At 33.1% G+C, this 71335-nt stretch overlaps 7 protein-coding genes and 2 long non-coding RNA genes across 12 annotated transcripts in view; 7 read left to right on the top strand and 2 right to left on the bottom strand.

Moving 5' to 3' along the window:
- Positions 1-1523, top strand: part of LOC11437177 (probable serine incorporator) — a 7958-nt gene extending 6435 nt beyond the window's left edge. For all 3 annotated transcript variants that reach the window (XM_024785442.2, XM_024785441.2, XM_003620448.4), the window contains 3 exons: positions 80-216; positions 571-644; positions 1117-1523. In XM_024785442.2, coding sequence (XP_024641210.1) covers positions 80-216; positions 571-644; positions 1117-1172 — 267 coding nt within the window. In that variant the 3' untranslated portion in view covers positions 1173-1523. The remainder of the gene's footprint in view (positions 1-79; positions 217-570; positions 645-1116) is intronic.
- Positions 1524-1632: 109 nt separating this feature from the next.
- LOC11426915 (probable ADP-ribosylation factor GTPase-activating protein AGD14) lies at positions 1633-10655 on the bottom strand. 2 transcript variants are annotated; one of them, XM_039827166.1, is made up of 15 exons: positions 10493-10655; positions 10124-10326; positions 6976-7037; positions 6382-6469; positions 6218-6279; positions 6041-6137; positions 5473-5880; positions 4466-4778; positions 4201-4391; positions 3970-4095; positions 3774-3872; positions 3455-3538; positions 2662-2950; positions 2521-2566; positions 1633-2238 (listed from the first exon to the last, which is right to left on the bottom strand). In XM_039827166.1, exons 2-15 carry the CDS (start codon positions 10220-10222, stop codon positions 2106-2108), a joined length of 2097 nt encoding a protein of 698 aa, XP_039683100.1. In that variant the 5' UTR covers positions 10223-10326; positions 10493-10655; the 3' UTR covers positions 1633-2105. The 2 variants fall into 2 exon arrangements, with proteins under 2 accessions (XP_039683100.1, XP_039683101.1); XM_039827167.1 differs by having other exon boundaries at positions 10124-10323; positions 10493-10653.
- Positions 10656-22052: 11397 nt separating this feature from the next.
- Positions 22053-23479, top strand: LOC11426892 (protein SODIUM POTASSIUM ROOT DEFECTIVE 2). The gene is made up of 3 exons (XM_003620444.4): positions 22053-22458; positions 22574-22649; positions 23119-23479. The coding sequence occupies exons 1-3, from the start codon at positions 22264-22266 to the stop codon at positions 23253-23255; spliced, it is 408 nt and encodes a 135-aa protein (XP_003620492.1). The 5' UTR covers positions 22053-22263; the 3' UTR covers positions 23256-23479.
- Positions 23480-27428: 3949 nt separating this feature from the next.
- LOC11442381 (uncharacterized) lies at positions 27429-31425 on the top strand. Its single transcript, XM_003620504.3, has 2 exons — positions 27429-27985; positions 30978-31425. The coding sequence occupies exon 1, from the start codon at positions 27508-27510 to the stop codon at positions 27976-27978; it is 471 nt and encodes a 156-aa protein (XP_003620552.2). The 5' UTR covers positions 27429-27507; the 3' UTR covers positions 27979-27985; positions 30978-31425.
- An 8163-nt stretch (positions 31426-39588) lies between these two features.
- Positions 39589-39994, top strand: LOC120576155 (uncharacterized). The gene is made up of 2 exons (XR_005642253.1): positions 39589-39655; positions 39759-39994. It is a non-coding gene; the product is annotated as an uncharacterized lncRNA (long non-coding RNA).
- A 1863-nt stretch (positions 39995-41857) lies between these two features.
- Positions 41858-42330, top strand: LOC120580865 (uncharacterized). The gene is made up of 2 exons (XR_005646633.1): positions 41858-41931; positions 42063-42330. It is a non-coding gene; the product is annotated as an uncharacterized lncRNA (long non-coding RNA).
- Positions 42331-45375: 3045 nt separating this feature from the next.
- On the bottom strand, positions 45376-46044 carry LOC11435580 (BURP domain-containing protein BNM2A). The gene has a single exon (XM_003620489.3). It carries the CDS (start codon positions 46003-46005, stop codon positions 45376-45378), a length of 630 nt encoding a protein of 209 aa, XP_003620537.1. The 5' UTR covers positions 46006-46044.
- A 5870-nt stretch (positions 46045-51914) lies between these two features.
- On the top strand, positions 51915-59437 carry LOC25496889 (VIN3-like protein 1). Its single transcript, XM_013597598.3, has 4 exons — positions 51915-52204; positions 55769-56342; positions 57207-57511; positions 57881-59437. The coding sequence occupies exons 2-4, from the start codon at positions 55921-55923 to the stop codon at positions 59071-59073; spliced, it is 1920 nt and encodes a 639-aa protein (XP_013453052.1). The 5' UTR covers positions 51915-52204; positions 55769-55920; the 3' UTR covers positions 59074-59437.
- A 3484-nt stretch (positions 59438-62921) lies between these two features.
- On the top strand, positions 62922-68760 carry LOC11433745 (fe-S cluster assembly factor HCF101, chloroplastic). Its single transcript, XM_003620495.4, has 15 exons — positions 62922-63060; positions 63263-63394; positions 64558-64700; positions 64786-64836; positions 65065-65220; positions 65607-65750; positions 65833-65975; positions 66116-66185; positions 66611-66706; positions 66838-66927; positions 67046-67099; positions 67229-67352; positions 67722-67846; positions 67931-68053; positions 68437-68760. Exons 1-15 carry the CDS (start codon positions 62985-62987, stop codon positions 68488-68490), a joined length of 1581 nt encoding a protein of 526 aa, XP_003620543.2. The 5' UTR covers positions 62922-62984; the 3' UTR covers positions 68491-68760.
- Positions 68761-71335: the final 2575 nt, after the last annotated feature.

Genomic DNA, 71335 nt, shown 5'->3' with positions numbered 1-71335 from the left:
AATATTAAAATCAAACTTTTGAATTTTAATATCATGTTTCTGCAATTCAACATATCTGACACATATCATTAATTTGCAGCTAAGGAAGGGTGATAAACCAGCAGAAGAAGATGATGTTCCATATGGATATGGTTTTTTCCATTTTGTTTTTGCCACAGGAGCTATGTACTTTGCAATGCTTTTGATTGGATGGAATACTCATCATTCAATGAGAAAGTATGGTTCCATCTTGTTCATGTTATGGGCATCATACTTAGTTATTTTAGTTTTGTTTTGTCAAAGAAAAGAAAAACAAGTTGGAAAATCAAATCAAATATATTATATACAAATCTAGATGCAACCTAATAAATATGTTTCCAATGAAGCATAGGTGTATTCTTTGGCTGACATAATAATAGACTAGTATTATTTCACAAAATGTTGTCATTCATAACTTTCTTTTGACTTTATATCATTTATAGTAGCATGTTTATTTGGTGTTGACTCTTTCTTTATTTTATTTTGTTGATAATTGACTATTTCTTGCTTTAAGAGCAGCTATTAATTTTTTTTGGAAATATTGTTCTGCAGATGGTCACTTGATGTGGGCTGGACCAGTGCTTGGGTCAGAATAGTAAATGAATGGTTGGCAGTCTGTGTATACTGTAAGTTTTTTTTTTTTCCTTTTTAGCAATATGATCAATCAAAAATAAAAATTGAATTTGAGAGTTTTAATCTATTTATCTTATGTTTGGTATCATGGTGGATATGTCAGAATCACAGTGATCCACCATAATTTTCTATAAGCTACACTTTGTAGCTTCTATGAAATCACGGTGATCATCACCGTGATTCTGACATATCACTGTGATACTAAACACACACTTAGGGCCAACACTTTAAATTCCACTGTGATACCAAACACACACTTAGGCCAGCACTTTAAATTAAATACATATTTGATGTCCGCTACATGTTGACGTGACATATAGTTACATTCAATTACTTAAATTTCATTTTTCAAACTACTATATTGTTGTCATTGTTAGTGTTTCATAGGGCTTTTTTTAGTGAAAAGCTTCGTAGATTCTATTGTTGTAATGCACAACTAATGGAAGCTTCTTTTCTTTTTGACAGTATGGATGCTGATAGCTCCAATTATATGGAAAGCAAGACAAACTGAATCTACATGAGAACTCCATCGCCATGTTATTTTGGTTTGATATTGTGAGGATTAAGATCTTCAAATCGACCCCATTATGCTCTTACTATGTAATGGACTCATCCAATTTTGATCTATCAAATATAAATTTTAGTCAGAAGCAATTAGATTCTAGCACAAATGCACACATACTGTTGAATTTGTTCTGTGAAGTTACACTCCTCTCATTTCATCCAAAGGATGGTACACAGAAATATACACCATTTAGGCATTTACATGTTCATGTATCCGTGGACGTTACTTACAAATTAGATGGAAGAAATTATAAATGTCGTTAGTATTTTTTCAATTTATCAGTTCAATGCATTGGGTTCTTGTAGAAGTCTATGTGGAATCTACTATCATATCCTTTTTTGGTGTTGAAATTAATTGTTTCTATACTATGATTCAGATCACTAAAAAAACTGATATATACTGTCACCATATGTAAGTTGATAAAATAAAATGTATTTTCCACAACATAAAAATAATAATCATGTCAAAATTGAGTTTACAAAATTGTACAATGTTGTAAAACCAAGAACGAGCACAGCTAAGAAGCACCAAAAATATGAAGACGCCATTATGCCCAATCTACTATTACAAATACATGGGTGCACCCAAAAAATTTATACGAAACAACGATTGAAGGGTTCTCTGCACCCCCTTCATTCAATCTATCTCTCTCACTATCTCAGTCATCTAACTCCCCTTTTCCAAGAAAGTAAATTGTCTCCCCCCTCCTATAGCAATAAACAATTTACACAGCCGAAATAGTTCACTTCGAGAAGCCAGTCATCACAAATCCTTCATTATGCATTTGTAACTTCCATCCACAAACAATGGAAACTGAAACTTGCATGTATTTGTACAAAGTGCAATGAGTTGATGTTTGAATTTACAAGTCCATGGACGATTCTTCACATTAACCGAATGGGTTCCCTCCTTTAGGGAGGGGGTTAGAGTTGGGAGTCCTTGACGGCCTATCAGGAAGCTGCTGATTTGGATTTGACAAACCGAACATGTTTCCCTCAGTTCCGAAATTCCCAACTCCTTGCCTGCACATCCAGATAATATCTTTTACTAGTGACAAGAAATACTGAACACCAATCTATTATCATCAATTTTACCAATATAACTGTAATTAATTGCACCCATCACAATATTTCAAAAGCTAGGACAACTAAAAATGCTAAAATTGTATTTTATATTAATAAAGGGTTCACCACAGCAATTAAGATCATGCTATGCAGCATGGATGGAAAAGTAGCCTGTGGAAGTAATAAGCTAAAACAGGTTGTGCAAGTAATAAATATTACCATGATTGAAGAGAAATTTACCTTGGCATTGGTATGTTAGTTGCCATTTGTTGCCCCATGTATGACCCTGAGATACATTAACATGGTTCAGGATACTGATAAAAAGCAAATGACTGTAGACATGCATGAACTAATTGACGAATGGTAAAAGGATAAATATACCAGGTCCCAATGATGATGATGGGGTTGGAGTCCAGGCATGGGATGGATATCCCAGGTTTGAAGGGTGCGTAATGCCTGAAGGTGGTACATTAGGCAGGGAACCTTGAAAGGATGGCAAGGATGGAGTCCATGCATGTGGTGGATAACCCAGGGTTGAAGACTGCACGGTTCCTACATTAGGCAGGGGTGGATTCCATGCATGCAATGGATTGCTCTGGCTTGGAGGGTGCATCGGGATTGATGGTGGTACATTAGGCAACGCACCATGCAAGGATGACATGGAAGGAAACTACATCCAAGAGAAACAAAATATATATAGGAGATGTCACATTTCAATGAATCAACCAATGCATTTTTCTAATTAATCAATGAATCAACATGTAAAAAAAATCAGATGTCACATTTCAATGTTCAAACCCTTTCAATGATAGGAGATCATAAACAAAACAGAGGCAGCAATTTTCAGCAAATGCATTCTTCATATTAATCAATATAGTTCTTTTAAATGCAAGATGAAAACTTTAGGCAGTAATGTACAGTTAAGTAACTTACAATGGAAACAAAATGAATCACAAGTTTTGGACTTAATTGTGGACAAAATCCAAACAATCATTAATATTCACAAATATGCACATTGAAAGAGAAAAATCCTCAATAAGCATTATAAAATATCAGTGGTCTAAATGTGTACTCATGCATTAACCACCAAACATTGACAAGAGTAGGATCTATTATTGGCAATATTACAGCACAATGATCATGCTAATATTATAAATCAATGAAAGTCACATACGCTTGGGGCTTGATCTGGGGTTTGCTTGCTGCTGACATCAAATGGATTTGTTGACCTTGATGGCTGCGAAAAACTTGACACAGGCTGTAACAGAGGGCACACATTTATATGAGAAAAATGCTCATTTTTACTAGCCACAATTGTAAAATTGCATTCGGTTTGACTATTTCTGGGGAAAATGTTCTTTTTTTAAATAAAAACAAAAAAAAGGCCCTCTCTATGATTATTAATCATGAGTTGTTTGTAACAGAAAAATAAGATAATCCGAACGCATACTAAGACAATCTGGTAAGCTAATCATTCTGGATTGTAACAGTACCGCCACATTATTATATTGCATTGGAATGCCCTGCGGAGGACCCATTTGCCAACCTTGAACTGGAGCAGGAAAGTACTGGTGTTTTACAGTGAACAGATCCTGCACCGATCACAACTACTTGTTAGACAAACAATAGGCATATGCAAGTGTACATGAAATGCAGAGATTGTGAGGAAAAATCGGAAGTCACAATTACTTCAGGAAGTTCTGTTCTTCCACTGTTAAAAGCCTCATTGGCAGGCTTTGAGGCATGATGGTATGCATGTGGCATTGGTGTATTCGGATGCCCCTGTCCTGTGGGTACAGAAGGTACATGCGATGGCTGCAACATATTTCCAGAACAGGGTAAACTTAATACTACATTGGAAATAAACAGACATCTCCATTAGCTAGACATTATTTGACATGAGAACTTCATTAGCACAACCTGACTATTCACAGCACCACCCACTGATGGTGGAAATTGTTGACTAGCAGCGGCAGGGAATGTTGGTTGCTGATGCTGCACACTGGCCCATTGTCCTACATTATTATGAGGTGGTACAGATGGCACCGAAGCACCACTGGGTGTGAAAGCTGAGAAACTGCCAAAACTAGGAGCTGCTGTTGGAACATGTCCTGCAGATCAAACAGATGAGTCATCACTTCTTGGTAATGTTATCACACAGCCATTACAAAATGTGTATCACCACCTTGGACTCCTGAAGCATGAGAAGGTAAAGATTCTGGCACAGACAATTGGGACAGTGCAGATTCAAGTGGATTTAAATTTGAGGTACTTGGATTTGCTTTCGCCTCAGAAGCAACATCAAAAGAGGCCCAATTGTCATCACTTGAATTTCCTGACTGCAAAACAGGTTGAGGCACACTAGATTGTTGGGCATGAACTGTTGGAGCAACAGGTTCAGGATCAGCATCAAAATCAATAAGGCTCTTCGCCGTCTCAAGTTTAATATCTACTTGGCTTTCGTTACTGGATACCAAGCTGCCAGAGGATGCAGTTCTCTGAAATCGTGAACAGTCAGTTATTGTTGTATAATTTGTGTACAAAATCAACTTGGCCACCTTACTAAAAGGGGAGATGAGAGATGTTACTCAAAACAGTTCATGCCAAACAAAGTAAAGATAAATTGCCAAGCCACGTCTTACAAGAAAACTTAAAAGAATTTAAGGAAAATAATAAATTAAACAGTAGATTAAAAATGGTAAGTTAAAGAGGAAAAAAAAACATCTCTAACGTCTAAAGAAATAACTAAAAACATCAGCTTCACTCCCAAAAGATTCAAGACTCGGGCGTTTGAACTAATCACAAACAAAAAAATCCCAAAAGTTTATGCTATTATATCTATAATAACACACCCTCAAGAAGAGCATGTCGGCGTTGAAGCATGGAAAATGTACAAACACACCATCTGAAATTAAATTTTTTATTAAAAGAATGGGCCAATAGGAGTGGCAAGGACAGAGCATAAGATAACTTGATTATACAAGTTCTAATACTATGTCATGAAGGCTTAAGATAACTTGATTAAATTTTTTATTAAAAGAATGGGCCAATAGGAGTGGTAAGGACAGGGCTTAAGATAACTTGATTATACAAGTTCTAATACTATGGCATGAAGGCTGAACACAAGAATGCTTGATTAGTTTTTATGTTACATTTTAAACTGACAAACATCAGCAACAGTAATAGTTTCACCTGTGTCAGTGATGAGGCATCGGCAGCTCTTCCACTGTTTGGTTTGGGGGGTCCACTTATCCTAAGAGGTACTACATTTTCTCCCAAAATATCTCTAACGGGTCGGACAACGGGTGGGCTTGAAGAACCCAGGTCTCTGGCTCTCTCAGGAGATTGACTTTCCACCTTATAATCTCCATCTGATACTCTACGATCTTCACGACGCCAATCATTGACAACTGGAGGACGGCCGGGACTTCTCTTATAATCACCATATTGCCTACTTTCTTGATCATATCCAGGACTTCTTCCACCTGGACTAGACCTGTCACCATAACGACGTTCCTGTGTGTCTTCATATGGAGGGCTTTTAGATCCTCCCTGATATGCCTCAACTCTCCTGTTTTCATAGGAATCATCTTTGTCACCCTGAACAACATGCAACACAAGAGAACAGACCAAGTAAGAATTGGCTGACAAATTTAATCAATTCTAAAGCAAAAGCAATAGCAAACAACTTGAAATTGAACTTGTATAGAAATGTCAAATATTTTCTTAAAAAGGTAAATCCTGGAGGGTAAAATCTTACGGCCTTTCCTCTTGGTGGTTTGTCAGACGTCCTATCTCCGGTGAATCTCCTATCCTCATAAACATGCTTAATAAACTCTCGGAGCCTGTTAACATTACTGGCAACAAATATCACAATTAGAATAATTGAATAACACACTCTGCAACTATACATGAAAACGTACAAGCAAGTACTTACCTGCTGTCAGGGAAAGAATTGCGTTGTGCATCCCATTCTTTAAAATAAATCTCTTTTGCACGCTGCAAGTATTAGATAAAGCTGAAATAAACCTAAGAGATATATGATATCAAGCAGGATGAAAAGAAATATAGCACGAGTTTTAGCACAAGGGGCATCAATACCTGATTTCCTCCTTCTTGAAGTGCAGTAACTTCTTGTGAAGTAAATTTAGCCATTGAAACTGATTTTACACGATGTGTAAATTCACGGCTGTCAATTCACACAAAAACCACATGAGTTTTGAAGAAAAGTATGCGGTTGAAAGGAAATGTAATTGTCAAATTTGTCAAATACAGCACAATATCTTTTTAAACAAGATACAGGTCATACTTTATTGTTTATATGAACAACACATACGAGAGCATGCACATTAGACTAAATTGAAATTTAGTAACTGCCAACAGAAGGTCAGACTTGTGTAGCAATACAATTTTATCAATTCTAATCCATTACAAACAACACTACAAAAGTATACAAAAGTACACAATTTACAGTATAAATATGTTTCAAACATCATCATTGAGTTTAAGTTAATCAGCAAGACATGTGCAAACTGCAAAGCATTGAAACAAATGAAAATATTACAGAAATCAGCAATACTGCTGGAAAAAGCAGGCCATTGCCACCATAGAAAATGAACCATGTATTCAACTCAAATCACAGGGTAGAAATATACTGTAAATACTATAATAAGCAGAAATCTTGTAAGAACTTACTGTATTCCACTACAATTAGTGCAAACAAACGTCCAGAAATTTGTGCACACATATTGTGGTCCCTTCAAAAGTATAAAAGAAAATAATTAATGTAACAGACTTGTTATAGCATAAAATGCAATAAATTCCTTAAAATTTTACAGATACAAATATAAATTTCTACATATACAAAATACAAATATGCCTATGAAAAGAATTCAAACAGAGATTCAAATTTATCTCTTTAATAAGGATCCTGTTTTTCCAATGGAATCTAGAGAATGGTGTAACAGGTGCTGGGCACAGTTATTAACCTTGTGATTTTGGTAGTGTACACAGGGCTACAGGCTACGGAAAATCTATGAGTTTAAACACTAAAAGAAACATCAATCTGCTTGTGAAGGTTGAAATAAAATCCATATGCCTCAGGCAATGATGATACATAATATGCATAATTGAGGAATTATGCATCCTCGAACACCCCAATGACCTTATCTTTGAAATAAATCTATAATCATATCAGTCCTAAATCAAAATATCGCACAACTTAATCCTGTCCATAAATAACATCCAATTTTAAGCCATTTACCCCTAAATAATTTGAAAATCTTATTATGAGCAGTGCTTTAAATGGAAGTAATTTATTAACGAGTTTCAAATGAAAGAACCGATAAGCCTCCAATTTTAAACCATTTACCCCTAAATGGAAAGACCATAGACATGTTTGGGTAAAGAACTTAATTAAGCATTTACTCAATGAGCTATTATAAAGAGTTATCAACCACCACTTACCCCAGTGAACTACTTACTAAAATAAGTCAAAAACAACCTATGAACCTATCATAACTTATTTTTACAAGACTATCTCATATCAGGAGATAAGTTCAAATGAGCTGACATTTATTTATTAACATATTAAAAGAAAATACATATCCAACCCCACACTCCAGTGTTCAACCATTTACAAATGCACAGACTAGGTTGGTTTCACATTGCATGAACGAGAGCAATCATATCATAAGGATTCTACAATCTACCAAGTTAGCTAATTGCAATTCATTTGAAGCAGTTAAATTCACGTGCTCAAAGAAGTCTAATCTATTAGCTAAGAGAGTTTTAAAGTCAATGAGTTGGGTACTTTTTGTTATATTTCAATTAGTTAGTTAGTTAGTTAGTTAGTCTTCTAAATACCACTATATATTCAGATAATTGTAATAGCTATGACACGGAATCATTTTTCTCATTCAATCAGCGTTGGTAAATAGCGGCTATAGTGGCTCTATTGCAAAGTGGAATTTGTATAAATCGCTATTGTTCTGCAATATGCCATTTAATACAAAATATTGTGCAATAGGGGCTATAGGGCACTGTAGCACCGTTGCATAGCGGATTTGAACAAAACGTTTTTGTCCGTGATCTGCAATCGACAACACTGCATTCAATTCCGAGTATAACATGTCACATTTGATAGAATCTAATGTAATTCATCTATTCTCTAGTGTTTCTTATTCAATTCAAGCATCACAGAAAACATTTGATAGAATCTAATGTAATCTATCTCTTCTCTGATTCTCTACTTTTCCTTATCTAGCTTCTACGTTTGATAGAATCTAATGTAATTCTCAATCACACAAGCATCTCACTAGACCGTTGCAATAAATGCATCTGTGATTCAGTTGGAGACAATTAGATAGTTTTTTTTTTTTTTTGTAGTTTGGCTAGTTCAGTAGTTGGTTAATCTTCTAACTATATATTAAACTAATAGTAATAATCATGATTCATGACACCAATTCATTTTTCTCATTCAATCTGAGTATCACACAGAACACGTTTGATAGAATCTAATGCAATTCATCTCTTCTTTGATTCTCTCCTTTTTCTAACTATGACACTAATTCACTTTTCTCACTAATTCTAGTATCACACATAGGATAGAATCTAATGTAATTAATCTCGTCTCGGATTCTCTAGGCTTTCTCAACAATATCGTCTACATTTGATAGAATCTAATCTAATGCAATTTTCAATCGCATAAGCATCTACTAGACAGTAAACCTCAATGTTTTGTTATTTTTTACTATAGTTCAGTTAGTTAGCTAGTTAGTTGGTTAATCTTCTAAATACCACAATATATTAATCCAACTAATTGTATTAATAATTTTGACCCTAATTCATTTCTTCATTCAATTTGAGTATCGCGGATCACATTTCTCTAGCTCTACTAATTAGATTCTGCTAACTATCACAATATGTTCAGCTAATTGTAATGATTCTAATGTAATTCATCTCGTCTCAGCAATATCACTAAACTTGATAGAATCTAGCATAAATGCACTTTTGGCCCTAACTTTCAAAAACTTGTGATTTTGAACTCCCAACAAAAAAAATAGCAATTTTGTCCCCCTAACTTTACAAAACATTGCAAAACTGCAGAGAAGACACGACGTGTCTAATAATTGGGGGCTAAAATTGCTATTTTTTAAAGATAAGGGGCCAAAAGTGCTTTTTTTTTTTTTAAAGATAGAGGGCCAAAATTGCTATTTTTTCTGTTGGGGACTAACAGTGCATTTAAGCCTAGAATCTAATCTAACGTGATTTTCAATCACATAAACATCTTAAGAAGTCCTCGAATCACGTGCTCGTAAGATGCTTGCGCAAAATTTCAACCATGTAAGCATCTTACTAACCTGTCTAACAGCTACTTATATTAAGATAATTGTCTTCAAAAATAATCATGACACTAATTCATTTTTTTCATTCAATTCGAGTATCATAGAATACATTGCTCTAGTCCTACTGATAAATCTTCTAACCTATGATCCACTGAAACAGACACGGACACTGGACACCACACACATTGACATTGACATGTTGAAGCCGATAAAATTTTGAGAAAATAACGTGAGTCAATGTAATCACAGGTGTCGGTGTCGGACACGACCCCTGTCGGACACCTGGACACACCTTCAATCAGGAGTGTTTGTGCAGCAGAGCTTCTAAGTTCTAACTAATTACTACAATATATTCAGCTAATTGTAATAATAATTATAATTATGATACTAATTCATTTTCCTCATTCAACTGAAATATACCATAATCTAATGTAATTCATTTCATATAATCTAATGTATGTAGTAATTTGCAATCTTATAAGTTATAAGCATCTTACCAAACTATTACAGTTAATACATCTCCGATTCGGTTCAAGCTTTAAAAGAGTTCGAATCGCGCGTTCGTTTCTCTCATCTTCTTTAAACCGAGTCCCCATCTCTAACAACAACTTCTTCAGCACACTTCACTACTTCAAACTCCAAACGCAATTTCAATCATCATAATCAAATACAAAATCACTTTCGTAATTCAATTAAGCTACTACAAAACAAAAAAAAAGCACGTTTGAGTAAGTCAATAATCAAGAATTCAATAAAAAAAAATAGCAAGAAAAACAAAAAAATGAATCGAGTGTTTTCGTGATGAAATTTGTGTAGTGAAGTGAAGAAGAAATTGAAGAGAGTAGATCTAAGAAAGAGAGAGTTACGCGAAGAAGAAACGGTTAGAAATGTTGAATAAGTTCTGGAAGGTTCTTAGGTTTTATATATGATTGTTATGGTGAAGAGTGAAAACGGAAAGGAGAAAGAAGAAGAGAGAGAGAGAGAGAGAAACGGAATATGTGTGAAAAAATGAAATGAAATGACGGGTTTGGACAGGTTAGAGAGAGAATCTATCTAGTAAGTAACTCCCTGTTTAGTCGCAATTACGTCAAATTTTTAATCCAGAAGATTCAGTGCAGTCACAAATTCCTCAAATATATGTAGACAGCTATATCTACAGTTTCTACTTGTTCAGTTTCATTAATTCGATTTTAAGTAAAAAAAAAAGTTTGATTTTTGGTGTTTTTTTTATAAAGTGTTTTCTACTTTTGTTTAAGAAGGTCTTCATCAAGATACTTTTTAAAAATTTATTACACAGATTTTCATAAATAGTATTATTTATGGTATTTAAAAATGTTTCATAGGCATTTATTATCATTTTTATTTTAGGGTTAATTACTCTTTTGGTCCCTTAACTTAATTTTTGGTTTCGTTTTGATACCTTAACTATTAAAAGTTTCGTTTTGATCCCTTAACTTACTTTTTGATTTCGTTTTGGTCCCTTAACTATTAAAAGTTTCGTTTTGGTCCTTTAACTTACTTTTTGGTTTCGTTTTGGTCCCTTAACTCTTCCTCCGTCAACCACTTTGGTCCTTTATGTTAGGATGAATGTATTAGAGTTAAGGGACCAAAATGAAACCAAAAAATAAGTTAAGAGACCAAAACGAAACCAAAAAATAAGTTAAGGGACCAAAACAAAACTTTTAATAGTTAAGGGACCAAAATAAAACCCAAAAATAAGTTATGGGACCGAAACGAAACTTTTAATAGTTAAGGAACCAAAACGAAACCAAAAAATAAGTTAAGGGACCAAAAGAGTAATTAAACCTTTATTTTATCAACTATGTATTTCTTTAGTCTCATTTAAAAAAAATTATTATTATTATTATGTTGATAGAATTGCATTTAACGGAATTGATGTTGGTTAAAATTGAGTAAACCTTAAATTAATTTATGTTTGAATAGATTTAAGTAAAAATGATTTCCATCACAATGATAAAAACTCCAATCTCAATTCTCAGAGAATTGCTGAATACACATTTAATAAGGCTGAGAAACACTAGTACTTTATGAAAATGTCATTCGGCAGTTAACTGCCGAAGTTTGAAAAAATCGGCTGCAGTTAACCACCGAGGAAAACTTCGGTAGTTAACTGCCGAGGAAACTTCAAACCTTAATTTTTTTTTTCACAAAAAAATTATATTGTCATTATTATTATTTATTTGATTCTAATACTATTTAATTCATTGTGATTTTATGAGGAAACATAATCAACACTCTTTTAATATTTTGGATTACATTAAAGAATTAAACAAGAAAGCTATGATTTTCTTTTTCTTTTTTAAAAGGAAGCAACAATAAAAGCACTTTAATTGTGTAATGAAATCAAAATTTCACTCAAAAAAATAATACTCGATTTTATCAATCAAGGTTGTATATCTTTACTGATTTAAATCATTAATTAAAAAACAATTAAATCACGCACAAATCACTATTCCTAATTAAGAAACAATTATTATTATTATTATTGGTTGTAGCACTGTTCCTAGTAAACATGAACCATATTATAAAAACAATTAAGAAACAAATATTATTATTATTATTATTATTCGTTGTAGCACTGTTCCTAGTAAACAATTAAATCACGTACCAATAAAAATTTATTTTAATATTATTTACTAGGAAAATGCTCTTTACCAAGTAAAAATTTATTACTATGGTTCATATTTTTATTTGTACGTGATTTAATTGTTTTTTAATTAATGATTTAAATCAGTAAAAATATACAACCTTGATTGATAAAATCGAGTAGTATTTTTTTGAGTGAAATTTTGATTTCATTACACAATTAAAGTGTTTTTATTGTTGCTTCTTTTTAAAAAAGAAAAAGAAAATCATAACTTTCTTGTTTAATTCTTTAATGTAATCCAAAACATTAAAAGAGTGTTGATTATGTTTCCTCATAAAATCACAATGAATTAAATAGTATTAGAATCAATAAATATTAATAATGACAATATAAGTTTTTTGTAAAAAAAAAAAAAAAAAATTAAGGTTTGAAGTTTCCTCGGTTGTTAACTACCGAAGTTTTCCTCAGTAGTTAACTGCAGCCGATTTTTTCAAACTTCAGCAGTTAACTGCCGAAGGGCATTTTCGTAAAGTACTAATGTTTCTCAGCTTTATTGAATGTGTATTCAGCAATTCTCCAATTCTCATGTTTGTTATAAAAATCAAAGTATTAAAGGGCGGTAAACTAATATGACTTAGGTCCCTTTTTGAACTAAAATACATCCTATTTTGATGGAGAAATCGCCGAAAAAATCTGTTAAGTTTAATTACATTGTATCTCCTCAAAGGAAACTAGATTATTTTCATATTTCAAATCCTTTGTTTTATCTTATAGGCATGACACCAACCTTCACTTTTTGGTTCTTCACTTTTGTTTTGGTGGGTGGGAAATATGAGAAAAAAATATAGAAATTTTTCATATTTTTTTGAAAGAGTAGTTGTTTAGAGAATGATAAATTAATGTTTATGATTACTATATTTTTTATTTTAAGAATGTTATAGCAACATAGTTTAAATTTGAAGAATTCATATAAACCCTCCAAAATCCCTAAAACTCTCCTCCAATACAATTTTTTAGTTCCTCCAAATGAGGAGAGTTTGATATTATAAAGAAAAGTTAACCCCTCAAAACCCTCCTCTTCTATTTTTCTTTATTTCTTCCACTTGCTTATTCTTTTTTTCTAAATCTCTCCCTCGCCCTTCTGCTTCAAACTTGCAGACAAAATCTTAGTATTTTTTTTTTGGTTGTGAAATCTTAGTGTCTAGGATTATGAATCACAATATTATAATTATCCAACCACATTTAACAATATCAACCTTCCCTTTCAGTCCATCGTTAATATCGTATGTTTGAATAATTATAACCATATACGTTTTTTTTTAGAGAAATTATAACCATATACTTATTTGGGGAGCCCCTAATATGGGCCTCAATTTAAAAGGACCATAGGTGAACCTTACTAAATTAAGGGCCGTAAAGGGTACCAATTTTGTGGGATCGATTTCCATCTTGTGTATAGAAATTCTGTACTCTTTCTCTAATGTGTAAAACTCTTTAATTTCAAACTCACCCTCAAAATTAAGCAGTTGTATATAAATTAGTTAGAGTTATCTAGTTCTAGTTACATAAATGGTTGTGCAAATCACAACAAATAGATCTGAATTTCTGGACATTTTAAAAACTATAGGCAATGCTTTTCCCTTGTTTCAAAGAATAATCTTATGTTTTCTCCATTATCAACAACAGTTGTTCCCTAAAAAAGATATCTAACACGAAAATCATAAATTAGTTGGTTGATTACATGCCCTCTTTCCTGATATAAAAAAATAACCTCGTATTTGGGCTAATACTAAATGCAATGGTAGGTTTGAAGTTGAGATTTTCAAAAGGGGAAAAAATTTAAGCTTTAATTTTCATTTCAATTGTGCAAGAATTGTAAATGGAAACAAGGAAAAACTATAAACAAGCCAAAACTAATAAAATAAAGAGAGGGTTGTTCATGGGTTCGTTCCTTTCTCAGTCATTAATAGAAACCATGAACCATTTCAATTGATGAACGAAAAAGTTGTCAGCAACAAATCTAATGCAAAACTTTCCCTTGCATGCAATAAGTGAAAGTGAATATTGACTAAAAAGACTTTTTAAATATGATGACCGGTTGTAGCAGGTCATACAAGAAGGTTCATTGGTGGACCTTTTTTGGGGGGTCCATATTAGGGGCACCACTTATTTGATCTTATTATGTTTGTATCAAATGTCATATTTTAATGATTGATATCACCGAATTGAGCATCTGTGTCTCTTTTCATCATTTTCGTTTTTTTTCATCTTACTTTTTTTTTCTTATTTTTTTTCCCTCTTTCTTTTGATTATTTCATTTTTCACTAGAAACGTCAAGGGGAAATGCATTTCTTTTATTTCCTTTTCATTTTGAGCTCAAGACACATACACATTTTTTTCTTTTCATGCTTAGTTGCTTCATTTACATTGTAAAAGGCACCCGAAATTGATCGATTCTATACAAAACAAGGGACCAAACTAACTTTTTTCATGTTTAAGCTCAAAAGGGACAATTAGTATGAAAAAAAACAAGTCATAAGGCCAAGAGAGAAAAAGGTCCTAGTGCTTCAGTTACATCGTAGCATGTTTCACATAATCAAAGTTAATGAGAATTATCTCTCAAACAAGAAAGAAGAGCAATATTTTGTTTGATTTGTGAAAGTTCTAATATTGGCCCAAAACTAACATTTTATGTTCGAATCAATGAGAAAACAAGACGATAAAATATGCTAAAAAAAAATAGGAATAGAAAATATGCTTTCTTAAACCAAGAATTAGTCTTTCTAATGGTGATTTCATTATCCTTTACCCACATTGTTCAAAATCTAATGTTTGAATAACATATTTTTTTGGAAAGAAAGAATTGGTCCATGTATTTTAATTTACTCATAGATGGCGACCATCCATTTTCATGGTAGTGCATCTTATGTTCAACAGAAATGATAAACAGACATAAAAAAACCCAACACAATATAGACATCGTATGCCTATACGTATTTTTCATTTTTTTCTTTCAGTCTTTACTTTGTCTTCTCTCACTATCTCCCTACACTGTATTTTTCTCTCATCTGCACCACCACCACCACCATTACACTCTTTCTCCCCCTCTTTAAATCTCCAGCCACTGGAGACCGTCGTCTACCACCATCGTTCTTCTCTCCAATCTATTTTCTCTGCAAAAAAAAACACATGAAAATACATAAGCACAACAATACATCGACCTGCGTGAGAAGTAGACGACAGCGGGAGAGAGAGACGGTGAAGGTCGTGGTCGGCGGAGGTGGAGGAATTCATGATAGATGGTGACATAGATGGTGGTGAGAAAGGAGTGTTCAGATCTGAAGGGATTGGAGGTCGATGACGACGATGGTGAGGACGACGTAATGGTTTTCTAACGAGGGTGATGGTAGTGACGAGAATGGAGGGCACGGTGGCAAGGACAAACTGAAGGTGGTGGCCGCCGGCGCCGTGAATTTCAGATCTAAACAGCAAAGGGACAACGACGACGGTGGTGCTCATTAACGAGGGCGGAGGGTGCGGTGGCGATTATGGCGGTGGTGGGAGAGGGCTACGACGGTGAGGACACAAAGCATGGTGGAAGAATAGAGAAAGAAAAAAACACACAGAGAAGAGAGGAAGGAGATAGGGTGTTGTGTTTTTACAAAATTACCCTCTGCTTTAAGTTTGAAATTTCCAAACTGCCCATAATGTCTGTATTGTGTCCAAAATTCTGTGTTCACTTATCATTGATGTATATTCAACTCTCATGGGATCATATAGGGATTGAAATGTGTCATTGGTCCTTGCACTTTCATCAGATTTTGGCATTGGTCCCTGCACTTTTTTTTGTTTGGTATTGGTCCCTGCACTTTGTAAAAATATTGGTATTGGTCCCTCTGTTAACTTTCTGTTAAAAAAAAAATACAAAACCAACGGAGTGCCATGTGGCCCAATCATTTCACGCCATGTGGCACCAATATCAATATTTTTACAAAGTGCAGGGACCAATACCAATATTTTTACAAAGTGCAGGGACCAATACCAATAGTTTTGTGTTTTTTTTTTTAACAGAAAGTTAATAGAGGGACCAGTACCAATATTTTTACAAAGTGCAGGGACCAATTCCAAACAAAAGAAAAGTGTAGGGACCAATGCCAAAATCTGATGAAAGTGCAAGGACTAAATGCATATTTAAACCGAAATTTAATGACTAGGAAAAGTCATATAGTAACTTTATGTCTATCTCACTCTTATATTACTTTCTCTCTCATTTTTTAATTATTTATCTTTCATTTTTCTCTCTCATAAAGCACACAAAAATACATTAAAGTCATTATGATTTTTTCGCTTTAAAGTCACTTAATCACAATACATCTAGATTCTAGTCTAGAGTTAAAAATTGAACTATATTTATAGGTGTATGCATGAAACTTCACCTCATATATATGAATCATAGTATCCTTCTTTCCTCAAAAAAAAATATGAATCATAGCATCCTTCTATTAATTAATGATATAGTATGCTTATCATAGGAAAAACAAATGAGTTTATTAAAAAAATGCACGAATGAAATTACATAAGTCTTTACTCTTTTCTCTCTTAACAAAAGGTTTTTAAATACAAGAGTTATGCAAATGTATTCGGTGGCGGATCTCCTTGGAGACCTATAGAAGCCACTGCACCCCGAACTTTTATATAAATTGCATATTAGGTATGATGTTTCAACTAATATGTCGTTGTTGCAGCGGTTTTGCGTTCTCTCAATCTATTAAAGGTCGCGTGTTCGATCCCCTAAAGGTCCTGGTGGGATTTGAACCAGCATCCCCATGTTACAATTAATCAATCGTACCACCACACCAGTTTACAACATTGTATATTTTTCGAAACAGTTTAATATATATTCCACAAATATTTATCACCCCCGAAAAAAAAAAACTCAAGATCCGTCACTAAATGTATTAACATTGAAACTCTTAAAATAGAATTTGGCCATCTATGCAACCCATTTCGATTCAATAGATTAATTCTTTTAGTTATGCACGAAGAAAATCTAATTTATGCAAAAAAGAGATATTTTTGAGTTAAAAATCTTGATCAATGAAAAATATTTATTAATTTTTTTTTTTAGATACGGTATTCTGGTTACTTGGATTCGTGACCAACCTGTAAACAATTTGATTGGCTTCTCTACGAACGTGACACTGGTAATATTCACCACCATTAAAACAAAAAATCACGGATGTCGTTCACAAGAATTGAGTATGGGTGGATAGACAAACACACTCCCTTGATTATCTGATTAATAGCAACCATAGTGTCTGAATCTACAAAAATTCTTTGAAACCTTTATTCTAAGCCAATTTAATACCGAGCAAAATCGCCCATGACTCGGCATGAGTCATTGTGCAGCTCCCCAAATTTGTAGCATAGGAGAAGATAACAACACCTCCATAAGCAGCAATGCCACTAGATTGTATCACAACACTGTCACAATTTAAACTTGACGCAATATTGAGACGGGTTGATGAGGTTTAGAATTGCGACCTATTTGATTGAAATCACAAAACGCATTTTGATTGTGGGGTATAAAGAATTTATTTTGATAGAATGAATTATGTAGAATTGATTTTAATTAAAAGTACTAAAAAAACAATTTACTCACATCAATTAAACATTTTATCTTTTAATTTTTCCCATATATTAGCCCAAACATTTTTTATTAAAGTTGAATCCATTATTTTATACGACAAAAAAATATATTTGAGTTACTATGACCAAATTCAAAGCAAGTGGTGAGTACTATCTGCAGGGTTGCAGCAATGAAGTGACTATGTGGGGATGAAAACTCTAGTGGGATGGATGCCTTTGTGAGCCAACCAATTACCGAGTGTCACATCAGGCACCATCACTCTGCTCTAGTTAAAAATTATAGGGTTAACAGCCTTTTACTCTTTGTAATACATTACATGTTTATCTTTCTAAAATATTTTTTTTGGATTTCATCCTTGTAATTTGAAGAGTTTTGGTTTTGGACCTTCATGAATTTTGACTGTACAAAATCAAAGATATGACAGGGTAAATCGAAATTTGCTCAAATTAACAGGGGGTAAACCAAAATTTGCTCAAATTACAAGGGGGTAAATCTAAATTTGCTCAAATTACAGAGGATGAAATTTTCCATAAATATCAAAAACAAAAAAATCTTCAAATTACAAGGATGAAATTCAAAAAATATATTTTATAGAGAAGAAAACCAAAAATGACATATATTACAGGAGTAAAACACTGTTAATCTAAAATTATACATACACGAAATTGTTACTGCAAATTAAGTCATTGAGCTGTCACTACGATATGTTTGGTCTTATGAAGTAATGGAAAATGCAAACAAATGTTACCTAGACACGAGCGAAACAATCAAATATAGTAAAATTATTTTAGAATTTGTTTAGTCAATTTTAAAAAATAATAAAAAGTGTTATTTTAGTATAAAATTATAATTATTATTTTTTAATAAATTATAAATGTTTGAAAAACATTAGTTAGCGTCATCCTTATACGAACAATCTTACATTTAAAGATTCTTAAATTTTATACATCCCTTCAATATAATTTCTCTCGATCTTCTTCAAAAAAAATTATCTCGATCTCTCATTTTCTATTATATCATCGATATATCACATTACTCTTTTTAAAATAAAATGTTGAAATTTGGGGTATAATTCATTCTTACAAAATCGATTTGTAAGATGAAAAATGCATATTCTTTATAAACTATTCTAAAGAATCATACCTATATGATGTTAGACTAAATCCACCCCCTAAAAGCAAACACAATGAAAGTGTTGGAGGTTGCAATGAAGGCACACCAAAGGCTACAATTTAGGTGACTAAGGACGAACCGCAATAAAGACGGAGCTTCCAACACACCCCTCACGCTTCAGCCTGACCCAATAGGACTAAAGTGTAGACGATGCGGGAAGTCCAACGATATATCTAGGATAGACTCTGATACCATGTTGAAATTTGATATCTAACTCATCCTTACAAAATCGGTTTGTAAGGTGGGGAATGCCTCCTCTTTACAAATTATTTCAAGAGTCATGTCTATCTGACATGGGACTAAATCCACCCTCTCAAAACCAACATAATGAAGGTGTTGGAGGCTGCAATGAAGGCAAACCAAAGACCTCAATTTAAGCGACTAGAGACGGACCACAATAAAGACGGAATTTCTAACATAAAAGAATAATAAAGAAAAAGTTTTTTTTAATCAAATTAAAAAGACATAAAGATAATCCATACTACTTTTTTTTTTAAGAATTATTGCTTACACATAGCAACTAGATGTACCAACTCCAATAGAACAACCAACTAACTGATAACATGTTCTTCTTTAAAAAAAGAAAGAACTAATAACATGTTCTTATCTTTAAGAGTCGGTGAGAAAATATCATGCATGGTTTACGGTCTATTTAGATTGGCTTATTTGAGTTAAGTTGTGTAAGACAGTTTGTTTGGGAGAGTTTATGAAAAACGAACTTATAGGTTATATGAAACAATTGATTCAAGTCCTCATGGGTAGGAAACTAGGAATTTATCATATTAATTTTCCTCAATCCTCAATTTAGGTTAGGTTTTTTTTTTTATCGAATCGATATCAATCATGTCACTATGTCAATTATAAGAATGTGGAGGACCATGAACTTTTGCTAAAAAGATTTTGACTCGATTAATATCAAAATATGATGGTTGCTCCATGGACTTCAAGATCACTCAATTGACTAAAAAAATCAATTTGGACCTACGACTCGATTGAAAGCGAAATTGAGATATTTGCTGAACAAATTTCTCAAAGTTTTAGATGATTTTCTAATATAGATCCATCATAGACCAAATGAGACAAAACCCAAATAATTGGCCCATCTAAACATCTATCTAGAAGTGCTGCTATGCATACTCCTCTTCTTGTTTGGTGTGTGATCTGGAGGTCATGCTATAATTAAGCACATAATGAACTCATTTCCTATACTACTATAATTTATTTATCAAATTAGAAGCAAAGCTCATGTGAGTAAGTGACTGACATGCAACCTGACATGACTTAGCCCTTAGCATTTGTTTTTCAAAATTCTTATTCTACTACCATTGAAAGGTTGTCACAACTCACATGGACCAACTTGTAGATAAAAAAGAACCTTCATTTAAATCAATTATTCAATGATTCAATAATTTGGAAACCACTGTTATCTCTTTACATCCAATAATGCATAACCATCTGTCCGATTTTGCATTATCATATATTATAAGGTGAAGACAACGTATCCACAGTTCCATTCAGGTATTGATTAATGACTTGCTAAATTACCTATTCTTTTCAATTTGTCCCTTTGCCTTTAGCCTTTTAAAATCTAGGTGCATTTTCTTATGTGTTTTTTTTAATGGTTCCTAGCTACAAATATATATATTTTTATTATAACAAACTTAAGAAAAGTATGGGTTTAAGAAATCATGGATAATTCCTTTAAGAATCAACTATGCGTACAAACCATTTGTGTTGAGTTCTTACAGAAAGACGATTTTAATAATCTAGAGTTCGGTCGTGGGATAAGTAAAATCTAACAAAAAATTATTCTACCAAAAATCAAACTCGGATTCTCTCGAATTATTTGTCTTTTGGTAGAGATCATTAATCACTTTAACTCAATCACTTGGTTAACTATACGTACAAACTACTTATGCTAGAATAGAAATGGTTTGGCACACTATATATTATATTTTTTTTATTTAAAAATAATAATTTAACAATAATAAAAAAGTTATACTATTTTGTAAAAAAAAGAAGAAGTTATAACTATAAATTAAAGCATCAATGTGAAAAAAAAAAAACTATAAAGCATCAAAACTCAAAAATAAGCTTTTCGAAATTCTTTAATGACATAATTTAAAATGTTAAGCATGCAAAACCTATAATCAAGTATATTTCTTTTCATGATTTAGGTTTCAAGTATAGACATAATTTGTCACATGTTGCTTCAAATGTTTTTGTAAATAATTTCAACTAATCTATGTTGTCCACTAAGCACTACGCACTACGCACTAGTGTTATATGAAAATGTCTATATCAATAATGTTCACTTTTCATGAAACCAATATAATATAATCTGAACTAGCTAGTGAACTTTCAATAATATGTTGTACATTAATTTTCTATTACACCTCTTTTACATGCTTATAATTCATTAATGTGGATAATGTAGATTTATATTCCTTCCCGTACTGTAATCCCTGCATATTTCTTTACCTAAATGACCATATGAGTCAGATTTTTCCTCTTTTAGCACACTTTTTTTTCTATGTTTAATTTTTATTTTGAACTCATAGTATCATCAACTGTCAGTTATAAACGTGAGTTATAAACTAATCTTTATTATAGTATAATATTTAGTCGCAAAATCACATTTTTCCAAATCAATTCAAAGCAAAATCATATTCAGTATAATCAAGATTTGAGATTTGCGATTGATAAATTATTGTGACAATTTATGTCATTCATTCTAGACGTTGGATCTTCTACGATTGAACTACGGTATTGCAGCTTGGATTCTCTACGATTGCAGTATGTATAGTGTTGCAATCGTAGAAACAGTTGAATTTAGAGAAAATTATCTTTTTAAATTTAACTGTCTACATTTATAGATGATTCAATTCCTTCATTAAGTTAATTAATTAAGTTTTGTCTTGTGTTTGGTGGTACATCACATGACAAACTCTTAATCACATATTCTATTCTTAATAATATTCTTTCTAAACTTCATTGAGCTTTGTGCATATTTTTGCTTCCCCAATAAAACTTGACCTTAAGTTTCTTTGTTTCCACACTTCCTTCATGTCTCTCTCCTTCTTCTTATTATAAGATATTACCAGACACACACACACATTTCTTTTGTTGAGACTTGTGTGGAAGGTTACATAATTGGTTCTTCCAAAAACCTTCTCTACTTCAGCTCAAATTTTCACAACATTGGAATGGGGAAACTAGGTAGAATGTTGGAAACTTTTTGTCTTTCTTCTTGTTCAAAAACTTGTTTTTGCATGAACACTACTGAATTTGAAGATGAATTTGAGAAAAAGTCCTTGATTAGTAGTGAAAGTGATCATAAACTAAGATTGAAAGATGTTGTAGCTGGAAAACAAACATTGGCTTTTCAATTGAAACCACAGGTGAGTCCTATTTCTTTGATTGATGTTTCAAAACATAACATAAATGTTTGGAATAATTATTATGTTATATAGTTTTTTATGAGTTAATAATATGATATATTATCAAAATATGCAGATAGTGATATTGAGGGTGTCAATGCATTGTCATGGATGTGCAAGAAAAGTTGAGAAACATATCTCAAAATTAGAAGGTAACTTCATTACCTTTTTCTTCATATCATGAAACAACTTTCTAGCTTAATTCAACTCTAACAAATTATAATTACTAGACAATTCTAATTTAACTATATGATGTAAAATTACATTAATTTTTTTTCTTGTTTGTCCTTCTAAATTTCATGAGAAACATCTCGTGGGCTTACTGAGTTGGTAGAGACATTGCATATTATATACAGGCAGGGGTTGAGTTCAAACCCCAGACACCCCACTTCTTCACATTTAAAATATGCGAGTTCCTGCCACTAGACTACTTGAAAAAAAAATTCATCAGAAACTAAACAAAATTCTATTAGATATTATTGAAAACAATGAAAAGTAAAATTAACACAAATTACACAATGGGGTGGGAATGTGATATGAAAAAGTCAACATTATTAGTGTTTTTAAATTCTTAGCATGTGGTATGATTATTATTTATTTATTTTGTATTTTTTTTTATAGGAGTGAGCTCATATAAGGTGGATCTAGATACCAAAATGGTAGTTGTTATGGGTGACATTCTTCCCTTTGAAGTGTTGGAAAGTGTATCTAAGGTGAAAAATGCAGAGATTTGGAATTCTCATGCTAATGAGGAGTAGTTTTGTACACCAAAAGTTGAAGTAGAATGAAGGAACTATTATTTTCTGTTCTGTCATTATGTTGTTATTGTTATAAACAATGTATAGTATCATCAATACCTATGTCATGCTTCAACAATTGTCCTTCAAGAAAGTAAAAATAAATAATCAAAGGTGTACTAATGTCTCTTGTTTTGAGACTTTAGATGTTTTGAGTAACACAATGTAGAATCAGGAATTACTAATGTCTTTTATTTATTTTTGATCATGTTGCATCTAAAAACAATTAGGATTAATTGCACTTTGGTCTCCTTATTTTCAATAGTTTATGGTATTGGTCTTCCCTTTTTAAAATTCAATTTTTTGGTCCCTCACTCATATTTTTGGACCCAAAGTGATGATGTGTCAATTTTTATTGACGTGGCTTAAAATCTATAAATTAAAGTCACTTAGATGACTCTACCACACCAAATTTTAAGTCATGTTTACGTTGATTCAAAACTTGCCACATACTTTTGAGTTCAAAAACGTAGCTAAGAGACTAAAATCTTGAAGTTTAGAAAAGAAGAACCAATTATGTGAGTGAATGAAAATATAAGGACTAAAACTGTAGTTAAGCAATATATTTTCTATTTTGAACCTTCATTGCATTTGGGAGCCTAAACCACAAATTTTATCTCCAAATCACATTTTTTATGTGGAATATGGAAACCAGTAGCATTATGGAAGTGATCAAGGTTTGAGCCAAATAAATAATAATAGACATATGATGATAAATAAGATATATTTTTTCAAATAGTGATCTAAGTTTTCTTTAAAAAAAAAAAGGTAGTGGTCTAAGTTTGACTTCAAATTCTTCATATTGGCCACCGGCTAGTGAAATTTTATAGTATTATTAAAGACAAGATAAGATCTAAGGGAGGTCATTGCTTACAACAAATCATGTGGAAACAATAAAGATTAGAACAAATTATGTACATTATATGATGCTACTTTCCTTGTATTTGAATTGATAATAAACAATACGTGCCCTTGAAAGCAAACACGAAAATAAACACGAAATATAAATTGTATTTGAATTGATAACTCACATTCATGCGGTTAGGATAAAGATAAAAAATAAACACGAAATATAAATTGTTCAATTTTCAAGTTACGATTCCAACTTACTAAATATGTGAATGCGTGGTTTTTATGATGTATTTGTATATATCAACTTTGCTAATGATTATGGTATAATTATTAGCAATTCTCTCTCTCAGCCATAAAATATAAAGGAAAAAATTACATGGATGGAGGAAAAGGAACTATCTTTTACCAATTCTATTTTTTTTCTTTCTAGTCTTGCCAATTCTAGCAATATTGTAGGACATGTGCAACACATAAAAGGACAAGGGACATGTATAATACTAACTCGAGGGATCCAGCATTTTTAGCCACATGAAAGCAATTAGCTTAGAATAGAACTTTCATTTTCAATCATCCTATAATAGTACAAAATTAAAAAAAATGTTGCTGTCATTCAAATCAATTAGTTGCTTGAACGCAATAACATGTCACATGGATAACACTTGTCATGTATGTTATGGAGGTTCAGAAATTTAATTGATCTCATGTGGCCCATTTATCAAAATGTAGAATTCATTGCTTTCACATTTTGGATTTTAAATCGATAATCCTCCCTTTAGTAGTAATATTTATGAAATCATGAAATAATAAAAATGGATTTTAAATTATGTCATTTTAAAGACGCCATCTCCTTCATTAGTCCTCACACCAATGTTCTTTATGCTCAACTTCCTCCCAGTGTCTTAAAACATCAATAACACCTATCTCAAATTCAATGATTCCTTAAAAGATGCTTTCATTTGAACAAACAACAAAAATGGTACCTACACTATTAAAAGTGGGTATATTTGACTGCCTTCCCGCATTCAACTGGTAACTCATCCTAACTCTAACCTCTCTTGGTCTTGGATTTGAAAATTGAAGTTTTTGGAAAAAATTAAATTTTTTGTTTGGTTGGCTTGACACAATTTTGTGCACACCCTCTCCTTACTTAATCATAGAAACATTGCTCTGATTGCTACTTGTTTTAGGGGCAATCTTCATGATGAGACTTTTCTGCATTGTGTGCGAGATTGTCATTACTCAATAAACATTTGACATCATTCTGGATTTAATGACTCAGATTTTTCTCTAACATGACTGATCATGATTAGCTTAAAGATGGTCTGATGGGTCCTCATTGTTTTATGTTTACGGATGCTCTTTGATGGGTTTGGCGTCACCGAAACAACTTTTGCTTTAGTAATGAAATTTGGTCCATACATCATCTTTCTATCAACATTTAGAGCATGGTTGAGAACTTCAAAGCTTGCTTCAATCTAACCTCTAATGGCACATTGGAAAGTAGATTCATTAAGTGGGACAATAATAACTTCTCTAGTGTCATCCTTAATGTTGATGGTAACTGTCTTGGTTCCCCATTAGAGCTGGTTTCGGTGGTGTGTTAAGAAATTACGCTGGTTTTTAACTTTCAGGATTTTCAGATTATATTCTCATTTCATCATATATTCTCCAAGCTGAATTACTTGCCATTTTCCAAGGCCTCTTGTTTGCCAACTCGATGAACATTGATGAGCTCGTTTGCTACTCTGAGCTCGTTCATGTTGTTTTGATTCAAGACATAAAAGATATGATCGAGCAAAACAATATCACTATTTGTTGCACCCTTCGGGAAGGAAATCAATGTGTGGATTTTATGGCCAAGTTTGGAGCTTTATCGAATGTGGACCTCCTCATCCATCCTTATCATCTCAATGCTATTATGAGTCTTCTCAAAATCAACGCAACAAGAATTGTTTTCTCTAAGAATTAGTTCTTGGTTTTTCCTATTTTCCACATTTTCTTTTTGTTGTTTTGATTAGTTTTGTAACAAAAAAAAATAAAAATTGTTGTCGCATTAAATTTTGTCATCTCTAAAAACTAAATCTGTAATGTTATGCTATGGGAACATTTTAGATTATATAATCCAAAATAACTAAAATTTGTTCATATTATATAATCTGAACAAGACAAAATGAGAATTCTGAAAGACGTGTAAGAAAGATGGAGGGTGGAAAAAGAAACTCCTGATAAGAAAATGATAATCCAAAATTAAGCCATCCAAAGCCCAAGTCCATTACCATGTTCAATAAAAAAAGTCAAACAAGAAAGTCGTTTTTTCTGTTATGTACCCGTGGAATATCCTCATCCACAGATCCACTCTTGTCACTCTCATCCTGTCACCTTCATCACAGATATGCTCAAAAATCAACAAAGATAGAAAAATATCCTTCAAAAACAATAAAATAAGAATTTTATCTTAGACTAAAAACAATAAAATAAGAATTTTAACCAAAATTTTTCCGCTGATTTGCTTGATTAGATTTCCAATTATTTAACTTAACAAATTCCATCTAAAATAATTTCATTTGTATCCTCTTGTTTTTTTTTTTGAAGAAAATATTTTTTACACTTATCCTTATTTATTAATTTTGCTAGGTCTGCAACAATTTAATCTAATTTTTTCCGCTCATTTGCTTTATTAGGTTTGCAATTATTTTAACCTAACAAATTCCATCTAGAAAAATGCATCAGACTAATTTCATTCATATCCTTTTGTTTTTTTTTTTTTTGACAATATTTTGGACACAATATTAGAAAAATTCATGGTATTAATTTCAGCCTTTTTTTTTACAATATTTGGTACACCTTTTTTTTTAACCAATTTCATGCCTTTATTTCATTCCTATCCTGTTGCCTTTTTTTGACAATATTTTCTACACTTATTTGATACGTTTACAAATAGAATACGCTAATTTCCATACAAACTCGGCTACCCTAATCTCCATGTAAACTTGGTTATATATATTACGCTCTAAACGTGTTTCTCTAAAAAAAACTAAATCGTGTAAAAATTTCACACACAACACAAAAATCATATATTTTGATATTTAGAGCTTTGCAAATGGAAAGACATGACCTTACAACTTATTTTTCTCACCATTATCAATTATATATTGCATTTTATTATTTCTATGTCAATCATTTCGCAATAAACTCGAGCGAAGCACGGTTTAAAAATATTGTATTATTAAATCTTTGAAGTATCAATTTCATTTTGACATTCTAATCAAAAAAATTCATTTTGACACATCTATACTTAAAAAAATTGACACATATATACTCAAGGAAAAAAAGTTGAATCAAAACGAAAAAAGAAACAACCATGAATCCAAAAATTCTCATCGTGTTCATTCTTCTTCTTAATCTCACATCAAAATCAATTCAAAACCCTAACCCTAAAACCCCCAAACCAATCCCATCCCCAGCACACATAGAACTCGCAACCTACGGTTTCCCAATCGGTCTTCTCCCCGCAACAACCGTCTTAAACCACTTCATCAACAAAACCTCCGGCGAATTCTCCGTCAAACTCGCCGGCGCGTGTAAAATCACGCTTCCACCTGATAATTACGTTGCTACGTATTCGGATACAATTACAGGGAAGATTGTGAAAGGGAAAATTGCGGAGCTTGATGGAATTAGGGTTCGTGCGTTTTTTAAGTGGTGGGGTATTACTGGGATTAGGTCTTCTGGTGATGATGTTGTGTTTGAAGTTGGGGTTGTTACGGCGAAGTATCCGGTGAAGAATTTTGTTGATAGTCCTCCTTGTGAAGGAAAGCATTCTGCTTTTTGATTGAAAGGTTAGGGTTTTTTGTTTTGTTTTTGTAATGAAATTGTAAAGGTTTGATTTTTAGTGTATGTTTGATTGAAAAATTGAATTTGAGTGAATTGGTTATGTAAATTTGATTATGATAAAAATTGAGATGAAGTTAAAGTGTTTTTATGTTTGGATACTTTCGTATAAAAGTGAATTGAAAGGTAAATTTGAGTGAAAAACCAATTCTAGAATTAGAAGCTACGGTCTTTGGTTTCAATTTGAATCAATTTTGGAAATAAAATCAATTATGCTTTAGAGAAACCAATTCTAGAATTAGAAGCTGCAATTTTTGTCAAAATCGATTCTACATCACTAAAATTAATTGACTCGTCCAAGGGTGGAACCAAACATTCACTTAGTTGAATATGAATATTATATGTTTGATGTGAATCATAACATATGATATAGTCTTATACTCTTATTTGAGAATCTTCAAATTTGATTTAGAATCATGTATTTAATTGGTGGTATATCCACTTTTAGTGTAAAGTTTTATGTCATATTGTATCATTAGAAATATTTGATTTTGGGCCTAATTATTTTAATAAAAACCACACAAAAGGATTTGTGATTGATTTATGGTGTAGTACCTTTTTCAACTTGTATTTTATTAAAAGTAAAATTAACTAAAAAATAGTTTTTATCTACGGGACGGACTAGACTCCCACAACGTGGTGAACCTAGGTTCGAGCTGGAATAAATCTCGGTTGGGAGAAGTGTCTAATAGGATCTCGATTAGGATTACTTCAACCGTTGAGAAAAGAAAAAGAAAAGGAAAAAGTTGAACTTCTTTATGACTGTGGTTTTGTGTTGCAAATCAGTTTATAAGGCTTTAAATAAGGATGGATTGAGAAAGACAATCTGCTACTAGATTGTGCTTTAAACTTTTAATATTTTTTTGGGATTGACTCTCCGATTCATAAGGAAAGGAGTTGTGGTAGTTTGGAATTCAACTGAAAGATTAGTAAAATACGACCAATGATAGTTCAGGTCAGAGATTGTATTCTTATACTTCCGATCTGAATTGAAGTTTATTAATCACTTGAACCAAGCCATGTCCTTGTTTGAATAAACAACATAATTTGTAGGATATAGCATAAGCGCTTATCATGATAAGCACTTATGTGTAAGCTATCTCTATGACAAAAGATGAAATAAAGTTAAATTATTTTAGTATAAGCTATAAGCTATAAGCTGATTCTATAAGCTATCTCGGAGAGCTTGTGAAAATAAGATAAAAACAACTTAAGAACATGTTATCAGCTATTTTCATAAGTTCTCTCAAAAAGCCTTATAAGTACTTATGCTAGTAGATAAGGTCAAATAAGTCAATCCAAACAGGCCTCATAGGGCTGGTACTGGTATGCTTTCATTTTCATGCCTTGAGCTAATCCACTATGTCTTGTTAGTTGTTACATAGCAAAAGGCAAATAATAACATGGGCCCCTGAAAATAATAGATATCTACTCTTTTGGCTACCTTTATGTTCTTCACTTTCAGAGTTTTTTATATCTGCCTGCTTTATGTCTTGTAGTTATTGGCTCATTCCAACTACAAACCAACATGTCTCTTTTCTGGGTTTTAATTTTTTTGGGACAGTGTTATCAACATCATCATTGAGCTATATAAAACATGGGCAACAATGCAACATAATTTGATTTGTATTGAATATTATATGATTGTAAAGATATCAATCATTATTAAAGATTTTACTTATTTAAAATCATTATTAAAGATTTTACTTATTTAAACTTTTGGCAAATGTTTTTCATTGGTTGTTTACTGCTGACAAGTTTTTCTCTTTTTTCTCCAACATGAAAGTCCATGTAGAACATTTTGTTTAGGCTTCTAAAGTTTCTTTTGTTTTAAATTTTGCTTACTTTTTTCTTTTGTATTAGTTGATATCAGGCCTTTAAATAATTCCAGCTTTCTTCTGTGTCAATTTGTCATTATACCATTGTTTCCCTCAAAATCTTATTTAGTATCTCTTTTGAAGTGGATTTAACTTTTTTTTTTTTTACTGCATGTAACTATTTTGTTACATTGTCAATGTTTTTTCATAGTCAATCATGTCGCGTCTTACTTTGTCCGTCCTTGTTATTTGATTGAAATGATTCATATGGATTAGTGGAACTTAATGTTTAATTATTTCATTACACTTCTTTGGTATGGTCATTTCCATTTGTCTTAACAAGTGTTGACTAAGATCCTTTTTGGCCCATAGATACTAAATCTGTGAACTGCATTTTCTATTTACTACCATTGTCTGTTATTACTTGTTATTTAGAAGCCAAGTTTCTTTGGTTTCTACTTGCAGACTAGTTTATTTGATTAGGTACTTGGGTTCATTTTGGTTCTAATATTTGATTAGGTACTTGGGTTCATTTTGGTTCTAATATTTGATTAGGTACCTGGGTTCATTTTGGTTCTAATACTTGTCAGTAGTACTGCAAAAACCTTTTTTGTTAAGCGCTGGACTGTTCTGTATGTGCACTTGAATTGCAAATCCGTAGTTGTTTTCCCAAAGTCTTATTTTGTGTCTTTGCGATCTTTGTGCAATGTTACGTTAACGGTGGCTTAGAGAGGTATTCATGACATTAAAAAGCGAGTCAACTTAACTCTGCTCAAACTTTTATGTTTATTCAGATTCATTACAAAAAGACTTCATGCTAAAGTCATGTACGGTTGTTTGGTGTATATTTTTATTTTCCTATTTCTTGAGATTAATACATCAAGCTTTCGTTCTTATTGTAAATTATGTTTACTGTATTGTTTTTTTCCTTGGTGCATGTGCATCATGTATAAAATATGTTGTTTTCGTGTACCGGAATCTATGTTAGTTGACTTGACACATGATATTATATTCAAACTTGTGAAGTTCACAGCATTCTTTCCTTTTTAACCCCCCTTTATTTGTGTGGAGTTTAACATAGATTTCTTCATATTCTTGACATTTTATCTTTTCTTTTATGCAGGATATTTGGTACTTATTCCCATTTCACAGCCTATATGTGCAAGTATAATGCGATTAAGTTCGTTCACTTCCACTAAATGAAGATTATTTAGAAGCCACAAGTATTGTGTAATATTACTACTAGGATAATACTTTTATGTAATGGAATCTATGCTACAACGAATCTACTTTGATACCACTTGTTTGTGCTGGTCACGTTGGAGTCGTTAATAAGACCACTTTGAGCCTTTTTTATTTGATATTCTATGTTACCAACCCATGTATATAGTAGTGTGACATGCCTTTTCAAAGTCACAATGTCATGCAAATTAAATATTCCTCAACCTTTTCATTGTGCTGGTAATGTAATGGCCTTGCTTGGAGAATGATAGGGTTGTACTGTAGTCTGTATGTATAATACTATGATTCAATACTTTTTATATATTTTAAGTTTTAATTTGGTTTTGATATTTTATTTGTTTCGAAATGGTTCATGGTGTTAAAAATGTTATACAAATTTAGTTCTTTGGTTTCTAGCATTGTTAAAAACCCAGCATAACACCTTACGCCGCTTAATAACTGTCGCACTTTAAATTAAGTTTCAAATTTATCTCTGATGAAGGGAGACTATGTGTGATGTCAGACGAAGGGTAGTTCTATTGAGCAGAGCACTTTGAATATGATCCTTCTTAAGTCATGAAATTTGTACATATTTTGTTCCCTGAGAACATGCATCAGTGTTATCATTTCCATGTAAAATTTCTATAAAATGAAGGATGTCACTAGCATAAGTGTGCAAAGTATGATGATGAAGATCATCAACAAACAACTCAACTGATTTCAAGCAATCACTCTCATAAATAATGTTGCTCTATCTTTTATTGTGACAAATATCAAGATCCATATGGATAACACGCAACTCAACCAATAATGCATCGCCTCCAACTTCAAAGTGAGAAAATCGTGGTTTCGCACAATACCACCAACACCCAGAGCCTTTGTACGTCTTATTTAATACTATAAGCGCTGCTAATAAAATTGATATAAGCATTACTCTTCACATAAAAACTTATATGCATGTAAAATATTTAAAATGAATGCATTGATTACTTATATGCATGTAAAATATTCAAATAAAAAGTGTAGAGTTTTCGCATAAATCATAAAACGTTAGGATATCAACAAATACATCAATAAAAGAACTAAAAACAAGTTTAGTCTAATGTATCCCTCAAACTTTTTTTTTTTTTTTTGTCTAATCTTGACGATTAAGTCTTGTCTCTTTCTTTACATTCATCAGAAAAACATTAATATTAGTTTTTTTCTTTTTGACTAAACATAGTGTTTAAAGTATTAAATATTATATTTTTTAACTTATACATTTATGATATACACATAAAGTTGGCTCATCAAGTCTATATAAACATTCTAAGAAAAATATTCTACGAAAAAGATGGAGACATCAAGAAATTCTTCTTTCTCAAAAAAAAAAAAGAAGAAATTCTTCTATGAAAATAATATTTTTGTTGGCATTTTTAATCATTTTATCAGGTCAAAACTAATTTGTGATTTGAAATTTTTATCTATTGTCATTTAATTTTCCACTTCTTCTATTTTCCCTTATACTCAGTTCATATTTTATATACAACATTATTCTTATTTTCATGTATATTTTTTTCTTATAGATATGCGTATGGAATCACAAGCAGCTAGAGTGACTGATGAGTTGCACTATACTTGCAACTCAGTTAAGGATTGTTATAGGCAACACTATCATTGTCCATCTGGACTTATTGTCATATGTGCTGTCCACCATTGTTCATGTATCCACTAGTAAAATTGTTAGTCCAACTCTCAGTTACAAACTGAGTAATAAATTAGTGTGACAATCGTTTTGTTTGATGTCAATAATACATAAAATGTTAATAAAGAAAGTGTGATTACTTCATCATTTGTATTTAAATCGTAAGTTCTAACTGAACTGACAAAATACTGAAATTGTTAGGTCAGACTTCATGATTGAAATTTGAATCCCGACACCTTACTTTACTATTTTGTCTTCCTACAAAAAAAATCGTATTAAATGAGATAAAATAATCAGATCATCTTAATTTGAACTAATATAGACAACTTAATTTTTTCAAAATATATTTGCTGGTGCTTGAACAAACATGTATAGTTCATGACATTTCTTTCTTTCTTTTTTAACCACCTTTATTTGTGTGTGGAGTTTATCTTAGATTTCTTCATATACTCATTTTATCATATCCTTTTACGCAAGGTATTAGCTACTTATTCACAGTGTAAGTTTTAATGCTATAAAATCATAGATCCACCAAGTGAAGATGTATAATTTAACCCATTTGGGTTGACTTGGTGGTATTGGCTTGGGATCTCAGAGTGTGCTCCTCCTTTAAGTTTCAAGTTCGATTATCTCCATTATCAATTTAGGTGGGTTAGTTTAACTTCTTAAAAAAAAAAATTGTATGATTTAAAAATCGTAACCGTAAGTATTGTGTTTAAGATGCTTTTAGTTTATACTAGGGAAACACCTGTGCTATCACACGATTTCCTATAGATATTGACTTGATTAATGAAAAAAGAAGCATAGCATAATATTTATTTGATATATTAAAATTAACAACTTATACCATAAAAAAAAAGTTACTCAAAAAAATACTTATAACATAAAATGCATATAGCATAATATTTTATTTAATATTTATTATTTTACAATATATCAAATCAATATCTATAGGAAACCAATAATTTTTTGTACATGACAAAAATAAGAACAACTCAAATTATGGTGGACGGGGTTCTTTTCAATCTCCTTATTATTGAGGAGTGGGGTTTTTCTGTGGGGGAAGACGCTTGTTTGTTTGATGAAGAAGACAACCGAGAAGAAGCTTCTTCAGAAATGCCGGAAGTCTTTGCTGAAGTTAATGGCTGCGGTGATGTCGATGATTTGGTGAACATTTTTACGGACAGTTTGAACGAGGATGCAGGCCCCAAACACCAGTGGTACACCTCCCATGTTGTCCTTGAACCTATTTCAGTGCCGCCGGTTAACTCTCTGCCCGTGGTTACTTCAAAGCCGCAAGGAACGGAGCTCCCTTCGGTGCTTCCGATTCCTGATCCTCATATTGTTATTAATGAGGTGCATTCTAAAGATGGTATTTTTGTTTCCAATAAGGAAGTTAGTGCTGATGCTGGGTCAAGGTTTGGGAAGCATTTTAATTTTGCAAAAAGAGTTGCGAAGAGAACTTCTTCTTGTCCTCCGACACAGGGTCGACCAGCAGTTTCAGGTCCGTGGAGTTTGGAATGGGCCGATAAAATCAAGCGGAATGAATCAGAGGCTAATTTGCGGGCGGGTTCAAAGGTTCATGCTACATCTACATCAAAAGTGTTGCCGAAAGTGTTAAAGAAGAAAGGTAACGACCATTTACGACATTGTGCACGAAATTTGAAGCGCATTGCTCGACTTTCTGATAAGGATAGAATAGCGGTTCTTCGTGCTCTACGAAGGCCTTTGAAACAACGAAATATGGTATCTGCAGGTTCAAAAGATATAGGAAAATCATGTGAATCCAATAGTGCCTCCCAGTCGTCTGTTAATAATGATTGGAAGCACTGGTTAGTGTTAAAAGGTAATGAGAAGGTGATAAATAAGGATGTTTGTGATGTAGCGACTACTGTTGGTCTCAAGCTCCAAGGAGATACCAATAATAATATGTTTGCGGTGTTGTCTGGAAAGGGACGGAAAACTGATGGGAGTGTTGCAAGTGGGACGTAGGGCGTGGGTTGTGGGAGTAGGGGTGGCAGTGGAGTAGGTGGTGTTTGATGAAAATAATTTCTTGGAATGTGTGGGGTTTAGGGAGTTTTGAAAAAAGAAGAGAGGTGAGCCATTTGGTGCGGGAGAAGCATCCGTTTATTTTCTGTGTTCAGGAAACAAAGTTGTCTGTTATTGATGTATTTTTATGTAAATCTTTGTGGGGTGGTGATCTTGTTGATTTTTCTTTTCAACCGTCTGTGGGTGCCTCAGGTGGTATACTTACGATGTGGGATACTCAAGAGGTAGAGGTGTGGTCATCTTTGTCTTTTGATCATGTTTTAGTGATTTTTGGAAGATTTGTGAAAACAGGTGTGCTTTTTGCTGTGTTTAATGTTTATGCTCCGTGTGACTCTACCCGTCAGCAGGTGTTGTGGACTAATCTTTCTAATAAACTTATTAATTATTCTGATATGAATGTGTGCCTGTGTGGTGACTTTAATGCTGTCCGGTGTTTGGAAGAGCGACGTAGTGTGGGAGGTGTGGCTAACCAAGGGTGGAGAGCTAATTTCAATAATTTTATAGAAGACAATTTTTTGGTGGATCTTCCTCTCCGGGGCCGCAACTTCACGTGGGTCCGGGGTGATGGGAATTCTATGAGCCGCATCGATAGGTTTTTGCTTTCTGATAGGTGGTGTTTGACTTGGCCTAATTGTTTTCAGATGGCCTTGTTTCGTGGGGTGTCCGATCATTGCCCGTTGGAGCTCTCAGTTGATGTAGAAAATTGGGGTCCGAGACCTTTGCGGATGTTGAAATGTTGGGAGCTTCTTCCTGGTTATAATTCTTTTGTGTGCAATTCTTGGCAATCATTTCAAGTGGATGGCTGGGGAGGTTTTGTTTTGAAGGAAAAATTGAAACGGATTAAATTGGCTTTAAAAGAGTGGCACCACAATCACTCTCAAAACTTACCAGCTAGAATTTCGATCTTAAAGGATAGAATAGATTTGTTGGATTTGAAAGGGGAGTCGGAGGTGTTACGAGATTATGAGATTGAGGAGTTGCATGGTTTATCTGAAGAATTGTCCTCTTTGGTTCGTATTAATTCTAGTATTTGTTGGCAACAGTCCAGAATTCAATGGTTGAGGGAAGGAGATGCAAATTCGAAGTTTTTCCATGGTATTATGTCTAATAGGCGGCGTAGAAACTCTATTCCTTTTTTTCTTGTGAATGGAGCTTTGGTGGAGGGGGTAGTCAACGTACGCAATACGGTCTATAATCATTTCTCAACTCATTTTCAGAGGCGGCTTTCTCATCGGCCTAGTATGGAATCTTTGACTTTTCGTTCCTTGTCCATTGGAGAGGGGGCGGCTTTGACCAGACCTTTTTCGGTGGATGAGGTGCGGAGAGCGGTGTGGGATTGCGAGAATTATAAAAGTCCAGGTCCTGATGGGATTAATTTTGGTTTTATAAAGGAGTTCTAGGAGATTCTGAAGGAAGAGGTTATGCGCTTCTTAGTAGAGTTTCACCGTAATGGTCGTTTGGCCAAAGGCATTAATAGCACTTTTATCGCCTTAATTCCAAAGGTTGAGAGTCCGCAATGCCTCCATGACTTTCGTCCGATATCGCTGGTGGGTAGCATGTACAAAATTTTGGCCAAGGTGCTTGCGAATAGACTTCGTGGTGTGATTGGTTCAGTCATTTCAGATACTCAGTCAGCGTTCGTTAAAGGTCGTCAAATCCTTGACGGAATTTTGGTGGCTAATGAGATAGTTGATGAAGCGCGTAGATGCAAGAAGGAATTGATTCTGTTCAAGGTTGATTTTGAAAAAGCATATGATTCTATTGAGTTTGGTTATTTAGATGATGTGATGAAGAAGATGGGTTTTCCTACTCTTTGGCGTAAATGGATTAACGAGTGTATTAGAACAGCTACTGCTTCCGTCTTGGTAAATGGGTCTCCTACTGATGAGTTTGCTTTGGGAAGGGGATTGAGGCAGGGTGATCCTCTTTCGCCGTTTTTGTTTCTTTTAGCTGCTGAGGGGTTTCATGTGTTGATGAAATCTTTGGAGGTTAATAACTTGTTTGTTGGTTATCGTGTGGGACGCACCGAAGCTACCGTCGTGTCCCATTTACAATTTGCAGATGACACTTTAATTTTAGGTGTTAAATCTTGGGCCAATGTCCGTTCTATGAGAGCTATCCTTCTTCTTTTCGAAGCCTTATCGGGTCTAAAAGTAAATTTCTCAAAGAGTCATTTGGTGGGTGTTAATGTTGCAGCGTCGTGGCTAGCTGAGGCGGCATCCATGTTGAATTGTAAAGTGGGTGCTATTCCGTTTGTGTATTTGGGGATGCCTATTGGTGGGAATGCTCGTCGATTATCCTTTTGGAGTCCTCTGTTAAATTGTATCAAATCTAGACTGTCGGGTTGGAAGTCGAAACATTTATCATTCGGGGGCCGCTTGGTTTTGCTAAAATCTGTCCTGTCGTCATTGCCTGTTTATGCTCTTTCTTTTTTCAAAGCTCCGTCAGGTATAGTATCCTCTATCAAATCTATTTTAAATCGCTTTTTTTTGGGGGGGGGGGGAGTGACGACCACATGAAAATATCTTGGGTGGACTGGAATACTGTCTGTCGGGGTAAGGAGGTTGGCGGTTTGGGGGTTAGGAGAATTAGGGAGTTTAATATGGCTTTGCTGGGTAAATGGTGCTGGAGGTTGTTGGAGGATAATGATAGTATGTGGTTTAGGGTGTTGGCAGCTAGGTATGGGATGGAGGACGGTCGGTTGTTGGGAGGGGGGCGTGAGGCCTCAACGTGGTGGCGTGATATCTATGCTTTATGTCGCGAGGAGTGGTTCACTAATCACGTGAGTAGATGTGTAGGTGGAGGGGAGAACACTCTCTTTTGGTCAGATGTTTGGTGTGGTGGAGAGTCGTTTAGGGTCAGGTTCAATAGGTTATATGAATTATCACCGTTTAAGGGGAGCTCGGTGTTTGAGATGTGTCAGTTAGGCTGGGGGGTGGATGGTGAGGCGTGGAGGTGGCGGCGGAGGCTATTTGTATGGGAGGAAGGGATGTTGGGGGATCTAATTTTATTGCTTCAAAATGTTAATTTGCAGGTTGATAAGATTGATAGATGGCTTTGGACGTTGGAATCTTCTAATGCTTTCACTGTTCGAAGTGTCTACAAATATCTTACTTTTCAACTCCCTTTGGTGTCTTCGGTGGATGCCTCTTCCTTGTGGCATAAAGATGTTCCGTTGAAGGTTGTGCTCTTTGCGTGGCGCTTGTTTCAAGATAGATTGCCCACAAAAGATAATTTACTCCGTCGTGGCGTTATTGATCAAGCATCCAGGTTGTGTGTGTCTGGTTGTGGATCGTTGGAATCGTCTCAACACTTATTTTTACATTGTAATTTTTTTGGTTCTGTTTGGCACTTCATTTATAGGTGGTTAGGCTTGTCCGTGGCTGTCCCTTTACAGGTGCCGGATCATTTTGCTCAGTTTTCTCGTATTGCTGGTACCACTAAGGTGCACCATTCTATTCTTCAGGTTATTTGGTTTGCTGTAGTTTGGGAAATATGGAAGGAAAGAAACAATAGGTTGTTTAATGTCAAAGATTGTTCGGTTATCCAGGTGGTCGACCAGATTAAGTCGCTTACTTTTACATGGTTGAAGACGAAGTTTAGTTCTCTTCCCTTCAATTACCATGGGTGGTGGCTTAGTCCGTTTACCATTTTAGGCATTGGCTAAGAGTTTCTTTTCTGCTTTTTGTTTATGATCTGTTAGGCAACTTTTGTATATATTGTTCTTGACTCTGATGTCCTTTCCTAAGTACGTCTTGTGCTTGGAAAGACTCTTTTGAGGTGGTATTATAATTCATTTTAGCTTCTTCAAAAAAAAAATTATAATATACTAATTATAATATTTTACAATATTCACATTTTTGAAAATATTGTCGTTATTCATGTTTCATATTTTTCTCGTTAATATGTTTTATATTCTCGTTATTCATTTTTTTTTTAGGGAATATTCTCGTTATTCATGTTTTATAATATTCACATTTTTACGACAAAAGAATATAAAAAATTTAAAATCATTTGTGACAAACATTTTTCCAGTGTATGATTTTTATAATAAATTATGATTTGTTTATTATGATTACTCTCATATTTATTTAGAAGATATTAAAAACCTAAATTTAATAATTGATTAGCGAAGGATAATTGTATCTTGTATGACTGGTACACTGAACAACACTATTTCGTGACTTATTTCATGAAAACACCTTGAAAATATTAAAGTGGGAATAAATTATAGTTGGTGCATTATAATATTAAAGTAATATATTTTTTAATAAGTTTAAATAAAATTATATTAAACAAACAACTTTACTTTCTCCGGACAAGGAGTGCCAAAGAGAAGTAAAGAAGAAAACTTAATAATTACATCAAAATAAGGGATAATTCACAAAGAGAAAGTCAATAAAAAAAGGCATTACAAAACACCTTCCAAACATAAAAAGGATTGAACCACCACATGTGATAGTTAAAAGTAAAATTGATGTGTTTTACCTTCGATTATGGATAAGATTGAGTCTTAATTTAAAATATGGTCAAATAAATTTGCTCTTTTCCTTTTTATATAGTGAAATATTTAAAGTGCAGTCAAATATATTGACTTTTTTTTTTATAGTTACAGTATATAATTCATTAACTATGACACTATATTCATACATTAAATGTATCAATAAAAATGACATTTAATGTTGGTCAAAAAAATAAAAATGACATTTAATGTGTAAAAAAATTGATATTTTAAGTCTATATAAACGCACCGCTAAGGAACATATTCTATACAAAAAAAATGGAGACTTTAAGAAATTCTTCTTTACTAGTGTCCTTCTTGTTGGCATTTTTAATCATTACTTCAGGTTTAAAACCAAATTGTGATTTGATTTTTCACTTCATCCATTTTACTTTTATAACTCAATTGATATTTTCTATAAAACATAATTCTTATTTATTTTCATGTAGATATGTGTATGAAATCAGAAGCTTCACAAGCCACAAGAATGACTGAGAAGTTGGACTCAAGTTGCAACACAGCTGAGGATTGTACTATCCAAAATCGTCATTGTCCACCTGGACTTATTGTCATATGTGCTAGTCACCATTGTACTTGTATACACTAGTCAAATTATTAGTCCAAATCTCTCTGTTACAAACTGAGTAATAATTAGTGTGACAATTGTTGTGTTTCACGTCAATAATACATAAAATGATAATATGAAAGGGTGATTGCATCATCTATTATATTTAAAGTTAGTATTCCGTTTAGTTATTTGAATGACTTTCTTCTTATTTGAATGACTTTCTTCTTACAATTTTGTAGCCAACATGATACAACAATACCATTGATTTACTAACAGAAGTATGCTGATAGAAATCAGAAAAGTGAGGTAACAATTGTGTATTATGTACTGTTGCAATGGTGGAAATGCAGGAAATAACAGAATGTAAACCAGAGTTGTGTGAACTCCTAAACCAGAGAGAAATTTCTCCTAACTGACTCTAACGACGACTTAACAGAATGAGTGACACATTACCGTCGCACCTAATGCCACTACTCTCCTTCATTCCCCAGCTTAACAGTGCCCCTTGAAACGTTTACTATGATAAACATTCCAAAAATGGGGTCTATTTCCTCATGTTCCCTAATTTACCACCAGCTAGCTAGGAGTATTTTTAACTAGTGCCATGGACGATTGCAGTGGAAGATTTATTTTTTTACAGCCGTGTGGGCCAATTTGTGAAGGATAGTGGCACCAGGGAAGATTTTTTGTTAACCTCCATATGTGATTGATAACACCAAAATCCAAACAACATGAAATGAAATTGAAGTTGATAGATGCCTACACTTAGATCACGAGAGAGCTCATTATACTCACCAACTTTAGCCTCACCATCCAACCAAGCCTTGTTCTTAAACACATAACCATCAGAACGCCGCTTATACATAAATGGTTTACTGTCCTCATTCTCATACTTGGACCAGTATTCCTCATAATCACTATACTCAGAATCTTCTTCTTCCCATTTCACACTTTCTTCGCAGTATTTCGTTGCGCGCAATTCCATCGTCCACATTTTCAAACTGAATTCTAAAAAACTAACTAAAATCATATGTATATATATATATATATATATATATATATATATATATATATATATATATATATAGGGTTTACTACTATACATTCACATGTTTTTATTAAGGTGCAAAGATATAACTAAAAAGTAGTTAAATACACCTTAAGGTGTAGCTTACTAAAACACTTCCACATGAAAACTAGTGGATGTGTTCTAGCAAATTCTATATATATATATATATATATATATATATTATAAAATCAAAAATAATAAATTAAATGAAAATGATTATAATTCAAATCGAAAATGAGGATGGATAAACACTAACATGTCTATCTTACTGCCAATACTCTTTCCGTTTCAAAATGAATGTCGTTTAAGGTTTTTACACATATATTAAGAAATGTATTAAATAAAAAAATAGAGATGTTATTTTACCAAATTATCCTAATCAACTATTGGTTTGTTTTGTTCTCGTGAGTTTAGCTCAGTTGGTAAGAACAATGCATAATATATGCAAGGTACGAGGTTCAAATCCCCGCCACCACAAAACAAAAAAAAAACTATTGGTTTGTTTTACATTAAAGAAAAGATAATACTTTGGAAGTAGTGTATATAGTATTAATTGAAGGGTACAATTGAAAAGAAAAAATTATTATTGCATTAGAAACTAAAAGTGACATTTATTTTAAAACAAATTATTTTGGCTAAAACGACACTCATTTTAAAACGAATAGAGTATATATTAAGATATTTAAAGTGTGGTCAAATGCATCTACTAATTTACACACAAGGAAATATATAAATTAAAACATTTTCATTAAAAAAAATAAAACATTTAAAGTGTAGTCAAATACTTTTTTTTTGAAAGAAAAATGTATAGTCAAAAATGATATTTAATATGTAAAAAAAAAGATGATATTTTATTTTTAAAATGAGCTTACCAAGTCTATATAAGCACACTCCCAAATAACATAATCTATGAAAAAGATGGAGACTTCAAGAAATTCTTCTCTACTAGTGACATTTTTGTTGGCATTTTTAATCATTGCTTCAGGTCAAAAACCAATTTGTGATTTGAGAAATTTTTAATGTATTGTCATTTGATTTTTCAATTTACTCTTATGCTCGTTTATATTTTTCTTATACAACATCTTTCTAATTTTCATGTATTATTTGTGTATGTAGATATATGTATGGAATCACAAGCCAAGAGTGTGACTGATGAGATTGTAGTTTGCAGTTCAACAAAAGATTGTAGGGATAAAAATTATCCATGTCCATCCCCATTGGTTCTTGATTGTGTTGCAAACGTATGTACTTGTATACATCTTCAACCAACCTTCACTAATGAAATTCATGCTCCAAAACCCTCAGTTACAAACTGAGTAATGGAGAATGTTTTGATGTGGAAAATTAAATAAAATAATTTTAATGAGAAATGGTGATTGCATCATCTTTTGTATTCAAATATTATTATATAAATGAGATGAGATGAAATAATTAGATGATTTTTATTTGAACTAGCATTGTCAACTTTATTTTTCAAAATATCATGCTTATCAAACTTTCGAAACATCTTATTATTGCTATGAAACATCTTGTTATTGCTATTAGGGTTAAAAAAAAAAAATCATCAACTTTAAGTTCATACACGGTTATTTTGCAAGTAGTTTTTATTTTTTTATTTTTTTTTATTTTTATGATGATCGGGATTTGAACCTCGAATCTTGCATACATTATACATCGTTCATACTAACTGAGTTAAGCTCACGAGCATAAGTATTTTTAGTCAATGCTAAAACGAAACATATTTAATTATTCTTCGCCTTTTGAAATTTTTAATGATGTTTTGCGGTTATGTTTAGAAAATTAGAAATATTCGTCCACAAATATTTTTTTTTTAACATTAGATTAATTAATATGAATTTTTTAAACACCATAAAATCAAGATAGAAGTAACAAAACTTTCACCGATAAAACAAAAATTTGAACCTAAAAATTTAATTTTGAGCTCATTTTTTTTCAAAACTTTTTATAATATTTTAAACAAACCTAAAAAAACAATAAAAAGTTTAAGTTGACTTAGCGACAAGAGACTTAAACCATTTGCAAGATTATTTAAGACCTAAAATCGGAAGAGTTTTTGTAGGGACTAAAAATCAAACAGTAAAATTTTATAAAGACTTTTTTTTTTGGTAACAAATTTTATAAAGACTTAAAACATATTTTATAAATTGTATGATCTCACTAAATTAAATTTATTAGAGTTATGTTTTTTTTTCTTCAAGGATAGAGTTATGGTTGTAAGCATGGCAAGTCGTTATTGGTGGAGCTAATATGTCAGTCGACCCTAGTTTTTTAGAGAGAGAAACTCTAATTTTGTCTAAGTTTTCTTTCTCTTTCATTCATCAAGGAGGGGTGGTTTTAGGTCCTTTTTTGATCTACAATCACCCTTCTGCATCTTTTTCCCCCTTTTATTTCGATCTAAATAAGTGATTTCTACATATATCAAGTGTTTTCTTTTGTATTTTTTCGTGATTTTGTCGTCTAAGTGCGGCGTTGTGTTGTTCGTTGACTTGTGTGGCGTTGTTTGGTTTCGTATATTGTTTCGGTGTTCATTTGGTTCATCTTGAAAAAAGCTTCAGTCAATCACATATTCAATCAATGATTTGGACGCCAACGTTGCATATCCGAAAGCATGAGCATTCTGGTGATTTAGATTTTATCATACAATTTGTAGGCATTTTGCCATTGTATGCTATTAAATTTTTGGGGGGGGGGGGGGGGGGGGGCATTGGACCTAACCCGGGAATAACCCAAACGGGAATACCATCGTGATAAATCTGTCCAAGTGGTACAACTCTAATCTATCCTAACAAAAATACACTAATCACTGACGCAACCCAGCAAACCCGCGTACATGCGTGAAACCAGTTTACAAAAAAAGCGTGAAAAGTGAACATCCACATACAATTGTTAGAGTTTTAAAATAGGCGAATGGATTGACCGTCAACACGGAACCAATTCAAGTGACAACTACCCCCTGAATCAACTGCATGCATGTAATGCTCTTTCGAACTAACAACGTGTAAAAACTCAGATCGAGAGATGAATTAAATACGTCAGAAACCAGACCTTTTTGGGTTAATCGAACCAAACCCTTTCGGGTTAAACGAACAGACCCTTTCAGGTTTTGAAACTCAACCACTGCAAAAAGAGTCCAGATCTGCATCCGCTCCATCCTCTGCTGAACAGGAACCAAGAAAACACATACCATACCCACGAAGGCGCAAACAACGAACAACAAGACGACGACAAAAAGCAGCCACCCACAAACACTACCATCAACTCAACCAGAACAACTTACCCAAACCGAGACCACCAAAACCAAACCACAAACGGCGATCCCGCAAATACAACACAAACCGTAACGATCCATACGACACAAATGATCCAGAAGTTGCGGGAAGGAGGATTAATCGAGGAATCTGCAGCCGCCGGTATCAGAGCAGCCATGACTGAGCTCCACCGTCAAAACTAGTTAAAGCCATCACCGATCTGGAGAACATAGAGCCCAACGAGGAGAAGGTGTGTTCGTGATGCGGTAATTTGGTTCGATTTTGAGGCTAAAAGTCATCTGAACCGTATGATAAAAAAACATGAGGTTTGGTTTGATTTGGTTAACTTTTAAAATAAAATCCAAACTAAACCAAACCAAACAAATGCAGTTTGAGTTGGATCGGTTGGTGCGGTTTTTTTCAAAACAATACAATTTTTTTAATTTCCAACATTAAAATTAAGTTAAAAAGATAATTAAAAATGTTGTTAATTTCATTCAACATTACATTTTCATTTTCACCTAACAACATAGACCAATATTTAAAATGTGGTCAAAAAGTAATTCTATTATTTGAGAAATGTTAGAGACTAAGATTTTATCATTCTCTAAAAGTTCAAGTAGCGCATAAATACATTTTTGAAATAAAAAGAAAAGAAGAAACTTAACAAGAGAAAAAATATGTCATTTTATAAAAGTTTCCATTGAGTTTCTATGAATATTAGTCTAGGTGACATAGATTTAAAAACCGTAAACCTAACCAAACCATACAGTTGAGCAAAAAAGTGATCTGAATACATCCAAACAAAATGTAATTTTTTGCGGTTTTGGTTTGTGTTGATTTGGTTTGCAGTTTTTCAATTGGATTATTTCGGTTTTGAACACCCCTAGCCTAAAGAGTGCAAGTTATCAAAATGGCGCGTTAGTCATCATTTAATAATGACAACAAAAGATGTTTGAGTAAAAAAAAATTTGACACAAAATAAGTTAAACATTAAAGTTTTAATTAATATGGAGTAGTAATTAAAGGTTGCAACAAGTCTAGGTTTGTATTTCGATTGTGTTGTACAACCTTTTCTCATGCACACAAACATTAACAAACTAACACACATTACTTATTTATTATTTATTTTACATAGAGATCTAGATAGATCAACTCCTTCACATGGTGGATTTTGGAATCCACAAAATATGGTTTACAGGAAAGAAGTGGCACGCCGAAGAGTTCTTCACAGACTTGATTCCTAGTGTCTTGAATAACTTATGATTTGGGTTCCAACCAGATGTATCCAAATGACACATTCCAAGAGCTTCCATTTTATCTCCATTCTCATTACCAACCAAAGATACCTTGAACACTTTACTCCCTGTAGCTATGTGATGACAACCGTAAATGGCATATGGATATGGGATGGGATGGCAAGCAACCCATTTTGGAGCATTAATGTCAGGTGATACTTCCAAAATGGTGTATTTCTGGAGAGGGGTGGTTGTGGGTGATGGGTTGCTGGTTGTGAGAATATCATATTTGGCTTCTGAACCAATTATTGTGCCAACGAATTCAAGCATGGACTCTAAAGAGTTGACACACATCCTGGTCTCCCCTTTGACTATGATGGCTTTTTCACACTGTTCAAGTGTTTTTCTCATATATTTGGCTTGTGGAGAATCTTGAGGGATTGACAAGAGATGTAGAACTCTTGTGAGTTGTGAGAGTGAGAGAGGCATTGAGTCGGCCTCCTTTTTTGAAAGGAAATGAGGAATTTTTTGAACCGGAAATTGGAGGGTCATTACATTTCCAACACGAAGATCATTCAAATTGAAAAATTCTAACTTAAAAACTTCTGTGTGTTATTACATTATCTTGACCGCCATACCATATTAGATTTGGCAACTCTCTAGTAGCACTGATGCCTTGGCCATTCTACAAAGTACAAATAATATCAGTGAGAATATTAGGGGCCAATTAACTAGCCAAATTAATACTAGATGTTTCAATTGCAAGGACTTTTAACGATGAAAAATTAGTGTAGTTATTATATTGAAAAGGGAATTATATAAATGGAAATTACAATATAAGAATTGTAGGAAAAAAAAAATGAAAACCAAATATGAGTAAAAAAAATGTCACACATAAGTCTTAATTATATGCTGAAACTGGTGTTGAAAAGTAAATATATTTGTACAAGGATATATAGATATTTCCTTGAATTATTTTTTTTTAGGTGAGATTTCCTTGAATTTGGCATCATTGCCAAATACTCCACTCACTAGTTTGTCAAAAAAAAAAAAGTCACACATTCTATAAAAAAAAAATAAAAATTGTTCAATGTTCTTAAAAATAAGTTTATTAATTTGTAAAAAAAAAATGTGTTGGCCATGTGTTTTTCTTGGGGAATATTAAAAGACCATGTTATACTACAAAGAATTTAATAAGACAATTTATAATTTAATTACTGTAAAGAAGAAAAGGACTAAAGAAAGCAAGTGAAGTGTTAACGTAGGAGCCATCATTCGTCTATTTGAGAGGATCTTCACCATTGAGAATGAGTTCCACTTGAAATAACATATAACCTTTTTATAGCTGCTATTGAGGTTCATTCGTTTTAAAAAAACACTCACTTTTCTTTAATTTTGTTAGAAAATAATGGCATATCTTACTTTTGAAAGTTCTTAAGTATTTTAGATAACTTTTTGTAGTCAAAAAAGTTGTTGCAAATTTCTTTCCTAATTTTTTTGCTCTTTTTAAAGATCTCTTATCTTATATACATGGGTTCTTAAGGCTTTTAAACAATTTTTTGGAGTCAAAAAAGTTATTGTAATTTTTTTTTTGGTCAAGAAGTTATTGTAATTTTACTTCCTAACTTTGTTTTTTTATTTAGAAAATGATGGCATATCTTACTTATAAAAGTTCGTAAGTATCTTAGATAACTTTTTGGAGTAAAAAAATTTGTTGCAAATTTATTTCCTTATTTTTTGTTGTTTCTTTATTTTATTTTTAAAATGGTCGCATATCTTATTTATAAACTTCAGTATCTTAGACAATTTTTTGGAGCTAGACAATTTTTTGGAGCCAAAAAAGTTTTTGCAAATTTCTTTCCTAATTCTTTGCCTTTTTTAAAGATCTCTTATCTTATCTTATGTACATAGGTTCTTAAATATCTTAGACAACTTTTTGGAGTCAAAAAAAGTTGTTGCAAATTTCTTTCCTTATTTTTTGTTGTTTCTTTAATATTTTTGAAAATGGTCGCATATGTTATCTTATCTTATTTATAAAAGTTCTTAAATATCTTAGACAACTTTTTGAAGCCAAAAAAGTTTTTGCAAATTTCCTTACTAATTTTTTGTTCTTATTTATAAAAGTTCATAAGTCTCTTAGACGACTTTTTGGAGCCAAAAAAGTTGTTGTAAATTTCCCTCCTAATTTTTATTTTATTTTTTATTTTTTAAAAATGATCACGTATTTATAAAAGTTCTTTAAGTTTCTTAGACAACTTTTTGGAGCCAAAAAAATTGTTGCACATTTCGTTCCTTTTTTTTTTTTTTTTTTTGTTTCTCTATTTTTTTAGAAAATGATCGCATATCTTATCTTATTTATCTAACTCTGTGGTGGTGTCACATCTGTAGTTTGCTGATGATACGTTACTTATGGGTAGGGGTGGGAATAGGCCAGGCCAGGCCATGCTTTGATAGGCCTGAGCCTGGCCTACGAAATAAATCACAAGCCTGAGCCTGGCCTATGGCCTATCATAGGCCGTTTTTCTAGGCCTGGCCTGACCTATTTAAAAGCCTGGACTGGCCTGAAAGCCTACTTACAGACCTACTTCATATTAAGGCCATCAAATAGTTCATTTGGCCTACTAAATAGGTTAAACATGTCTTAAAGCCTACTTAAAAGCCTATTTCACTACAAGTAAATTTCAACTAGATAGAGAAAAAGATGTTTATATTTTTAATATATGCAATTATTTTAATATAAAAAAATATTTTTTAATAAATAAGTATTAATAGGCCGGCCTATTAGGCTTAACAGTCTTTTTTTGAAGCCTAAGCTTGGCCTATTTAACTAAACAGGCTTTCTAAAAAGTCTAAGCCTAGGCCTATCTACTAAACAGTCCAGGCCATGCCAGGCCAAAACAGGCCAGGCCGTAGGCCCCTGTAGGCCGGCCTGACCTATTCCCAACCCTACTTATGGGTACTAAGAGTTGGGCCAATGTTCGAGTGTTAAGGGCGGTGTTGAACTTATTTGCAGATATGTCCGGTGTAAAAGTGAATTTTCATAAGAGTCTACTGGTAGGAATTAATATTGGGAACTCGTGGTTGACTGAAACAGCATCTATTTTAAATTGTAAGGTGGGTAATATTCCATTTTTGTATCTTGGTCTCTCAATTGATGGTGATCCTCGAAGGTTAGCCTTTTGGGAACCTATGATGTCTACTATTAAATCTAGACTGTCAAAGTGGCAGAGTCGCTTTCTATCTTTTGGGGGCCGCTTGATTCTTCTTAAGTCTGTCCTGACCTCGCTTCCTGTCTACACTCTTTCTTTCTTCAAAGCTCCGACAGATATAATCTCTTCCATTGAAACTTTATTTAAGAATTTTTTTTAAAGAGGGAGTGAGGATAACAGGAAAATTTCCTGGATTGCTTGGAGCTCTATTTGTTTAGGTAAGGAGTATGAAGGGCTGGGGGTGAGGCAGTTTAGAGAGTTTAATTTAGCCTTGTTGGATAAATGGTGTTGGCAGTTGTTGGTGGATAGAGGTGGGTTTTGGTATAGGGTGTTGGTGGCGAGATATAGTGAGGTGGCTGGGAGGTTGGAGGTTGGGGGCCGGAGTGCTTCTTCTTGGTGGAGGGAGGTAGTGAAGATTAGGGATGGGATTGAGGGCACAAATGGTGGTTGGTTTGGCGAAAGGGTATCTAGGGTGTTAGGTGATGGAAACAATACGTTCTTTTGGTTTGATAACTGGTTAGGAGATGTCCCCTTGTGTAGAAGGTTTAGTCGATTGTTTGATTTAGCGACTAATAAATTTGTTACTGTGGCGAATATTTGTGATCGCGGATGGGGGGAAGGGGGAGAGGCATGGAGTTGGAGGAGGAGATTGTGGACGTGTGAGGAAGAAATGTTAGAGGAGTTTAGGGTACTACTTGATGGTGTATTTGTGCAGGCTAATATTCTTGACAGGTGGCAGTGGGATCCAAACATTCATGAAGGATATATTGTCAAAGGTGCTTATCAGATTCTGACAACTTCGGTATCTTCCACTGTTGACGTGTGGAGAGACCTCATTTGGCATAAGCAGGTTCCCCTAAAGGTGTCCATTGTTGCTTGACGTTTGCTAAAGGACATGCTCCCAACCAGGAACAATCTCCTTAGGCGCGGCATAGTGCAAGAGGCGGGGACTTCGTGTGCTACAGGGTGTGGGCTTGAGGAGACATCAGCTCACTTGTTTATTCATTGTGAAGTGTTCGGTCGTTGTGGCAGCAAATTAGGGCCTGGTTGGAGTGGCGGGAGTAGAACCGCTTACCATCACTGACCATTTTCTCCAATTTATTCATTATACAGGATCATCTAAGGCCCGCTGTGCTTTTCTTCAATTATTGTAGCTTCTTGGTGTTTGGCTAATATGGAGTGAACGCAACAACAAAGTATTTAAAAACGTTGAAACTCCTATATTACAGCTTCTAGATAAAGTAAAATTCCATTCATTATGGTGGGTAAAGGCTAATAATGCCAAGTTTGTTTATGGTGTGCAAAGATGGTGGTCGGACCCCTTGACTTGTTTGAGTATCGACTAACCTGTTTTTCTTGTATATAACTTGTATGACATATTGTTATTTGGGGTAGTCTGTTCGGTACACCTTGTACTGAGGAGCACTCACCGCCAGTGTTAATATATTCCATTTTTATGTCTTCAAAAAAATAAAAGTTCTTAAGTATCTTAGACAACTTTTTGGAGCAAAAAAAGTTGTTGCACATTTCCTTTCAATTTTTTTGTTGTTTCTCTATTTTTTTAGAAAATGATCACGTATTTTATTTATAAAAGTTATTAAGTCTCTTAGACAACTTTTTGGAGGCAAAACTATTGTTGAGTCTAAATTACTTTGGGGGTTTAATATTTGTCTTCTGGAAGCATTATCAATGATTTTTTTCATAACAAGGATTGGACCAAGGGTCAACCCTAATCCCTATCAATGATTTTTTCATAACAAGGATTGGATCAAAATCAACCCTAATCCTTTATCTTTTTACATGTTTAATTAATTATTGTATTTTTATTAGAAGGATTGAATGATTTTTTTAATAGGATTGAATGATTTTGTTCATAACAAGGATTGAATGATTTTTTTTTCATAGGATCAAAGGATTGAATGATTTTTTTTTATAACAAGGATTGGACCAAGGGTCAACCCTAATCTCTATCAATGATTTTTTCATAAACACCTTTGCATGTTTAATTAATTACTGTATTTTTATTAGAAAATAATAAGTGGGGTTTAGGGTGTTACATCAAATCCCCGTCTCAGTCCTCGTGAGCTTAATTCAGTTCATATGGACAACATATAATATATGCAAAGGTTCAAACTCCGACCACCGCAAAAAAAATCTCCGTCTCACATAAGCAACATTAAGACAATGAGAACTACAAACTTCTATTTCAAAGAGACTTCACCGTCTACGTAGAAGCTTATTTGTAACTACTATGAAATCACGACAACAGCACAACTGAACGTGAGTTTCGAGACTTAAACACCAAATCAAACATATGCTACATCCAATTTAAGTTGGACCAAACATACTCATTTATTTTTTTTTACTTATTTTGGGTCAAAACTGCCATTCAATCAAATCACCGCCTCACATGAACAACATAAAAACAAAAAGTAATATAAACTTCTATTTCAAAGAGACTTCACCGTCTCCATAAAACCTTCATTTTATAGTTACTAAGACCATCCACAATATATCACCTTAAACTGAGTGGTTAAATTAATTTCATATGTCCACATCACTTATTTTACGGTAATACTTAATAAACACCAATTTTCTCCAACCCAACACCTCAAAAGAAATTATTAAATAAGTCCTACAAATAATTTTATATCATTACATTTCAACAAAAATTATTTATTTTATTAAGATTTATTAAATGTGACCCATGAAAAATGAAGAAAGAGAGGGTGCTTCCATAGCCACCGTTCTCCATAGCCACCCATATATTATACTCCACAATGGGGGTGCCTATTTAATATGATGCTAAATAGATGAAGCACCCACCATTGTGGATGGTCTAACAAACGTGAGTTTAAAGATGCGCTATGTCTAGATTAACCTATATCACACATACTCATATTTTTTTTCTTTTGTTTTTTTGGTCAGAAACTAGCATCAATCAAATCACCTTCTCACATAAACAACATAAAAACAAAGAGAACTATATACTTCTGTTTATAAAAGACTTCATCGTCCACATAAAACCTTCGTTTTATAGCTACCAAGAAATCACAACAATAACACAACTAAACTCGTGTTTAAAACCTCAAAAATCCAAACCAAACAAAACATATGCTACATCTAATTTAAAACCTATTCTAAAAACATAACTAAACCTTAAAACAACTTAAATAATTTTCAAAGAATAGGGGCAATAATGTCCACAAAAGTAACATCAACAAAAACCTGAAAAACATGAAAAGAAGTAACATAAGCTGAAAACTTCACACAGCTGACTAACCAATACCATGCAGCCAAACAACAAGAGCCTAGGAAGAAGAAAAAAACTACCACAACTCCCTCACGCGCCATCTTAAGCGCGTGTCACTTCATTCACCTATAAACACTACCAATAAACACAACCCTTTTTCTCTTTCTCTCTCAAAATCACAGAAACAACAACATAATCTAACAACAACATAAACCACCAAATTTGTCTTGTGTGTTTGTGTTGTTTAAGATTTCAGATTCATAACCTTAAAATCCTCATTCTCCTTTAGGTAACTCTTTCATTCGTATCCCTTTATCCTTAATTTTCACGTTTTTAAGGTTTTATGTTTTTTTTTCTTTTTTTGTCTACCCTTTATAGATTTGTTCTGATTTTCCTCTTGCCCATGTTCTGATTTTTGTAAAAATTTGTGCTTTTTATTTGTTTAATAATTTCCCTTTATTTTGATTTTTTTTAAATATTAAAATTGATGTTTTTTTGACCTATTTTTGTTGATATGTGCAATGCTTATTGAATGAGTGGTTAAGTTGTGATGTGTGATCTTTTATTCTTGTTTTGTTTTTATGTTCAGTTTTTCATTCATGGCTCTAAATTGTGGTGTTATTATTATACGTTTTTTTTTCTTCATCTGTTTTGAGTAAATAGTTATTGTTATAATGATAATAATAGGTTTGTTTTATTTTTCATAACTGTAATTGACTATTTGAGTCTATTTTTCATCAGACATTGTGTGTTTAAATCAAATGTGCAAAATAATACAATTGTGTTGGAGACTGATTTATATTTTGTTTTTAATTGATTATTTTTAATTTAATATTAATTAATATATATCCATCAATCAATCAATTGATAATAAATCCTCAATTTAGAGCCCGTTTGTTGTCGGATTCGGGTGAGGTCACTTGGTTGTAAGTTTGTTTTACAACCTTGTGGTACTCGGTTCGAGACTGGCCCCAAGAGAATAACACTTTTAAGGGTATTTGATCGGTTGATTACTCTTTTAAGAGTCCTGATGGTTGCCCTTAAGTATATCAAATCTGTCATTTTAGTCTCTAAATATATGAAAATCTGCCGTAAGGGCTTAATTAAGGGATTATTCATCAATCAATTAACGCTATAGTTGCTAGTTTGCATTGTGATTATGCATATCTGTCTTTCTCTCTTATTGTACTTTATTGATGAGTTACATTGTGAGATTGGTGTGTAAGAATCGTGGTTGCTTCCTCCCGTGATTAATATTGAAATGCAAACAGAACTGAACAATCCATGATAAATTTTTGAAGTGTTTGATAATAGATTGTTCTTGAACTGAACAAAGCCATCTAGTGGTTATGCTGCTGTTTTGGTTAATGCTGTTTTTTCAATTTTCTTTCAGACTTCACACAATTTTATCTTTTTTTCAGACTTTCTTTCACAAATGATGTTTATGCATATCACCAACACACTCCTTTGTTCTTATTTTTGTTTTTTTCATTTGTGCCATGTTAATCGTGTCATGTTAATCTACTTAAAAAAAAATGAACATGATTTAAAACGCTGTCTGAAATTTGACTTCGGAAAAGATACATTTTATTTTTTTGGAGAGGATTCGGAAAAGATACTTAACGTGTGATTTGTTTGCGGAAGCTGTTATTTAATGTGTTTTACTTTCTTTTGCTTATTAAAACTAATTTTATGTATAGTTTCAATCCAATGAATTGTTATATATTGCTTCTTTTGCAAGGCTTTTTTACCCTTTATATCATTATTTCACTTTTTAGTCTTGTGGTTTGTTTCCTTTTAACTTTTACTTGAGTGTTTGATGATATTTGTTTCCTTTTTGTTATTCAAAATGTGAATTTTGTTTGTCTCATATTATGCAACGTATTATAATTATGATCCTAAAATGGAGTTATACGTTGATATGCCTTGTAAGTATATTTGGTTTGGGATCAAATCTGGTTTTTCGCTATCTTAGAGTCAATTATCGATTTTAATATATGGTTTTATTAAATGCTGAACCGATATAGTTACAAACTAGTATTGTTCTATTCTACTCTTATTGTGGCATCACCTTGGAAAGTCGTTGTTATTCATATTTGGGTTAAATATGTTTTTAAAATCTTAAATCACTATTTTTTGTCTCTATCGTCTTGCGGCGTCATTTAACTACTTATGTGTCCAACACAAGATCAAGTGGCCTCTCCAGGTGGCACCTAATCGTGTCGGTGGTGCCTTGTTAGCATATATGACTCCCTAAGATTTTATCTTGAGCCCGGAGATTTTTTTTGGCTCAACCTAAAGTGAATGTTAGAGACCAAAAATAGCGATTTGTTATTTTAAAGTGATGAAAAACCAATAAAAATATTTTACAGGAATCAAAGCCAAAAGTTGCTCATTTTATGGTGACTAAAATCAATAATTTTGGACTTTAGAGGAATGAAAGTCCACAAAGAAATCATGCTAAGTTAAAGTATACTGTTTTTCTTTTGTTATGCGGAAGTGTTGTACTTTGTGAACAGTGTGGCATATTATTAAGGAAAAAAATAACGATGAATTATGTGGCATAAAATTTATCCAAATTTTCAGTAATACATTAGGTGAGGCTATGATGATTGTCTACAAAACCAATCTGTGTTACTATTTTAATAGGATATGTTTTTTGGGTCTTTCTTGTACATATTCACAATATAAACATCTATTTATTTTGTCCCTTAAAACGCAGCAAAATAAATTTTGATCTATATGTGATGTTCTGTTTTTTTCATACGCAATTATGAAATATTAATGCATTAATTAATGTATATTTCTGTTATGCATAGAATATAATTATGTAACATATATGATATAAACTTCCCCAATTGTGTGGTTTAGAATTTGATATTGTTATTAATACAAAGAGATTGGAGTGATTGTTGAATTTAATCCTTGTTTAAACGACTTCTTCAACCATGATTCTGTTGTCCATGTTGTCTTGTTAGTTATCAAAACTGAAATTTATTTCTGGTAATGAAAGTCTAGTATCGATGAAGATCAATGAGTGATGAAAGACACTTTCCTTAAAAATATATTGAATGGTCCACGTGTCTAAAGATTTGCGCGATTTGCACCGATGTCAGTTGATACGTGTATAATAAATTATATTAAAAGCCTTTACAGTTACTCCTTTTCCTGCAAAAAGTCTAGTCTATATAAGAGTTATTCTGAACTCTATCATATATACACTGGCTTTGGATTCTCGTCCAGGAGTCGAAATATTATTGATTATAGTGATGTGTTCCTAGTTTCAACTCTGTCAAGATATCTCTTTTTTTTTTTCATGGTAGGGAATAGTTGGTGCTTCTGAGGTATTAGCTTTTGCATAGTAATTTTTTTGATCGTAGTATTTCTGTATTTACTTTGGATATCGTTCGATAGTTTTGATTCTTTTGACTGATTCAGCCATTCAGGGTAGCTCCACTTTAATTAGTCCTATGTTATGATAACTTATATAATCTTATTCTTTGTCTAAGATATGTGCAAATAACTTGATTCCAGCTATTTTTATTTGACTGAAATAATTCCATACGGTTGCTTTCATTTTTGTTATTTCCTTTAAATAATCCTTTTGTTTCATGATTTAGCATAACATTAGCGTTAACTCATAATTCAACATCGCTGTTTGAAATTTTTGAAAGCTTTTAAGGTCAATATGGATTCAAAATTATTTATATTGATACAATGAAGAATAATTCTGATAACGAGTTTGTTCTAACGAGTTTGTAACATTATCTGCTTGTAGCTTGCAAATGTTTCTGAATTTTCTTGGATTTTGTATATTATCTGCCCTTATTGTTTGCCTGTTGTTTCTTTCCAGCTCGTGTTCAAAGCACTTCAGAAAAAATGGTCATTCAGATGATGCTTCAAACAGTGCAGAACTCCTTCATAAGTTTCTGAAGTCTGGTTGAAAAAAGGAACTTCTTCGAACGTGCTTTGATAAAGACAAGCACATTTCTTCAGAAAAGCAGGATGACTGAAAAGAAAAAGGACTCGAAAAAAGTTTCTGGCCTCGGCAGTCAGTGTTCAAGGAAGCAACTTCGCAAGGGAGAAAACCCTATTCGATTTGTACCACCTGCTGATCCTCCTTCTGATTACGGACATTCAAACTCCTGGATTTGTAAAAACTCTGCTTGTAGAGCAGTTCTATCCAAAGACGACACATTCTGTAGAAGGTGCTCTTGCTGTATTTGCCATCTCTTTGATGATAACAAGGATCCTAGTCTTTGGTTGGTATGCAGTGAATCTTCTCAAGGTGACTCATGTGGATTGTCTTGCCATATTGAATGTGCCCTTCATCATGAAAAAGTTGGAGTTGTTGATCATGGACAGCTGATGCAACTCGATGGTGGTTATTGTTGTGCCTCCTGCGGTAAAGTTACCGGGATACTTGGGTGAGTAATTTACTTCACCTGCTGTGTTATGGATGTTGTATGTATGCCCTCCCTCCCCCTTATTGTTGTTTGCTGTTGGTATAGTGAGGCTTTTGGTAAATTATTTATGTGTTTCAACCATTGTTATAAGGAACGATACATGCGTGTCGTATCTATGTTCAATACAAAATTGAATCCAGTCGATCTTTGTTGTCAATAGCGCTCTATAGTGCTGCTATAGCAGTGTAGCGTGGCGGTGTGACCCTCCACTGCCACACCGTAGGCCCGTGAAACGCTCTATATCTTCTTGGAAGCCTAAGGATGCCATGATACCCCAATATATTTTTTTTTCATAAATAATAATAGGATATTACTCAAATACCCTCAGTCTTATGTTTCCTTTTCACACTCTCCCTATCACGCCGCGTTCTCATCTCACTCTCGCGATAAACCCTAATTGCAGCTTCCCTCTTCCTCTCAGTCGCGGCGTTTCCCCTCTCTCAGTTACGTTCCCTCTCTCTCCGGCATTCCCTCTCAGTCTCTCACAGGTTTGTTTGCATTTTCTTGACAGTTTGTTGACCGTTTTCATCTTCATATGATAATTTTGAATTGAAAAATTCTCGACTGATTAAGCCCTGAACCGTAGAAATAAAAAATTGGGGGAAGCTTGTATACATTGTAGATGAAATTGGTTGGACCAGATCTGCCACTGGGTTTATAATCTCCTTCTTTTCTGTTTCTGTTCGAGTTCTTCTTTCTTGGTTCGTTTTTGTTTTCATTCTTCTCATTCATCTTTGTGTTCTGTTCTTTCTTGTTATTTTAATTACATTTAGAACTTGATTTTTATCGGATGACATTGGTGATTCATATTTAATAAAATTGCAGAAGCTGGAAGAAGCAGCTAAATATAGCGAAAGATGCTCGGCGTGTGGATGTACTATGCTATAGGATATATTTGAGCTTCAGGCTTCTGAATGGTACTTTGAGATTTAAAGAATTGCATGACATGGTACAAGAGGCAAAGGCTAAACTGGAGAAGGAAGTTGGTCCTGTTGACGGTGGTTCTTCCAAGATGGTACGCGGCATTGTCAGCAGGCTCCCTATTGCCAGTGATGTGCAGAAACTCTGTTCCCTTGCTATTGAGAAAGCTGATGAATGGTTGGCCACTGACGACAATCCAGAATCCAAAGGTTGGAACTATTTCTCTCCTTTTCTGATGTGTGTGTGTGTGTTATAGCTTTTTTCTTAAAAAAATTACTTTTGATAGCTTTAATCTGTTTGTTACAGCTTTTAAAAAAAAATCTAAAACCTGTTTCAAATGCAAAGCAGTTTTTAGTTGCTTCTCTCGAAAATCATAGATGATTTAAAAAGAATGTGATTTTCATTATGGTAGACAAATACAAAACAACTTGTGCTTTTGTTAAAAATATCTTAAAATAATGTCTAAATTGTTGAATGCAAAAATCTTTTTTTTTTTTTTTTTTTGTAATTTGTAACAAATGAGTTCTAAATTTGATTTATCGGTTATTTTAATATGATAAGCTCCTTTTGGCTCACAGAGGGTTCACTTCCTGCTGCCTGCAAGTTTGTGTTTGAAGAGGTGACAGCTAACTCCGTTAAGATCATTTTACTTGAAATGCCAAATGTAACTTCTGAGGACATTAAGGGATTCAAACTCTGGTATTACAAGACTAGGGGCGAATCACACACAGAAGAACCTGTTTGTGTGTTTCCAAAAGATCAGAGGAGGATTTTGATATCTAACCTCCAGCCATGCACAGAATATACTTTTCGGATTGTATCTTATACAGATATTGGCGACCATGGTCATTCTGAGGCTAAGTGTTTCACCAAAAGCGTTGAGATATTGGTAAAGAAACCGACTTCATCAATTGACATGAATGCTAAGGATGATACTGAAACTGGAGGGGGCAGTGAACCGGGCTCCAAACTGGAGATCGATCCCTCAATGACTTACCCCGGATTCAAGGTTCGAGACCTTGGAAAGATTTTGCACCTTGCTTGGGCTCAAGAACAAGGCTGCCTCGAGGGGTTTTGCCGCGCCGATACAAAAAATTGCTGTGGTCAAATTGAAACGATCAAGCCTAGCCATCCGGAAGAGCGATCGGTGCCTTTGGTTTCTCGTGATCTTGATTTGAATGTTGTTTCTGTGCCTGACTTGAACGAAGAACTCACTCCTCCTTTTGAGTCTTCTCGGGATGAAGACAATGGTTGCACTTTGCAGCAGGCTGTTGAGGCAGATGATGATGCAGCCTCTCATGATTTAGAGAAAAACCTAGCAAGACCACATGGTAGCGGTGGTTCCGAAACCTGGAGAACAAACGAAGAAGTTCCTGCTGTTGACTCCCGCATAGTCGTAGGTGCAAGTAGGAAAAGAGTAGCAAGCACAAACGAAGAAGCACATGATTGTGACAGCACCTTAATAAACGGTTCTCCTTTACATGCACCCGATGGTTCGTTCTCCTTAGATGAGAACTTTGAGTATTGTGTTAAAGTAATTCGTTGGCTAGAATGTCAGGGTCATATGAAGAAAGAGTTTAGGCTGAAATTGCTTACATGGTTTAGTTTGAGGGCAACAGAACAAGAGCGTAGGGTGGTTAATACTTTCATTCAGACACTGATCGATGATCCGAGTAGTTTGGCAGGTCAACTTGTCGACTCATTTTCTGATATTATATCCAACAAGAGGGCAAGAAATGGATTCAATAACAAGGTTGTGGCATTAAATTAAGAAGGGTGTGAGTGGAATCATGTTACAAAAAATTGCTATTTTGTTTTTGCCTTCATTGTATAGGCATTTTTTTATAACTCATTGTGATTCATTATTATTAGGACAAGTTGATTGTCCTGCTAAAATTGGATTTGCATTGATCATGGCTGCAGAGGCAGTGAATCATTTTTCTTTTGGAGGGAGGGATCAATGGACTTGAAGTTTCAGGATGTAGAAGGCATTTTCCATTTATCAAATTACTGCAATTTTATTTTTCTTTTCAATTATGATATTTTATGATGGAGGATATTAATTATTTACTGTTGAACTTTATCATTTGCTTTCATTTGACAAGCAACATTATATGATTACTTTATTGTATTCATCTTGTCATATGTCATTCTCTTTATCATCTTGTTTTGTCGTTTGTGCCGCGTCACTGCTGAGCTGGCAGTCGAAGCTATGATTTATCGTTTTAATGGTGAGATTATCAACATAATCTTTTCATGTTGAATTCCATCATGAGAAGATCCAAATCTAGCTCAGCAAATGGTTGAAATATTCTATCATGTTAAAGTTTGACATAACTCTTGTTATGTTAAAATTTTACATCTTTATAAATATTGATAGTGATTCATCTATTTATGTGAAATTTTGAACATGTGATGTGATGGAGTTTGATCCTTTAGTGAGACTCCATCCCACCGAGGGAAAACATGGCAGTGATCTTTGTTCAGTGAACACAAACAACTTGGTGTTGATAGTTCAAAGGCTGTAAAACTCTCGTTTAAGTACTAACGGGCTGAGTTCTCGCTGTAATCATTGAACATGGGTTCATTGTTATGCCCCCTCCACATCTACAGACGCCGAAGACAAACATCCTTGAGGCAGGAACTAATTCCATCTCATGTGAGCCAGCCATCTAATATGCTCACCAATTCGACGTGGTTCATTGCACTACCGAAGGAGTGGCCATACGTACAACAATTCTTGTCATGAAACACATGAAAAAATGGGAGCCCCTTGATGAGCGAGATTGCACAACAAGGGATACTGGTGAAAGTTCTTAAATACTTCATGATAATGTTTGGTGTTGTTGAGATTCCAAGTTTGAAAATTCTCGTTAGTTGCTTATCAGCATGTGATGATTTATTAGTGCTGCCAAATGGGAAAAAGATGCATGTGTATGTTGTGAGATCCTGTGATGATGGGGAGTTTGTATTCCCATTGGTGCAAAACCATATGTGACCTAAATGAGTGGGGTATGATGTTTAGTTAATAGTTAGGTGAGTGAATTGCGGATTCCAGTTGTGTGACATTGTGGTGGAAATGTCATACCACATTGTCCAGCCACAATGTGACACGTCCGTTTCTCACTACAATGTCATGCAAGTAGAATCCGCAAGTTGCATGGGGCATGCAAGTTTATTGAGTGGACCAATATCCTTAGACAAGAAAGATTTTTCTCTATCATCTAGACGATACAAATTTACTAGATTCAAATTAATAACATACGACAAAATATCTACAAATAATATGATAAAGTGACCAAAATATATATGTCTTGGATCTACAACGTTGACGCCCAAATCATTGATTCATATTATTGATTGAAACTCATATCTCAATACTAATCAAATAAATACTGCAACAAGACAGAAAATCAACCAACACCACATACAACGAACTGCACAACACCATACTCAGAAAAGGGAATCACTAAAAATCCGAAAAAAATTGAAATTATGAGAAGTTCATAAGTTTATATTTGAAAGACATATTACTGTATATCCTCGAGGATAACTTTTAGAAGTATACTTTGAGAAGTGAATCACCAATGTAGTCTCTACAATTGTAGGTTGTTGCCAACGTGACCTCCAAAATTAAATAAACAACAAAATGATCCTAAACTTGAAAACTTTCAATTATATTAATACATGTTGGACAATGATAAAAACTAATTCATGGTTTAACTCGGTAGGTAGCTTCATACATATTACTAAGGTCTGGAGTTCAAACTCTAAAATTTTAGTGAGTCTAGTTACCAGACCATTTGATAAAAAAAGATAAACGTATTAACATATTCACAAATCCAGAACTTATTTTAAAATGTAAATATTTTTAGGAACTAATTCAATAGTACTATATAATTCGAAGAACTAAATTATGAATTTATTCGTATTTCAAAAGAAAAATGGATAAAACGGTTGGGACTTGGTGGTGGAAAAAAATGAGGTAAAAATAGTAGTGTTTATTGAGAGTCAAAATTGAAAGGTATCGAATTGATTTTGACATGTTTGATTGTTCTTAAAAATTGAGTCTAACTTAAAGTTAAAATTCAAAAAAATTTATTTTAAAATTAACTTTTAAATTCATATCTATTGTTCAACCGACATTTATATGAGAGTATCTAAACATAATCATTTTAAAGTTTTTCTAATTACACCCTGTTTAATTCTGGTTACATCCCAAAATGACAAAATTACCATTTTATAAAATTTAATTTTCAAAAAAGCCTCTTCCTTTTTCTCGGTTACACCCCAAAACCCCTCTTTAGTTTAAATAGGTCATGTAAACTGAGTTTAAGTAGGTCATGGAAATTGAGTTTAAGTGTACATACTTAAACTCAGTTTAAGTAAGTCATATAAACTTAGTTTAAGTGGGTCATGTAAACTGAGTTTAAGTGTACATATTTAAACTCAGTTTAAGTCATGTAAACTAAGTTTAAGTGTACATTTAAAAGTTCAACCTTGTCAAATGATTCTACGTAATCTCAATTAAAGTATGTACATGTAAACTTAGTTTAAGTATGTCATGTAAACTGAGTTTAAGTGTACATACTTAAACTCAGTTTAAGTAAGTCATGTAAACTAAGTTTAAGTATGTTATGTAAACTAAGTTTACATGAACCTACTTAAACTTAATTTAAGTTAACCTCAACAATGTAAAATTGAAACCGTTGTACAGTTGAACAAGAAGAAAATTCGCAATCGAGTATGGATGAAAATTGAAACTAGCATTATTGAAACCCCAACAAGAAGAAGAAAATTGAAACTAGCATTATTGAAAAAGAAGAAGAAATTCGCAATCGAGTATAGATGAAAAATATTTTGATTCACTCTTTAATCTTCCATAACAGAGATTGATTGAACATCAGGTTTGTTTGTTTGATTGTTTCTGGGTGAAAGAGAGTGAAATTTTAGAGTGACAATGAATGAAATCAAGATATTAAGATAATTTATATAAAAGGAAATTTTGATATTTTCAAAAACTTTTAAGAAAATTTAGATGTAACCAGAAATATATAAGGTGTGAATAGAAAAACTAATCATTTTGTAGTCAACTCATTTTAATATGAATCAATTCATTCAAATCAATTTTTTTTCACCACTTTAAAATAGTCTCTATGTAAAGAGCTGTTGTTTTCCTTGGTCTTTAACCATCTATTTTTGAATAAGAGACTTTTTAATTAAAATTTATATTGAAAGATAAATAAAATTTAATAAAAAAATTCTGGAGTTTTATTTTTGAAAGAAAACAATTTCTGGAGTTCAAACTTTTTATTTTTTATTTTTATGGTGGCGGGGGTTTGAATTTCAGATCTTTGCATAATTTTATGCATTGTCCCTACCAACTTAGCTAGACTCACGAGTCTCGAGGACACAAACTTTTATTCTAACTGAGTTAAAAATTTAATTTTCTTTTTGACAAATTAAAAATGTAAGTTTTGTTTGTGACAATTTTTTTTTATTTTTTATTTTTAACTTTAGGTTGTTAAAATTGCAAAATGAATTTAATATATAATTTAAAAAAACTATTTTGGCTTAAGAAACAGGATTGAATTTTTATCATTAAAAAAACATATATATAACATAATGGCAACTGAAACATGAGGCTCACAAACTGTCACACTTTATCTCCCACAACTCACAATGCAAGCTGTTCAAGCTTCATCTTCACCACACTTTTCTATCCATTCCTCAAAACCACCACACTCATCAACATGCAGTATAATACTTTACCACCTTTTAATATATGCTTATTATATACTATCTTATATGATATTAATGCTCAGCATATTTTTTTATTTTATTTATATTTGGATTTAATATATGATGATGATTATATATGATATGAAAGTGTTACTATATAGTATCTGATATGAATTCTCATTATTTTCATTTTATGTTTTTTGGATTTGTTTTTGCAGGTTTGGTTACTTCTTCTGTGAATGTAAAGTGTTCAGGTTTTTCTCTAAGGGAGCAAAGTTCATTATGGACTTCTTATAATAAGAGGGTTATCTTGAAAAGCTCTTTTTCTGCAAAAGCTGCTTCTGTTGAAGGTAATTTTTTTTAACTTTTTTCTGTTGAAAGCATGGAATGGAATATGCTTAATTATACTTGATTGAGCTTCAACTATATGCAGAAATTATGTTTTTTTAGTTTAGAAGTTTTGTAGATAAGGATAATGATATTAGTGAAAATATCATTGTTATTGGCTTTATTTAAAGTTAGATTGTGTTTTGATTGATTTATTCGAGCTTATTTACTGGCATAACCACTTCTGACACTGTTTGAGAGAGCTTAGGAAAACAACTTATAAGTCAGCTTGGATTGGTTTATTTGAACTTATTTACTGACATAAGCATTTGTGAGACTGGTTGGGAGAGCTTAAGGAAACAACTTATGATACCTCCATGAACTGTTTTCAGCTTATTTCCATAAGCTCTCCAGGATACCTTACTAAAACAGATTATAGCTTATATGAAACTATGAGCTGTTTTCATTAGTTATCCTGGATAGCTTATGGAAATAAGCTGAAAATAGCTTCTGGACTTGTCATAAGCTGTTTTCATAAGCTCTCTCAAACAGTCTCGCAAGTGCTTATGTCAATACTTAAGCTGAAATAAGACAATCCAAACAGGCCTAAATATGTATGCTTTCTGGAACTGGTTTATAAAGATGGGTTATGCATGTATGAATGCAAATCCAATGCTCGATCAACCTTAAGTTGATGAGAACTTTGTTGAGTAGTTATGACAGCTAGTGTTAGAACAACAACCCTAGTTAAGAAGTATACAAATATGAAAAACACACAGCATTTGATCGCGGAGCCTGGCCAAATGTGCCTACGTCTGCGACTACAACCTTTCTATTATCGTTGAAAGTTCAGGGTTTACAGAGAATAATTTGTGTTTAAATACTTCGGAAACATTTGCAATATTACTCCTAAACCGAGCGACCTACCTAACAACAAGGTTGATAAATGAGCACGAATTTCTACTTCTAATTTGTGATGTAATGAATAGAGACTCTTATGTCCTCTAAAAACCAGTGGTTCAAGATAGACTAATTAATTCACTTACATTTTAGAGGAATCACCAAGGATGTCTGTGCAGTCTGTGTTTAAGTGCTTTAGACTTTTGAATGCTAAAAATTGAGGCAAGTTAGATTGTGTATCAAGCGACGATTTATAATTTCATCTAATGTTTTCTTATATATGCAGTTGGAAGTTCCTCGATATCAACCGGAACAGCCGAGGATGATGTGTTGAAAGCCTTGTCTCAGATCATTGATCCAGATTTTGGAACGGATATCGTTACTTGTGGATTTGTGAAAGATTTGCAGATTGATAAAGCTCTAGGAGAGGTCTTAAAATCACTGGCCTCAAGACCTTTCTGCAACACATGTGAATGACAATGTTCTTACGAGAAGTTTTTGCTTTGAATCGCAGGTGTCGTTTCGGTTAGAGCTCACTACACCGGCATGTCCGATCAAGGACGTGGTAAATGACACAATTGCCATTGTTTGAGCCATATCTGACGTAGGTTAGAGTGGTAGACTTTTGTTCTGTAAACTCATTACATATAGAAGGGATAATAAAAAATAAAAATTTGCATATATTTTCCATGATAAAGAAATGAATATTTTGTACTCGATTATGTTTCATTTTCAGTCTTGAGTTTCATGTAATTCTGAGAAACTAAAAAATGATTATATATGCATATGACAGTTTGAGAAGCAGGCAAATGAAGTGGTGGCAGTGCTCCCTTGGGTCAAGAATGTTAACGTTACAATGTCTGCGCAGCCTGCAAAACCGTTATTCGCAGAACAACTTCCAGCAGGTCTACAGACAATTTCAAATATTATCGCTGTATCCAGTTGCAAGGTGAATCTCCTCATCATATATTAGTCATATTAAAGTTGTTTGCAATAATTTCAGCTGCTTTCTTGTCAATATTTTTTCCATAAATTTGTGCTTTACTCCTGTTGAATTTAAAGACTTTGTCGTATCTAAATGAACGAAACAGATCATTTATATAGCACCGGATTATTTTACATTTAGTTTATGTAACTTTTGTTTTGTTTTTCGTCCCTGTAAAGACATTACATTTAAGTTATATTAAATGCCTTTGAAGAATGCTTCTGAAAAACAATACAACCATATTGTTCCAACCATGCTTGCTATTTGGAACTATTAGTTAATCTAATTACCATGATTTGCATTTCGTGTCATGAATCGTTATTGAATTTCGTCAAAATCAAAATTTGCAGGGCGGTGTAGGAAAATCAACAGTAGCAGTAAACCTTGCTTATACTTTGGCCGATATGGGAGCTAGAGTTGGTATATTTGATGCTGATATTTACGGTCCAAGCTTACCAACTATGGTTTCTCCGGAAAATCGAATATTAGAAATGGTAACATATGATAAACCATTTTGTTTTCAAATATGTAATTTAGTGAAGTACAAAAAACATAATTGTTTGAGTGTTACTGCAGAATCCAGAAAAGAAGACCATAATTCCAACTGAATACATGGGAGTCAAGTTGGTTTCTTTTGGATTTGCTGGACAAGGACGTGCCATAATGCGTGGCCCTATGGTTTCTGGAGTCACTAACCAACTTCTCACTACTACTGAGTGGTATGCATTTCTGAAAAACATAAAATAAATTAACCACGTTTATATAATAATCTTTACTTTAGTTCTCACCAGAAATTAATTTGAAAACCTAATAGGTTATGCTTGATATGTACTCCTGATATTTGGTTTACACAATGTAGGGGCGAGCTTGATTACCTTGTTATCGACATGCCTCCGGGAACAGGAGACATTCAACTCACTTTATGCCAGGTTATAACTTACCATTCCTTTAGTTTGTTTCACATTGCATTTTAACTGTCGTGGTAGGCTGGAATTTGACTCGCTTGGTCACCTTTAGGCTAAGATCAGACCAGTTAATCAGGTCAGCTTGATCACCTTCGAGCTGAAATCAAGACGAGAGCTTCTTTTTCCACCACACATTTTTAAAAAAAAATCACAGATGTGTCCCGAAGTATACTTCTGGACGACACAAAAAATGATTTTTTTTTTGGAAGTATACTTCCGAAGTGGCTTTGGTGGATGGGAAAGGAAGCTCCCATGAAGCCTTCCTGATAACTTGGACTCATATTGGGCTGAAATATGGCCCCCTCAATCAAATTTTACGTGTGAAGCCTATAGTGTAATCACTTTAACTACATGCCATTCATTTTGACTTTGATTGCGTATTCTTATAGATAGTCCCATTAACTGCTGCTGTAATTGTTACCACTCCTCAAAAACTATCGTTCATCGATGTTGCAAAAGGAGTTCGGATGTTTTCAAAGCTTAAGGTGATTCTTCTACATTTCAAAGACATAACTATTACATTTTGTTTTTCCAACCTTATGCTTCTAACCAACACATACTTGATACTATTCACATTTGATACTTATGTATATTATTTTTTCTGTTAATGCAAAAGGTACCTTGTGTAGCTGTTGTCGAGAACATGTGTCATTTTGATGCTGATGGAAAAAGATACTATCCATTTGGTAGAGGTTCAGGTTCTCAGGCATGGATAACATTTCTGAATTTTAACTTTGTTTTCTTAATCATATTTATGATACTTAATATAAAAGCAGTTATGTACTTTCTGTGACACATGTTTGATTGTTCGATTATATTTGCAGGTTGTTCAGCAGTTTGGAATACCGCATCTATTTGATCTTCCTATTAGACCGACTGTATGTCTCGTGTTACTTCATCTATTATACTCAAACCTTCAGTTTATTCTCTTCTCTCGATGTTTTTTGCTTCTTGCTATATTGCTAAAGGCCAACTAAGATTTGAGTTTATTTGAACAATTGTCACAGCTATCTGCTTCTGGAGATAGTGGAATGCCTGAAGTGGTGGCTGATCCTCAAGGAGAAGTTTCCAAGATATTCCAAAATCTAGGAGTATGCGTTGTGCAGCAGTGTGCCAAAATACGCCAACAAGGTATTCTATTCCTGCTTGATGACATTTGAGAAGAAAATGCATTCTCAAGCTAGTAGTTCACTGAATGTTACTAGTTTTGAAGTTTATAATTTGTTAATCACAAAATCACTGCTCAATTTTTGATGATTATGGCTTGTATTCGCTGATAAGTAGGCCTCTTTTCCATTAAGTATACATGCAAAACTAAGTATTCTCTAACCCTGAGTATTGCATAATAGAAAAACTGCGGTAGTCACTTTGTTGTCGGAGACGTAGGCAAAACTGGACGAGCTCCGTGATTAATACCTAATGCATTCTAATACAAATTTTTAACTTCTAGCATTCATGCTTTTTCTAAGATTGATATTTTTTTTGTTATTTTCAATTCAGTTTCAACAGCTGTGACCTACGATAAATCAGTCAAGGCAATTAGAGTAAAAGTACCAGATTCAGATGAAGAATTCTTTCTGCATCCTGCAACAGTGAGACGGAATGATCGGTCTGCTCAGAGTGTGGTATGTTGATATTTAAGATAAACAAAAAAAATGCTGTTTATTCATATCATTAGAAGCTAACTTTATCCATCTCATTTTAAACAGGATGAATGGACGGGGGAGCAAAAATTGCAGTATACCGATATTCCTGATTACATTGAACCGGAAGAAATTCGGCCAATGGGAAATTATGCCGTTTCAATAACTTGGCCTGATGGGTTTAGTCAGGTAATATACACATCAGATTGGACAGTTCCATTGAAAAAGAAAGCTTTAAATTGTATATTATTAGCACATCCGAAGTCATGTGAGTAGTTCGGGAAAGTTCCTTATGTTAAAAACGGTACACCACAGCCAGGTCAAGCCAAGGATGAACAATGCCCGCAGCAAACTTTAAAGGGCCATTTTGCCAGCACGTGTGGTCTTTTTGCTTTACAAAACGAGTTGCAATTAATTTTTTTAATAGTAGGCCTAAACCTAAGGTTTTAGTCGGCTTATCCTTGGGCCCCCGTTGCATATTCATTCACACATTTTTATTATAATGTGTTAATTGTTCAGTGTTAAGCAACTATGCTTGAAGTTGATTTTGACTTTTTTTCCATATGATGCAGATTGCTCCTTATGATCAACTGCAGACAATGGAACGGTTAGTTGGTGTTTCTTGAAGCAACTACACACAAGCATGATACCTTTTCTGTTAAAAACATGAGATTCATGAGTGATATATAGAAGCTTCAAGAGTTCTTCAAATCTACTTCAACCAGTAGAAGCATAGAGTAAAGAGACTTTCTGAGCAAGCAACTCTAGTTATTCTCTTATTGTCTTTTGTTCCATTGAGTAAAGCATTTATTTCTCAACAATGAATCCTCATATATTAATTTAACAGAAATATGAATCATAAATTTCCATCCACACACTAGCTTTGTATCATAAAACATTCTCCTTTTTTTTTTTTTTGGTCAAGCAGCCTAGTGGCTAGAGCTCACACAATTAAATTGTGGAGAAGTGGAGTGTCCGGGGTTCAAATCCCGGCCCCTGCATATAATATGCAATATCCCTACCAATTGAGCTAAGCTCACGGGAATAAAACATTCTCCTTTTGGTTTTGCCCTAGCTATTAGTAATTCATTTAATTGTGTTTAGGATCTCATGTTGTGAATATCAATTACTCCCTTGAGTCTTAATTGTAAGCAAAAGTAACTAACTTTAAACTTATTGAGAAATTTAGTTAAGTACAAGGAATCTTGATCTCGTAATGTAAATTATCAAAAGTGTCGCAAAGAGTCTTAGTTTCTCTTGATTATCTTTTAATCAATGATTAAAAGATAAGGAAAACTATTTGATGAACTATTAGATGCTATTCTCTGCAAGTAAAAAGCCTTGAGTTAATGTTTGATTATCTTTGATTACAAAGAGTACTAAAGATGTTGTTAGAGACGGAATAATTAAAAAATAATTTAATGTTAGAGACGGTATATTTGGTTTGTCTTCACAAAGACGAAATTTCGAGATGGAATTATGTGTTTGGTGACAAAAACTTTAGATAGAGATGGAACATTTCCATCTCAAATCATAGACGAACAAAAAAACCAGTTTTTAATATCTTAACGACGACTAAATTAACAACAGACCAAATTCCATCTCTTATTTTGTGTCTAATCTGTTTAGAGATGGAAATTTTGTATTTTAGAGATGGACTTCACCATTTTTAACTTTAAATTTTGTACTTTCTATGTAGATTAGTTGCTTATAAAATCTAAATGATGAAACAAAACTTTCTAGGTTATATGTTTTTTAAAGATTGATGAATATTATCTTTAATTTTCTGTTTCTGGGTTTAATTTTAAAGATCAATTTTTTTATGGCAAGGAATCAGGATTGTGCCAAATAAGCTTGAGTTGAAAATTAAATTTGCTATCCAAACGACCTTGACTTGATCTATATAGAGTTCAACATGTATGGTACATCAGTTGGCTCGATAGTGTATGTGTTTGCTTGTGTGCATGTGCGTGCGTGTGTGAAAGAATATTTTGAGGATTCTCAAATCTATTTGGATAATTTTGTATCATTTAGATATACTGGTCCGTTTGGATTAGCTTATTTTAGAGTTTATGAAAATAAATAAGTTTTTATGTATTATTTATAATTTTTTAAAGTAGTTTATGAAAAAACAGTTTATGAAGATACAATTTTCGTTAGTGAGAGCTTATAAATTAAAATAAAAACTTATTTATTTACATAAGCTATTTTTCATAAGCTCAAAATACGCCCAAACCAAAAGGGGCCTAATTCTAATGTAGTTTTGGACTTTTGTTATGGAGTGTTTTAAATAGCCTTAAAACCTAAATAAGTGTTTGACCAAACTTTTTTATACGGCCCCACTCATATTAAAATAGAGGGTCAAAGGACGAATCATGTGGATCTGACACATTTTAACAATTCCAGTAATTACTCCATCCGTTTCAAAATATAAGCAAAATTCACTTTGTAGGTTCATTCAATTAATAATGTATGTGGTCTGACTACATACATCATTAAATTAATGAACCTAAAATATAATTTTTGCTTATATTTTAAAACGGAGGGAGGGAGTACTATGTAAAAATAGCACACTTTTGACAAACTTATTGGTACAACCATTTTTTTATATCCGTGAATTTTTTTATAATAATAAATGATGGAGGGAGTATAAGTAATAATTTTCTGAGGGGAGGAGGGACTATAAGCAATCTTTTTGAATTTGTGTGAACTTGTTCTATGATAATTTCAATAGTCAGTAGAAATAAAAAATTGCTAACTAAGTTCATTGAAAAGTGTTTTAGGAGTGACATTAAAAATAGAGTAAAAAATAGTTAAATTTGTTTTTAGAAAGAAAAGTAAAATTCATCTTTATAATTTCATTACCAAAATTCAGTATCTTAGAAGTGTTAATGACTAATTTTTGTGTCTCTAATTTTGGTTGCTCATTTTATTATTTTAGTAGTTATAGAAAGTAATATTATGTGCCATTTTTTTAATGGAAAATATACATTAATATAAAATTATGTACATGACAATCTTATTGTATAATTGGTATATATCTATGTAGGTCACATGAATATATGAACGGATGATTAAGTGTAACATGATTTCACAAAGAAGAGAATGGAATAATACCTTTCAAGGAAATAAGCAAATGGAGCAAGAGCAATAGTTGCAATGACATTACGACATACTGCTCATTTTTACACAATGCTTCTGTAAAAAATGCATGGCAAATATTTTCCACTTTCTTCCTAACTGCTCTGTCCCATAGCACTACTTAAAGAATCAAATATAGTAATCTAACATTGGAACTTGTACAGTCAATTCTTCAAAAATTTAAAAAGTGATATTTTCAACTTAAAATTATGCAAAATTGTTTAATGCTCTCGTTCATTGCTATACTTTTCCTTTTGTCGTTCCTCAAAAAATTGTTCAATGTCCACCATATTTTTATCACCTTCTTCACCAAGAAAGAGTTGGTGTTAC

This window comes from Medicago truncatula, chromosome 6 (assembly GCF_003473485.1).
Source record: "Medicago truncatula cultivar Jemalong A17 chromosome 6, MtrunA17r5.0-ANR, whole genome shotgun sequence".
NCBI lineage: Eukaryota > Viridiplantae > Streptophyta > Magnoliopsida > Fabales > Fabaceae > Medicago > Medicago truncatula.
Note: the sequence above shows the minus strand (reverse complement) of the source record. Positions and strands in the feature narration are given on the sequence as shown.

Coding starts and splice junctions, on each gene's coding strand:
- LOC11435580 (XM_003620489.3), bottom strand. CDS start 46,005: ATGACCCTCCAATTTCCGGTTCAAAAAATTCCTCATTTCCTTTCAAAA.
- LOC11442381 (XM_003620504.3), top strand. CDS start 27,508: ATGAATCCAAAAATTCTCATCGTGTTCATTCTTCTTCTTAATCTCACA.
- LOC25496889 (XM_013597598.3), top strand. CDS start 55,921: ATGACTGAAAAGAAAAAGGACTCGAAAAAAGTTTCTGGCCTCGGCAGT. Junction 56,343..57,206: donor AAAGTTACCGGGATACTTGG/GTGAGTAATTTA, acceptor ATAAAATTGCAG/AAGCTGGAAGAAGCAGCTAA. Junction 57,512..57,880: donor CGACAATCCAGAATCCAAAG/GTTGGAACTATT, acceptor TTTGGCTCACAG/AGGGTTCACTTCCTGCTGCC.
- LOC11433745 (XM_003620495.4), top strand. CDS start 62,985: ATGCAAGCTGTTCAAGCTTCATCTTCACCACACTTTTCTATCCATTCC. Junction 63,061..63,262: donor ACCACACTCATCAACATGCA/GTATAATACTTT, acceptor TTGTTTTTGCAG/GTTTGGTTACTTCTTCTGTG. Junction 66,186..66,610: donor TTCAACTCACTTTATGCCAG/GTTATAACTTAC, acceptor GTATTCTTATAG/ATAGTCCCATTAACTGCTGC.
- LOC11426892 (XM_003620444.4), top strand. CDS start 22,264: ATGGGGAAACTAGGTAGAATGTTGGAAACTTTTTGTCTTTCTTCTTGT. Junction 22,459..22,573: donor CTTTTCAATTGAAACCACAG/GTGAGTCCTATT, acceptor CAAAATATGCAG/ATAGTGATATTGAGGGTGTC. Junction 22,650..23,118: donor ACATATCTCAAAATTAGAAG/GTAACTTCATTA, acceptor TTTTTTTTATAG/GAGTGAGCTCATATAAGGTG.
- LOC11426915 (XM_039827166.1), bottom strand. CDS start 10,222: ATGGGGACTCGGTTTAAAGAAGATGAGAGAAACGAACGCGCGATTCGA. Junction 4,779..5,472: donor ATGCCTCATCACTGACACAG/GTGAAACTATTA, acceptor TCACGATTTCAG/AGAACTGCATCCTCTGGCAG. Junction 2,951..3,454: donor CCCCAGATCAAGCCCCAAGC/GTATGTGACTTT, acceptor TCTTGGATGTAG/TTTCCTTCCATGTCATCCTT.